The following is a 72,089-nucleotide window of genomic DNA, read 5'->3' as shown; positions in this document are numbered from 1 at the left end:
TTTTCTGAACCTCATCTAGTTTTCGAACCAGTTCATCAATTTCTTCTCTTCTTCCCATGAATTTCCTCTTTCTCCAATGCTTCAAGTTCCCATGGCAAGCATTGAGCTTTTTATGCCATTTAATTAACCAATTGCCCTCATAATCAACCTTCAAACAATTCTTTATAATTTCCTTGCATTCTTTCTCTTTAGACCAAAGAGCTTCAAATTTAAAAATTCTTTTTCCTCTCCCAACATGTGGTTCTTAGGTTACTAAAATTGGACAATAATCTGATCCCAAAACCGTGCAATGAGTAACCACCGCATTCGGCCAGCACTCTTGCCATTTTGCATTTGCCAAGCCTCTATCAATTCTTTTCTCCACTAATTCACCATTTCTTGTTCCTCACCAAGTAAATTGAGGGGCATTGAACCCCATATCAATTAAACTCATCTTTGACATGAAGTTGTGGAAAAACCTGGGCCTTCCATGTGATTCTTCTCTACCTCCCAATTTCTCATACTCCCACAGAAATTCATTAAAATCTCCTCCGCAAAACCATGGCATATCACAGGACCAGAAATTAGTTTCCATCCAATTCCAAAAAATTTCATTGATTCTATATAGAGTGCCATAAACCCAAGTGGCCTTGACCCAAGTTTGTGTTCCTAAGCATCTTATACAAGAATCTATAACATGCTTTGAGAAGAAATTTACTTAAACCTGCAATTTTGTGATTCTTCATCTTGGTTTCGGATAGAGAAATCACAAAGGGTCTATATTTTTTAATAAGCCCATGTAGGGCACAAACTACCATGTCTGACCCAAGACCATGGTAGTTCCAAAGTAAATAACTCATGGCAACCTTGCGGCTGTTAGAGGCCAACCACCAATAGGGGTGAAATGTTTTGTCTAATTACCATACCAACTTTACAATACCAAAGTTGTGCCAACAAATTTGTACATTGGTAATAATACGATATTCGTACCGTACCATACATGTTCGGTACGGTAATGGTATTCAAAACCATTACCAATGATATATCGTACCGTACCACTCTATTAGTATTATATCATTTATTTATTCATTTATATATATATTATTAGGTATTATTATCATTATATATGCACTTCATATTTTTTTCTAGTCATTTATCCAAAACCATCATCTCACCCCAATAAAAAAAAACCTAAGTCTTCTTGCTGTTGCGACTTCATCTTTTCACTTATCTTGCCATCGACTTCATCTTTGTTGCTCCTGTTCTGGCTACTCTCTCTCTGCAATCCATCTCATCTTCTCCTTCATTAAATTGGGTTGTCTTTATCCCTGTCTTGTCTATCAAGTTAATTTTTGTACAATTTTAAAGAATGTAGAGATGAAATTTAGAAATCTTTGTACTATTTTTTTTAGGGATGTTGGGTTCTTTCAGCAATTCTTCCATCTATTTACTTCTTTTTTTTTCTTAAATGAATCTCTATAAAATTCTCATAATTAAATAAAAAAGTTTTAGAAACCCAAAGAAAGTGGCCAAAACACATTTCGGCCTTGAATTGGGTTGGAAAAAACCAAATTTTGGCCCAAAAGAGTGGTCCAAAACAAAGTAGTAATTACTATTACCATGTCAACCAAACTATTTGGCATGCCAAAATTTCAGTATACCGAAAGTTTAGCACGGTTATGGTAATAGATTTTACCGTACTAAAAGTTTGGTATAGTAATTGATGCATGGGTTTTGGTACGATAATCGTACCAATACCGCCCCTAGCTACCATCGTCTTCTCTTCTATCTTGCAACTCCATTCTTTCAATATTGACTGTATCTTCGAGGTACTCCTGTAATCCTCCCTGCTCTATGGGCACCTCTTGTAAATTTTCCTCTGAGAACAACAATCTTTCAGCTTCCAAACATCTTTCTCGTTGACCTTGTCTGTTGAATCTTTCTCTCCCACACCTTCCTCGTGATTAACTTCATTTCCCTTTCCTAGCCTTCTTTTGTGGGGGTTGAAAAATACACTTATTCTTCCTCTCCGTTCCTCTTTTTAGACCCATTCTTGCAAATATACTCAGATTTTCAATGTGTGCTTGCTCTTCTATACTTTTTCCCCTATTTCCTCCGTTGGTTGCATAGGCCGGGTCATTTGACCTTTTGTAGCACCCATAATTATTCTCACTCATTTCTTCAATCCTTATTGCTTCTAGTTGGGCTTGATTCTGCTGAAGTCCAAAGACTTGTTTTGCATTTCCCATCATAGGCCCCCCATAACGTTTTGACGAGTCATTGGGCTATTAATTCCCCCCAATATCCAATTCATGACCGTCATCTTTGCCCTAAATTTCTGATTGCCACCGAGAGATCTCTGGAATCAGCATCCCTTGGTCTTCTTGCCTCCACTTGACTTTTTTGTTCCCTTGTGGGCCCCTCTTCTTGTATTCTCTGTAACGCATTTCCCTGCCCACGTGTGCCGTCCACTCGCCCCTACTTAAACCAGATATTCTCAACTCTCCTTGAGACTCACTGTGGGTCTGGAATTTTTCAGTACATCACGAACCGCCATAGTTTTCATTTTTTCTATGCTCCATGAACTCTTTGGGAACTCTTACGATTCTCCAAGTAATTGCAGAACCTTTCGTCTTCAGGGAGCTTGGCTATAAACAACGATATCAAGAGAAAGTTGAAAAAAGGAAGAGAGTTGAGGAAAAGGAGATCTGATGGTAGTACTTTTAAGTTTGCCTTTTGTACAAAGTTAATGGAATTTGAAAGATGGTTTGGTTGGTCTATACAAGGAATCATTGGCGGTTCGGAGTAATGGCTCACCATTTCTTCAGCCATCATTGAATGGGAACAAAAAGAAATTGGGCTACATGCTCTAATGAGACAAGACGTCAAATAGCTAAGGGTACAACCGTAAAATTCGATCCCAAGGAACTAGCTTACTTGATTTCAACGATACAGAGAAAGAACCAATCTGGATTAAAATATGAACCAGATGAAAGAAGAATCAATTATCTCTCACATCGGATGAAGCACTCTCACAATGGAGATAAGTTAGAGATTAATGGAAATTTCCTTTCGTATTGGCCATCAACAAATGATATTGTTTAGAAGGTTAATTTATGGGAGTACAGATCGTCTCCGGATCTAAAAAAAACTGAGCATGAGGATCAAATGATCTGAGCCGTTAAAATTTGATCAAACGGTTATAATTATTATAACTTTTAGAGGGTCCATGTTTGTAGCCGTTGGATCAAATTTCAACTACTCAGATCATTTAATCCTTAGGCTCAGTTTTTTTTAGATCTAGAGATGATCTGTACTCAATTTATGGGAGATGATAAAATCACGCTCTTTTTAGGAACTCACACATTCTTATTCAATTTTGACAACCAAAACAAAGAATCCTAGCGACTTCGCTAGATGACTATGCTTGTTCCACGAGACACGCGATCTGATCCAGAAATTGACATAATCAAATCCTTTAAGTCTTGGAGTTCCTACAATCAAGGATTTGGCGTTCGGCGCAAGCAATCATAACTCCTAAGATGATGCAATATCTACTTCTAGATATCCACCAGAATTCATCCGGCCTAGAACGAGGATTATATCCTAAAAAGGTCTCTCTCCCAACGGTATAAATAAACTCATCTAAGGTTCATCTATGGTAATGCAATCTAAACACTTCAATTCTCTTGCCCATTACAGAGAGTATAAAATCATTCACTAACTTGACCGTCGAAAAGCCTTTGGCCGGCACACACCCCCTTCCCAAGGTCTTAGACTTGCTTATAGTTGTTTACTATTTTGTAGGTTGCTCGAGTTTGTACTTAACCACTACTTACGGCGGTGCGCGAATTTAGTTCTCACACTCAAGACAATCCCGACATGAATTTCGAGGAAATAGAAGGAAAGTTGGTACAAGGAGATGTTTGGAGAAAGTGCAAGAGAGAAGGAATTATTGATACGGTAAGGTTGTTTTTTTTGTTTTTTTCTAGTGGAGCTATGGAATGGAAGTCGATACCAGCACATTGAGGTGTACGTGTGGGTATTTTAGCAGCACCAACTCAAGTTGACGGAAAGAGAGAGACTTGAGTAGCAATAGCTTGATTTGGGACTTGTAAGAGTCTCAAAATGAGAGTCAAGAGACTCGTGAGTCGGAGAGGTAGAGAGATAGAGATTGTGGGAGATAGGCCCAACACAAGATCCAACGATTGAGATTTAATCTCACAAGACCCAACAGTTGAAACGATCAGGTATGGGTATCCGTTTAACATGATTTTTGGACCCGTCTCATACTGCCTAGACCAGCCTCAACTCTCGGGCTTAAGGATCCATTTTCCCACCCCTAATCCTAACGTATAGCAATGATGATGATGAATCAAATATAATAAAAAATGGCTAGTAGCAGGTTTGGGCATTTTTTCTAGTCAAACTGACCAAACCACCCAATCCACCCATAATTGACGCTTGAAATATGATAAAGCTCCATTGTAGTTATTTTGCACCCGTCGAAACCCCCAACTCACAAGTCTAATGTAATTCAATAATAATTTGCTTGCTAATCTGGTGCTCTTGTGAGCCAATACAAAAATACTAGAAACATGATGTGATATCTTTCTCCTAATCCCAAATTTGAATCTGTTTCTTGTTCGAGGTTTTCATCACCATAGCCACCCACCATGCAAGTTCAAAGTTTCATCTCCACGCTTCAATCTCTTTGGCCTAAAGGCGAATTTCCATTTTCTACAAACTTGCGTACCCGCTCAACCCAACCCACAAATTAGTTAACTTGGGTGGGTAGGTGTTGCGGTTGTTTCGGACGGCTGCAGTTTCAATAATTATAAATCTGAGCTCTTCAGGTTGGCCTACTAGTAGGAGCCCAACTCCGTTCAATCTACCTGATGCCCACCCCTTTCTAATAGATGAATTTGTTTGAGAACATGTGATATCCCATCCTGAATTTTGTGATTTATTTTATTATTAAAGTATTTCAAAATTTTAATTAAAGTTAGTTCATTAAATTCTCCATTTTGAGAAAAGTGAAGCTAAGGGTATTTTAGTGATTTTATATTTTATTCGACCTTTTTGGTCAACTACTAAGTTGTTATCTAGGGCACGATCCCACAAACGTGTAAGCATAAACAGATCCCAATTCTGAGTTAGAATAAAGAAGTTAATGACATTTGAACTTGGGGGCATTTTAGTAGTTTGCCCAAGGTCTATAAATAGGGGATTTCTAGAACATTCAAAAGCTTTCCAAAAGGAGAAAGCCTTTACTGACCCGTTTTAGGGGCGATCGGGTCTCCGACCCAATTGTTTGACCAGGTCGTTTCTCTTTCGTGCGACCTCCGTTTTGGTGATCTTGGTGTCTATGAAAAGCTCCCAATGAGCCAACTTCCTGATAATATTATATTTTCTAATTTCTTACCCAGTATTACAAATAAAAGTCGCAAAGTCCTAAGTGTTTTCCGCAATTTTCTTCTTTTTCTGGTGATTACAGTAACTATTTTCGTGGAATGAGGTATAAACTTTCATCTACTCTTTATGATCTTCAATGGTATGATATATTTGTGCATTGGTTGTTGTTTTAGAGTCGGGTGTTTAGAACCCTAGAAATCCGATTTTTTCCGGTGGTTTTGGTCAGTTTCCTGCTAGAATTGGTTGTTAACCTAGTTATGAAAAGTGTTTCCCTTTTTGAGCTCTAGCTATGATGTGAATTTGAGCTCGTTTGGTCAAGCTCAATTAATTTGGGTTTCTCAGACCCACCACCAAGGCGGCCAACATGCATGGCATTGTGTGTAGCCTAGTAACGAGTTTCCCTTAGTACCAGAGACCTTCTAGTGACCTTTGTGAAATTGTGTCTAGCTCCTGAGATTCAATTGTTTAGTGTGGTGATCAAATTGGACCCCACTTGTTTGTATGATTGGTGGAGATCCAACTGTTAGATCGTTGTCAATTTGCTATATGTTGTTGTTGTAAAGTTGAGATAGCTTATTGGACTTGTCTTTATTGACGTGTTGTTTCGGGTGATTTATGTCTTGGTTCACGTGCAAGTGGCACTTGGTCTTGTTTTGTGTGTCGGTCTTACTAAGTGATATAAGTAGTGTATTGTGTATTGTATTAGGTTCCTTGGAGTAATGGTGGTGAATCAAGAATTGCGAAGGAGTTAGGTGAGTGATCTTAATATTATGTGATACGATTATTACCCATGAAAGCTCCCATGTTAATATACTTTGTGGATATGACATGAATTTATAAAAGTTTTCTAGTAAAATGTTGCTTTTAAATTCAATCATCGATCTATTTTATGAAATGTATTTTGCTTGTGCATATTTGAAACGTTTGTGAGATGTGAATGACTTTAATATTATGATGGTTATTACTCATGAAAATGTCCTTGTTACATACTATGTGGATATAACATGGAGTTACAAATGATTTATGGAAATATGTGCTACTATGAAACGGTTTATATGATAGTGTTATCGAAAATATTTCTATCTTATATTTCAAATGATTGTGAACTGAGAGGGCTAGTAGAGGACCGTCAACCCAGTGTAATGGCGTAATGTGGCATCGAGTATACACTATGTAACGGTGTGGTACATAGATTGTCCTGCTTGGTTAATCCGCATTAGAGCCATACTATTTAAGGGATATGCTTGGTTAATCTGCATTAGGCAACCCTAGGATTATTCATCAATGGGTGATCCTTATTACTTAGGTATGTACATACGTACTTTAGGTGGGGGTTTCATTCTTGGTCAATCCGCCTACCAGTGTTCTTAGGAGTGATTTTGCTTTAATCCGCATTGGGGGACTACTTCCACTTCCTATTTGGTTACCTATTGTAGGCTTCAGCTGAGTTATGTCTCTCTATAGCCTAATATTCTATCACACATATGAAAGAAGAAACTGAAGACATGTGGGCACAATCTAGAAATAAATGATTGAATCAAACGATTTACATGATAGTGTATCTAAAGTGAACCGATTCAAATGTGACTCATTCCTACTCGATGCAAAAGAGATAGAATGATGTAAGAGATATTGATCTCATTCCTACACGTGAATGTATTATTGATGATGTGTCATTCCTACACAACTTCGGTTTGTGTGATGACTAATAATTATCTGGAAAGACTATGGTGAGATGCGGAATTGAAGAACCATTCCTATACGTATTTAATGAGGCATATGATGGTTAAATTATGAAATAAGTGGTGATTAGATCATTTTGATCATTCGAAAAACGATGAAAGGCGAGTGGTGAGTCACAATCTGAAGAAGAATGATACAATGATAAGGACAATGATTAGAGTGACGAATTGATCTAGTATTCACAGGCTAGTCTTGTGTGGACGCAACTAATACTTTTACATTTTAACCATTTGATTTTACTTATAATCACATATGCTGTATTATTGTCATTCGCGTACGCTTCACAACTTATTCGAGTTTTGCTTTGCCCGGTGCACCATTCCTACGACCCATGGTTGTTTTGCAGAGTAACTGGTAGCGGTTAGAGAAGAGGATCTCAAGTTATGTAGCTGCTATGGTACAATCGAGAATAGGATTTGTTCCATTTATTGTAAGTTATTGCCGCTGAAGCTATGATGTATATTGTATGTATGAGTCTAAGTTATTCTATATATTATATATGTTGTACCGCTACTGTCCTATTGTCATATGTCAATTTTCAACATATCTTAGAATTGGAATGTGACAAAAAAAGATGTTCATTTTCCATTTTTTTTAGTTTCCTCATCTATTTCACTTGATTTCGAACATATCTCGGAATTAGAATGTGACAAAAGATGTTCATTTTCCATTTTTTTTTAGTTTCCTCCTCTATTTCACTCGCTAACGAATAAGTGGTATGAAATATGTGTTTAGAAAATTATGTGTGGTTTAAGTGGACGTATGGCATGAAATTGGAAATGATATTACTGGTTCAACTCACCTTTAAATATGTTCTATTGTCTAATTTTCATCCAAAAAGAGTTGAAATGACACAAGATATTCATTTTATAGTGTTCTAGAATAATTGTGATTGTTATGTATGTAATTTTATCATGACAACATGTTTGAGAAAAAAAAAATTGATTCCAAAATAATTATCTTGCACATTGATTGATATAAATAATAAAAGGGAATTTAATGAGTCCATTCAAATGGCACAAACTATTCATTTTTTTCAAAAGGGACTTGCAGGTGGTCAAGCCCTGGCAGTCCCTTCTTTCAAATGCCAGAAAAACTCACAGATACATTTCAACCTCTTCCTAGTCATCATTCATTTTCACTAATTGGAGAATGTTGAAGGCCTATTTGATTGAGCGATCTAGGGTTAGAGAGAGAGAGGTGCGGCAAGCTTTAGGGAGAAGAGAAATTGATTTAATTGTGAGGTGTGTTTGATTCACCCCATTGTGCCTTTATTTATAGTAGTAGGAAGGGTAAAACCTTCCCCTTTAGGATTACAACATTTAATAGGTAATCTAGTCCTAATAGTAATATAAGATACATTCCCAGATTCCCTAGGATTTACACAATCACATTCCTATTTTAAATATGACTGCAACACTCCCCCTTGAGTGTGTAAATACTCAACAAACCATCACATCAGATCTTCAGCAGATAAGGTAGAATAGAATAGTTTATGAAGTCATCGGCATAACGGGTGATCGCGAGTCTCAAATTTACTTTGAAGTATGCATTTGTAAAAACTCACAAAAACCTTGCTATGGTAAAACCCAAGGAATGGGAAAAACCCATAGTCTAAGGAGAAAAGTAAGAAAATATGCATAATGTCTAAAACATTCGTCAAACTGGATGAAGGTAGTGAACTCATCGGAGTATGATCATCCCAGGATGAGTCCCTCATTAAAACCTCGTTAGGTAGCAAAAACCCAGTGGGAAAAATGCTCCTAATCGTAGGAAAAAAGTACATTAAGATCATGTGAGTATGTTTCTAGATACTCCCCCTGAGTTAGACATAACTTCTAAATAAGAGAACTACAAGCGATTCAACTCAGATAATTCACGCATACCGATTCCTTGGATGAGCTTCTGAAATGTAGACTTGGGCAATAACTTGGTAAAACGATTGGTCAGGTTGTCCTAGGAACAAATTTGCTTGACTTCAATGTTCTGATGCTGCTGCTGCTGGTGTGAGTAAAAGAACTTTGGCGCTATATGCTTGGTGTTGTCTCCCTTGATGTATCCTTTCTTCAGCTGCTCGATACATGCTGCATTGTCTTCAAAGATCGTCGTAGGAAGGTCAACAACTAATGTAAGACCACTAGTGCTTCGAATATGTTCCATAACTTATCTCAACCAAAAGCACTCACGCGATGCTTCATGTAGGGCGAGAATCTCAGCATGGTTAGATGAAGTCACAACTAGCATTTGCTTGGTAGACCTCCAAGATATAGCGGTGCCTCCAACGATAAAGACATAACCCGTTTGAGAATGTGCTCTATGTGGGTCAGACAGATATCAAGCATATGCGTAACCAACAAGGCGAGAATCAATCGGCAACACTTGGAGATTCACGGGTACAGAACAAGCCCAAATCCGTAGTACTTTTGAGGTAGCGAAAAATGTCCTTAACACCATTCCAGTGTCTTCAATTTTGGAACCTGAAGTTCCTTACCTGAGTGTACTCGAATGCTTCGCTTTATCCTCATTAAAACGTCGTAACACCTTTTGGGTGTAGTTCGATTGATGTACTAGGATTCCATCCGAACAATGCTCGATCTCCAGGCCGAGACAATATCGAGTTTTCCCAAGATCCTTCATCTCAAATTCCGATTTCAAGTGTGTAGCAATTTCCTCAAGCTTTGCAAGAGTCCCAATGAGGTTCATGTCATCGACATAAACTGCAACGATTGCAAATCCGAAATGTGACTTCTTTATGAACACGCATGGGCATAGTTTGTTGTTCACATAACCTTGACTTGTCAAATATTCACTCAGACGGTTATACCACATCCGCCCGGATTGTTTTATTTCGTAGAGTGACCTCCTCAACCTAATTGAGAGAGGTTACCACGTCCATAAGCTACACATTCAGTTTTTTGGAAACTAACAAACTGATTAGGTAGCGGAACGTTATAACATCTATTACGGGGGAATACGTCTCCTCGTAATCAATCCATGGGCGCTAAGAGAATCCTTGTGCTATGAGGCATGTTTTGTATTGCACTATTTCATTCTTACCATTACGCTTCCTCACGAAAACCAATTTGTAGCCAACGGGCTTCACATGTGGTGGTGTATGAACGATAGGTCCAAATACCTTACGTTTTGCGAACGAATCGAGTTCGACCTAGATTGCTTATTTCCAGTTTGACCAATCGGTTCTACGTCGGCATTCATCAACGGAACATGGTTCAATGTCATCGCTAAGCATGATGTCAGTAGCTACTGAGTACGAGAATGCATCGTTGACGATCATCTCATTCATATTCCAAACATCATCCAATACTGTGTAGTGGACCAAAATCTCGCGATTCTCGGGAGGCCGGCATGTTTCATCCGAAGCATCACCGTAATTTAGAATAACCTCATGCGTTGGAACAGATGAGTGAGCGGTGGTCGGATTCAAACTAAGGTTACTAGTTGGTGCCATTTTCCTCTTCCGGGGTTGTGAATCCTTTGAACCAAGGGGTCTGCCACGCTTCAGGGTCAGAGCAGATGATTGGCTAGCCGCCAATGTACCTTACCGTAGGGAAGGTGCAGCCTCCCCTCATTCGGGGACGGTTCAGCCTTCCTAGGCGGGTTGTTGATGTACACGGGGTACATCTATCCTTGCAGGTGTGTTTGCAGCGGGTATATGTGATCTTGTCACCTTTGCTAGATCATTAAAATCATCCGGCATGCTTTGAGCAATGCTTTGAAGATCTATAATTCGACGTACCTCAGTTTCAAACTGGGCAGTGTGGGGATCTAAATGAGACATAGTGGGAGCATACCACGACAATTCGCGGCGTTCTACGGGAACATTAGTATGCTTATCTCCCCCTAACGACGGGAAGACTGTCTCATCAAAGTAACAATCCACAAAACGTGCGGTAAAGAGATCTCCTGTCAAGGGTTCTAAGTATAGAACAATTGATGGCGAATCATAACCGACATAGATTCCCATTTTTCTCTAAGGACCCATTTTGGTACGTAGCGACGGCGCTATTGGCACATAAATGAAGCACCCAAACACCCATAAATGCGAGACGTCAGGCTCGTATCCAATGACCAACTGTAACAATGAATGTGGTTAGGTAGTGGTGGGCCTCAGGCGGATCAATATAGTTGCGTACAATATTGCATAGCCCCAGACAGATACTAGCAATTTGGTTCACATAACCAAAGTCTGAGCTATCAATTGAAGGCACATTATGAAAGCTTCTGCCAGGCCGTTTTGGGTGTGAACATGGGGTACAGGATGTTCCACATGTATCCCTACTGACATGCAATAATCGTCAAAAATCTGTGACGTAAACTCTCCAGCATTATCCAGTCGAATCGACTTGATCGGATAATCAGGGTGGTGAGCCCTTAGCTTAATGATTTGAGCTAGGAGTTTAGTAAACACGGCGTTGCGTGTGGACAACAAGCAAACATGTGACCATCTTGTCGATGCATTAACTAACACCATAAAGTATCTAAATGGTCCGCATGTTGGTTGGATAGGTCCACAAATGTCCCCTTGAATCCTTTGAAGAAATTTAGGAAGGTCGGGAATAATCTTTGTCTATGAGGGTTAAGTATTCAACTTCCCTAAAGAACACGTTTTGCATGGTGGGAGTCCAACATAGGGATGTAACTTATGCCCGTGTGAAGATTTGAGGATACGACGCATCATGTCATGTCCAGGATATCCCAAACGATCATGCCAAAGCAACAAAGTGTCCGGGAACTCAAGCATAGGGCCGGCCACACTGTGGACTTCTATGCCGCGAATGGTTGCGATGTACAACCCACTCGGCAAGCATTCCAACTTCTCGTGAATATGCTTTTGGCTATATTCATACGAAGTGATACAAAGAAATTTAGAACCATGATCTTCAGTGGTTTCAAGATGATATTTATTATCTCGAATATCTCTAAAACTCAGCAACATTCTTCCGGAACGTGGAGAATAGAATGCCTCCTTAATGGTCAGAATTGTACCATTAGACAACACGATACGTGCCTTTCCGTATCCTTCAATCAGGTTGGATGAGCCTGATAGAGTTGTCAAATGAGCTTTCTTAGGTATGAAGTTAATAAAATAGTGGCGTTCACGCAAGATGGTGTTCGTGGTTGCACTATCTGCCAGACAACTAACTTCCCCACTAGACATACCTAGAAATAAATTGATTGAATTGGTCACATGTATAAATATGAGTCCATTCACTCAATTAAGCAATTTGAGAAAATAATATCCATTCAAATAACAATCCATAATTCAAAACAAACCAAAACCAAGCAAATTATTCCAAATACTTAGAAAAATTGTTTAAAATTAAACCATAAACCTAGCAAAATAGGGGGGTAAGGCCGGCCACTCCTAGTGGGTTCGGCCACTAGGGCTAAACACCCTAAATACATGTCTATTTTATTCATCCATAGGCGTTGATGCCTTCTGGAAATCCGATATCTCCATTGATGTAGTTGCATCTTCCGGATGATCCACATGTGCAAAGTTAGACTCACGACGAGAATGGTACTTGGCAATAGCCTCAGGGGAAGCTCGACATACGCGTGACCAATGATCATTTGATCCACAACGATAGCACATGTCCAGTTCAGTAGAAGCAGCCTGAACGGGAGTTTTGCCCTTGTTATTGAAGTTTGGGACCTTAGGGGCTAGTGGTAGACGATGCTGGGTCGCAATTCTTCCCTTAGGTGCGGCACTCTATTGATCTTGGGCCCGTGGTTGGGCTTGCCGCCCATTGCCACGGCCACAACGGTTCTTTCGTCGTTTATAGCTGCTAGAATAGGTCGCATGCGCTTCAGGCGCGATGTTCAAACCATTAGGTCGAGCTTGATGATTCTTCATCAAAAGCTGGTTCTGCTTTTCAGCGAGAAGTAAAACAGAGATCAAATCCGAAAACTTGGTGAATTTATGTGCCCTATATTGTTGTTGTAGGACAATATTTGTGGCATGGAATGTTGAATAGGTCTTATCCAGGAGATCTGATTCGGTTAGTTTCACTTTGCAGAATTTCAATAGAGAACGGATTCTACAAACTTCAGAGTTGTATTCATTCACGGACTTAAAGTCCTGGAAGCGAAGATGCTGCCAGTCGTGTCTTGCTTCAGGCAAGTATATGTCTTTCTGGTGATCGAAACGGTCGGCCAGAGCAAGCCAGATGGTACGTGGGTCCTCCTCAGCGAGATACTCAGTTTGCAGTGCATCATGAATGTGTCTTCGGATGAAGATCATTGCAGTAGCCTTCTGAGCTTCCTCAACAGGTTTGTCGGCGATAGGTGCCTCGATGGTGGCTCTAATACCCTTTGCAGTGAAATGGAGCTTTACATCTTGAACCCATTTCAAATAGTTTCTTCCAGAGACTTCTAGAGCGGAGAAATCAAGCTTGTTCAAGTTCGACATGTCCCTAAAACGGAGGGAGAAAACATGATTAGTCATATGGTAAGCCATAGACATATATCGTAGAACATACAGGTTCTTTAGACATGTATTGGTTTAATTTATGCATGAAAACTACGGGTTTCATGTGGTATGTTTTGAATGAAAACTTCGGGTTTTAAAGGCACTAAATTTGAAACTACAGGTTTAATTTAGCTTTATGAACAATTAGTTCATAATGAGAGGTTCCTGCAAGAAACACAGAATGCAATATACTAACTAAGTGTAGTGGATTTGAGTTGTCTTCGGAAACTCAAGTGTGAGAGCTTTGTTACTACGAAAGTATGTGACGGTTCAAAGTATAAAAATAAATTATTGAATCGTTAATGTCCAAAAGTGATCTTTAGGTCAATAATTTTGGATTCATTATCAGATTAATGGATTGCAGATCACTTTTAATTAATTCAATAAATCAGGCCATACGAGGTCGATTGTAGAAGTAAAATAATATTAACATACGGGTTAAATTATTTTAGAATGCTAAAATAATAGCATTTGGTCGAAAAATATGCCCCAAAAAATAATTTGGGCATGGGTGGGTGTCTTAAGCATAAGACACGGCCCGAAAAAAAACTTGGGTGGTGGCTGCAGGCCACGGGGTGCAAGAAATCCCCCAGTCGTAGCTGGGTTGTCGTTTGGGCCGAATGGGGGTGCTCGGGACAAGGCCCAGCAGCAGCTGGTCTTGTGAGTGATGCACGGGAAGACAAAACAAACCCAGCCCGTGGGCTGGCATGTGTGTGCGAAACAAGAACCCAGCAAGCAAAGCTTGCCGTGGGTTTGGTATGGGTCCAAGAAAGCTGCAGGCTTTCCACAGAGAAAGAACTAGGGTTGTGGGCCTATTCCAATCAATCAAGCCGAAGGCCTGGGGGTCCAAGTAGGTGCAGCAAAGCCCAGGGGGCTGCTGCCCAGTTTGTGCCGCAAGGATGGTGTCCAACTTTCCCAAAATTTTCGAAATTGTAAGGGTTCTACAAACCCTAATATGCTTCTAATTTAATTTTATGCTTTGACTCACAAATTCCACATAACAATTTAATTGTGCGATGCATGAAACAAATATATATATTGACAAATATATGAACATATACAATATATATATCGAAAGGGAAATATAAACATAGAGGGGTTCATGCATCATGAGGAATGTTTTCATGCTTCGTGGACATTTCAAATATCTTCTTTTATTTTAAGCGTACATGATTAGCAGAAAACGAATAAGCCTTTGAATGTGGTGGATGATAGCCTCCTCCAACGATGCGTCAATTTCTTAGCTTCTGGGAAGAGTGTGCTGATAACGTGTTGTAGGCCTATTTGATTGGGCGATCTAGGGTTAGAGAGAGAGGTGTGGCAAGCTTTAGGGAGAAGAGAGATTGATTTAATTGTGAGGTGTATTTGATTCACCCCATTGTGCCTTTATTTATAGTAGTAGGAAGGGTAAAACCTTTCCCTTTAGGATTACAACATTTAATATGTAATCTAGTCCTAATAGGAATATAAGATACATTCCTAGATTCCCTAGGATTTACACAATTACACTCATATTCTAAATATGACTACAACAGATAACTATTTCATTTTCAATTTTTATTTTTACTTTTTCAAAATCTGAAACCTAATCTTATTTGGTAACCACTTTTAGTTTTTTATAGAAAAATGAAAACTAAAAACTCAAGGCCAAATTTTGAAAATTAAAAAAAAAAAAATTCAATTTTAAGATTTTTGAAAACAAAAAATAATTACCAAACAAATTGGTTTCCAAAAAAGTGAAAGCTGAAAATCAAAAACAAAAACTGAAAAGCTATCAAACGAGCTTTAAATGTTATAAAATAATTGTGATTATTTGTAGGTGTTTGCTTACAACAAGTTTTTAAGGGAAAAAAAAAAATTAACAACACTAATAAAATAAAAATCTACGAAAATTCTATAATGCAGCGGTAAATAAGATGCAACTCATCGTTGTATTGGTTGACTGGATTTTGACAGTCTCAATCTTACTATTCAAACATTTGGGGCATCCTATGTACCAGTAAAAATACACGTAAGCTTTTATCCTCCCTTCTCTGCTTGATTTATCTTATTCAAGTTGAATTGAATTGAATTTGTGGTCTCAAATTGAATTGAATACATTGTTTGCTTATTCAGACTGAGGAAACTTGTTTTGAAAAAAAAAAATAAACAAAAAAAAAAAAAATTTGAGGAAACTTGTGTTCATCGTTTCATAAAGAATGCCAGGATCGATTGTGCGTGGAGCTGATATTGGCTGTTGATGCTTTGCAGGAATCCACAAGAAATTAAAGGTTAAGACCAACCTATAAGCGCGACTAATCCTAACACTACTTTCGCATATTGGTCACATGGCATCACCATTCCCATTATATCAGCCCATATTACAAGTGAACAGCAAAGACAAAATAATCAAGAAAATGGACAAGGAGAAAAACCTGAAGCCAAGTTTAACTAACTTATTCAGCAAAATCTGCAACTCGCTGATTCACCTGTGGAATCATTTAGGCTGCACCAGGTAGGATGCCCATATATCATCTGCAGGTGGCGGGGGTTGAACCCAATGTCCTGGTATGCGGCTGCACCAAGTTTAACCGAATCACAAACTTCATTCTCAAAATCAAGCTATTTATTGGGCATAAATAATGTTGGAGAGACCATACAATGTGTGATGCAACGGATAGCAGATTCAAAACTTGACAAGAAGAAAAAAACTTCCAAAGATTAATCATATGGCGCCTCATGTTAAAGTGAGAAATGGGTAGCAAGAAAGAATTGGTGCTCACCTTCCTCCTGGTCTTATATAGGCATCCCATGTTCTTCTCACCTGTATGCGATATAATCTCCATTATGATCCGAGCCAGTTAAGCAAACAAATTTGATGTCGAAAAAATTATAAGTGGCCCCTGAATAGGCAATCCTAGATACTGCATGAATTCATTTGGAGGCGGGAAATATACAAAACTCTTTGTACTGGTGCTTCAAGTTACCTCAATAAGCGTGCCCATATCGGTGTTGCTGCCATGATAGTAGTGATAAAATTCAATAGGTAAGTTTACCACAGCATCATAAGCTCCGCTATGTCCTTCTCCCTGCGAAACTTGTTTCCCGTAATCCTTGTTAGTGACTGAAGTAGAGGTCCCTGCATTAGTGCTTGGAGTTGTCTGGTCTTTACTCTCCTTTGTCTCGTCTCTATCGCTGCTTTCATCCTTGGAGTCAGGTCTGACATTCTCGGTTATTTTCCTGGACTGCTCAACAGTTGCTATGGCATCCTTGGCAGCGTCCATATCAGCTGCCAAGATAACTTGTTGCTCCTCTTCCTCAACTGCAGCCCGTACTTTTTCAAGAAATTTATCATCCTCCTCTGGGAGAAAATGACCTACATAGATAAATATGCAGAGATACGAGTTACAGAAATACAGTGAGACTATGATGATGATAATGCGTGTGTTAAAAATATTTGGTTGTAATTGGATGTATATATATACACTAACAAAGATGCACATAACAAGACACACAGCATCAATATAAACACATCGAAAAACATAGTGTCACAGGCACCTTTGATGATGATGCATAATAACAGAACTTCATTACTAACATATCTACCTACACAATACAAGACACAATGGCAGTCCGAAATAGAAAAACTAAAAATACAGCAAACCTTGTTTCTTCAATTTTTCGATCCTGATGGAACGCAACTGTTGCAATTTCTCTACAATCAATACCGTCTCAAGCTGAAATATGTAATCAATTGTATTTGTTTAAAACCCAAAGGGCAGAACATTACACAACACGAAAATTCAAGTCGAACATGATTATCACCTCGGATTCTAGTCTCTTTCTCTCTTCTTTTGCTTTAAGCTTTGCAATTTTCTTCATATCCTCCATCTGAAAAACCCACAAGCCATGCCTCCATTACTAATAAACAGAAGTTAAGATTGCCTGAAGTGAAAAGGAGCTCAAACCTTGCGTTTGGCAATATCTTTGGCAATTTCCCTAGCTCTCCACTCATCAGCTTCTCGATCAGCTTCCTCGAACCTCTCACGCTCCTAAACACCATCATACCAAATCCAATGTAAGTAATATAAATCAAAACAACTTTTGACATCCCAAATCGAAATTCAAACACAACAGTCTACCTCTGCAATCATTTCCGCAATGCGCTTCCTCTTCGCTTTCCTCCACCGTTTATTCCTCTTCGTCTTGCGCATCTTATTCGCTAACCGCACCACCGCAGACTTCTCCTCCCACGGACACATTTCATGCGTGATCATTCTAAACGGTTCCAGCTCAACTTGCAGTTTCGCCATCAAAGCATTCGCAGCTTCCAGTGAGAGCGTCACTTGAGACTCCACATTTACCCTCCTTTCTTTCAAATACTCCGAAAACCCACCAACGGAAGCTTCACCATCGTCGGACCCTTTACCGTCTTTGATCAATTGCAGCATCTGAAGCTCTTTCTGCCTACAACAATTCATTCAAATCGCAATTCAAAAATTAACAGAAGTTGCAGAAAGTTCAGAAGCAAAATTGAATTGGAATTTTCAATAGTTCGATTTCGTACATTGCTTTTGCGAGACTCAGAGTGTCCTGCAAGTTCTTGAGCCGATCACGGACGTTCGTGGTTTCCCAGAAGGAGCTCGACATTGGCGGGTTGGGCGGCACCACCGGAGGCCACGGAGGGTGGGGCGCCTGCGGTTGGTACGGAATTGGGTTCATGGCTATCGAAGTTGGCCGAGAAGGAAACCCTAGAGATTGAAACTGGGGACTGATTACGAAACACCCTACCGAACGGGAGGCGAAGATTTAACCAGTTCGCGCCGTAGAGTATAGACTACAAAACGGTGCCGAGCTGCTGGGTGATTAAAAATTGTAATAAACATTATGTTTCAAAGATATAAAATATCGAAAAATAATATTATTTACATAAAGAAAGATTACGAATTCAATTTGGAAGGAGATTAGTAGTGAAATTAATTTGAATTTTATAAAATTTTAATAGGCTATTTTTAAAATGATAAATTTTAAAGAATTTTAATAAAATTTATAGACTTACATAGATTTTGATAGACTTATATGAATTTTTTACTCGCCCTCCATTGATATTGAAATTAAACAAAACATTTCCTTGATTTGGAAACCTGAAAACGACCTCATATCTTAATTTTGAGTTTCGCTGACATTCCGACGGAAATAGCTTGCCGGAATGAAAACCGAAACCCTAACTGCTTAACACTTGAAATCGTAGAAATCGATTGAGGGTTTCAAGGTTTCTTGCCATTTTTACGTTTCAAAAGAGTAAATCGGTTGGTTGGTTTTTTTATGATCTAGTTTGCTCATATATTTTAATGAGCGATAACACTACAAGAAGTCAGGATGGCCGAGTGGTCTAAGGCGCCAGACTCAAGTTCTGGTCTTCGAAAGAGGGCGTGGGTTCAAATCCCACTTCTGACATTTCCTTTTGCCATTTTTTTTTTCAATTTTTCTAACTTTTACTCGATTTTTCTAATTTTGATCTCACTGTTTGAATTATACCACCCAAAATTTGATACTTCAAACTTAAAATTGGAATGACGAGACGAATTAATTCTAAGCTATATATGATGACCGCACCCCAAAAGAAGGTCAAGGTTGAAGAAATTGAGTAGAAGTGAGATGTTGTCAACGCATTGAAACAAGACGTTCTAACCAAACTTACATTACAACATGTACAAGATATGCTAAGGATTTTTCATTGAAGATAACTTGAACATCGGTGTGGCATAAGACGAATTGTAAATAAGGAAGAGCGGTTTGTACATTCAAAGGCGAATTGTAAAAGTTCATGTCTAAGGTCCGATTCATCGTGCACTCGTCTATGTCTAGGACTGAAATGGAAAACGTAACTCACTACATTCAAAGTATGATGAATAAATTGTGTCAAATTGGAAGGTAGAAGATGGATTACATGTTACGGTCCCCACAAAATGATACGATTAGTGGAGGTACATTTCCTTCGTGTCCAATCTCTTCTAATCGCTTCTAAATGAAAAATCATTCACCTCTGCCTTCAACGTACTTTGAACTTATGAAGTATCCAATCCAAAGGAACCCTAAACTCTTTGGCCACTATACCACAAATGGATATGGTTTCCAATAATCCATATCAAGAAGCCTGAAATACACTCAGAAATTCAACTTAGACTTCAAATTGTTTGTCCTTCATCAGAAGGAAGAAAGCGGATGATTATCGATTAGAGTAGGTTTAGTTTAAACATAGAAAACATATAAATCAAATATCAGAAAAAGACTGCCAAAAATAATATCAAATAGCAAATGAAAAACCTGCTGAAAAGGATGCCCCAACTTATAAACAGAGAAACCTAATGCAGGGGCGGTATTTAGATGAGCGTCGACACAAACATCAACCATGGGTATTAACAGCTTCCCAGGCCAAGTTCTTCGGGACGGGAAGGGTCATGTCCCAAGCCTGCTGAGCAGCATTCCTTAGCATCCTAATGGTAGTCACATTGGCATCCAAGAAGGACAAACTCTTGTAAGGTAAATTGTGCTTCTTGCATAGTTCCTTCACAGTGGGAGAAATCTTCCTCAGCTGGGAACGGGGCAATCGTGGGAACAAATGATGCTCAAGCTGAAACTGCAGGCCACCATAGAACCAGTCCATCCAACTCGAGCACAAAATATCCACGGTACCAGCTGTCTGCTTCTCAAACCAATCGTTGCCAGTTGGTGGTCCAAGATAAGTATCTCCTGTAAAATGGTTCAAAGTGAACTGAATGTGCTGAAGTGCTGTCACCGTAAAGCTCGCCAACACGAACATAAACCTCTCGCTCCAATTAGGCAGACATGAAACAAGGAGAGGAAACCAAGTCCAGAAAACAAGGATCCCCATTATGTTCAAAGCTCTATCTGGGATGCTCCTCTTCGAGAACAATAACAAGAACGTCTGTATAAACAAGTTTACCCTTCCAACAATCATGATTGGATAATACGTAAAATGCTGGTGGCTGACTAAAAATCTAGCCACGGCATCAAACGTCAGCTCTCTTCCGTAAAAGGTTGATGTTATTGACTGAAAGAATTTCGTGGACACAGCAAAAACCGGCATGTGTTGAAGATCAGGATCATAATCAAGGCTGTTGCAGGCAATGTGGTGGGCATTGTGGGTCCATTTCCACCAAGCAATGCTGATCCCAGTAAGGCAATTCCCAGCCAGAAATTGCGCGAGTTTGTTGTACCTGCGGCTAGACATGACCTGGTAATGCCCGGAGTCATGACCCATATAGGCACCCTGAACCCAGAGGACCCCCAACAAACAACCGCAACCGAAATGAACCAACACACTCTCAGACTTCAACACACCATACACAACAAGGTAAAGCATAGCCAGAATACTAATCACGGAGTAAAGGGCCCCATGCCCTTTGTTTTCAAACAAGCCGAGCTGGTTAAACTCAGAAGCAAGCTTCCTGTAATCCTTGGAGACCTCGGAGATCTCGAAATCTTTCAGATAGTACCCAGTGAAGAACTTTCCCAGGTACTTCCATGCTGATGGAGGATGGTAGGCAATGAATCCATCAGTGACGTCCTGGCCGGACATATTGAAGAGAATGGCATCCCCACCCGGATGATCTTTGGCCCAATCAGTGATATTGTAAACCTTGCCCTGGATAGAGATCCACAAATCCGAGGGCTTGTTGTGCAGCTTCAGCTGCTCGACAGTAATGTACTTCTTCTCACCCTCCATTGCTGTCCAATCCTAATGAATTCCAATCCAAAAACAATCAGATTTTCAAACAAAGGATCCGGATATGGATCGGATAACACAAACAAATCAACCCCAGATAACCCTTTTGGATCTGGGTTCTGGGTTTCGATACAAACACACAAACACAAACAGTTTGAGCAAAATCCTGCAATTTTAATGCAAAAAAAGCAGCAGAAATGCAGAGAAAAGAAGGAGAAAGTTTGAAACTTTCTTCCAGATTCAATCACAAACTAACAGTTATAGCAAAATACTGCCAGTTATAAAGCAAACATGCAGGACAAAGTATACACAATACAGACAAGAAGAGGAGAAAGATTGAACCTTTCTTCAAGGGTTTAGTCAAAACACACGCTCTTCCCAGCAAAATATACTCCCGACTTTCCAATCAACTAGACTAAATGCTGAACTCTTGGGTTTCCAGAAGAAATTTCAAAACCGCCTCCAAGGTATTTTCGAGCCTTCTGCTGCTGCGTTTTACAGAGCTAGTGTGTGTGAGAGTATATCCGAAGAGAGAGAGAGAGAGAGAGAGAGAGAGAGAGACCGCTCGTCTCGTATACAACGCGCTAATGTGTGTGGCAAGTTGTATTTTCGCCACGGCCGGTATCGTTGACCAGTCAACGGCGGTGAAAAAACGAGGGGGCAAGTTAGAGCGCGTTTTAAACCGCCGGGGGTGCGGCTGCGGGTGTGACTATTAGAGTAAAGATAACATGTTAAATCGGGCCAGTGGCAGCGAATATAAACACCTATCAATGCTTACACCTCTCATCGATAATGTAAGCATCAAAAGAATTGTGGACAAAACACTATGTTGAAAATTACATGGACGAATGCGATGGAAAACGATTTTTTTTTTGTACCTAATATTTCGGATGTTTAACAGTTGGAATTTGGCTACTTAATACTACAATTTAGCGGTATTTCTCTTCACTTGCAAATGAGAAGTCTTAGGTTCGATTCTTGCCAAAAACGAGTTTGAACCACATTATTACTAATATATTGTAAGGCTAAACTCATCCCCTTCCTTAGTATACATAATATCATTTATTTAAAAATATAAAAAAAAATTAGATTTAACGATTAAAACATACGGAGTACCAAATTTTATGAAGAATTTTTGGTGAGGGAAGATGTGTTAGCTTTTTTTTTTGGTCTAGCAAAAGAAAAACCTAACGACGAAGATTTGTTCGACTAAAAAAATGACAAGTTAGGCTAAAATGTAAATTATAAGTCCACACATAAAATTAAGCGATTAATAAAAAATATAAAAGAAAAAATTTATGCAAACATATCAACCTATTATACTTGAACATGACATGAAGCTTTGATGTGAGAAGAATAAACATATTCCAAATTATTACCTCCTCTGTACCACCCATCCATCTCCTCTCTCTTTCTTATTGATTAAGTTACCTATCGTGTGACGAACGAAGGGTGAAAATTTCCTAGCATCTCATTCAAGTGCAAGTCTCATTCACGCTAAAAAAAGAAATTAGTGCAAGTCTCATTCATGCTAAAATAAGAAGTAACTTAAATGGAATATTTTAGCCTTGATTATCATCCTTTTCATGTCATGTTTATCTAAAACAAGATATTTATAAGCACAATTTAGTTGACCAAACCATATTTGGTTTAGATGATTATTTTTTAAAGAACAAATTCGCCCACTTGAATGTTCTTTTGATTCAAGATGAACGTCATTTGATTAATATTCTTTCTTATATTTATTAATCTTCTTCCCATGATAGGATTAATACTAATTCTAACATTGAAGAACAAACATCTTAACCTAGGACGGTAGGATCTCCTCTTTGAAAACCTATTTGCAACGTTATTAGGATATTCAGGTACCTAATATTCTTTTATTATCTGTCTTTGAAGAAAATTTTCAATGTGCTGGAAATCAGTTTCATATACTTAGTGTCACAATATAAATGGTTGATCTTTTAGAAAACAAACTCCCTGGCTTGAATATTCTTTTATTAGTATTCTTTTGATTCGAAATGAACGTCATTTTATTAATATTCTTTCTTATATTTATTAATCTTCTTCCCATGATAAGATTAATACTAATTCTAACATTGAAGAACAAACATCTTAACTTAGGACGGTAGGATCTCCCCTTTGAAAACCTATTTCCAACGTTATTAGGATATTCAGGTACCGATTTTTCTCTTATTATCTATCTTTTGAGAAATATTTTAGTGTGTCGAAAATTTGGTCCAATACACCAAACAACATAATACAAATGGTTAAAATTTTCTTTCTTAAATGTCCAACCATTGGTTCATAACACTAAATATATGAAGACATGTTTTTGACATGCTAAAAAATATATTTAGCTCTTTGACGCAATCACATCACATGGGCCTCTTTTGGGATTTGGATCTTCTCTTGAGTACAAGCTTAGGATCCTCCTGACCAGCTCACATGAGTCGTTGGATTTTGATCTAACGATTACAATTATTATAATTTTTAGAGAAAATTTCTATTTGTAACCGTTTGGATCAAAATCTAACGGCTCACGTGGACTAGTTACGAGGATCCTGAGCACAGAGGATCCAGTTCCCCTCTTTTGTGTGCTGTGGTTTTGTGGGCCACTAGCAACTACCAGCAAATAAAAAACTTAGCGCTCCAGCAGTGGAACGCATCAATTTGTATAATTAATTAATATAATATTAATAAACTAATCTTATTTGGTTAATTATTAATATAAAAAGAATTAGTGGCTAGCAATGGACAGCAGGCAAGCACATGGAAAATGTCTAGAGTAACTTGTGGTTATGATCGTTTAATTTTAACTCAATTGGAGTAATGGTCTTTCAACTAAAAATTCATTACCATTGGTCCCTCAACTAAAAATTCATTATCATTGGTCTCTTAACTTTAATTCAACTAGAAAAATAGTCTCTTAACTTTAACCCAATTGTAGCAATGGTCCTTCCAACATAACTCGTTTTGAGAAAAAATTTGACGTAGTTGACGAAAATGACCATAATTACACACTTTGATGAGTTGAGGGACCCTAATTATATAAATGGTTATTTCAACATAACTTATTGAGTTGAGGGACCCTAATTATATAAATGGTTATTTCAACATAACTTATTTTGACAAAATTTTGACGAAATTGATGAAAATGACTATAGCTACATATTTTGATAAGTTGAGGGATCAATGGTAATTGATGAATTTTTAGTTGATGGACCATTGTTTCAATTTGATTAAAGTTGATGGATCATTGCTATAATTTACTCAAATGTCTAATATGAGAGGAAGGGATCTTGTCAACCCTAATGCCCTTTTGTGTCAATCCAGTACCAATATAATATATATATATATATATATATATATATATATAATTTTTATTTTTTTCGATTAAAATACAAAAAATTCAAGTTATTGAAAATGACAGCATAAGATGAATCAACGGCTAAGGCAGACCACAATCTCATTGCATGTCGCATGCTATTTGTCATATCCAAATAAATATACAGAAAAGGCCTGTACAAAATTAGAAAATAAATTGACATATATTTATCTAATTTTGGACATATTTTTAGTGGGAATTCTAGATTTTTTTACTCCAGGAATTCTGGAATTTGAAATTTGAATGCATGCTCCAATTATGCAAACTCAGTTTACTATTATGCTTTGTTGTAGAATTTTGTAAAATTTTATTAATTGGCATCTGCAACTTTGCAAGTCATGAGTTTGGTAATATGTGGTATATACTATATATTGTTGTAGCCGTTTAGAGATTCACTCTTGTTTGTATGATTGTGGAAGTTCACTCCAGATTAATTTATTAGTTACTAATGTACCTAATGGCATCCTTGTATTTGTCTGTGATTGTTTGTACCATACTTGACCAATCCCGAAACTACTGAGCACCGATCAATGTTATACCGTCAATGACCCATAAGAGTTTCCCTCCAACCAGGAGACCAATAACAGCGCGACACGTGTCGACATCAGAAGCCAATCATAGCGCGACACGTGTCAATATAAGAAGCCAATCACAACATGACACGTGTCAATGTCAGAATGAAACTAGAAAACTCTCTTATATAAATAGAGATCATTCTCTCACAATATTTCCTAATGTCATTTGTACTAAATCATTCACTTGTACTCACTAAAGAAGAGCTTGAACCTATGTACTTGTGTAAACCCTTCACAATTAATGAGAACTCCTCTACTCCGTGGACGTAGTCAATCTGGGTGAACCACGTACATCTTGTGTTTGCTTCCCTATCTCTATCCATTTACATATTTATCCATACTAGTGACCGGAACAATTTAGCGAAGGTCACAAACTTAACACTTTCTGTTGTACCAAAGTCCTCGCTGATTTTGTACAACAACAAGTTCAGATGTCCCAAAGAATTGGGCCGATTTTAGATTGGATTTTTGGGTTGGATAACATATTGGACTTGGGCCAGGATTATAGGTTATGGCATTTGGGTTGAAGGCTTAACAGATTTGGGCCAGGTTTAGTGTAAGATCCCACATTGCTCAGGGGTGAGGATCTTGTAAGCCTTATATGTATATTCCCATCTCTACCTAGCACGAGGCCTTTGGGAGCTTACTGGTTTCGGGTTCCATCGGAACTTAGCAATCCCATGATGGGTGACCCACTGGGAAGTTCTTGTGTAAGTTCCTAGAAACAAAACTGTGAGGGCGTGGTCGAGGCCCAAAGCGGATAATATTGTGCTATAGCGGAGTCGAACCCAGGATGTGGTGGGGGCCCGAGCTGGGATATGAAATTTAGAATTGGGCTTGGATTAGTGGGTCGTAAGGCCCAAAGATTTCATAATGGGTTTTGGGCTGGATAATAAGCTGGATTTATTACCACTGTACTGTTTCTTGTTAAAAAAAAAGACTGCTAGTTGAGAACAAAATAGTACTTTTTTTCAATTCTATCATGACTGTTTATTTTTTATTTACAAAACAGATGGAAACTGTAGCTAACAAGTGTGCCCCGAGTAGAATCGTACTTACTGTGTTGTTCGAACTATTAAAGAAAAAAATGAGGTGAAATGTGGAAACAATAAAGAGTAGAGGAATATTCACTTTGGATGCTTTTCTTTATTGTACTTGATTGGATGAATCTTCTATTGTAGTACATGATTATTTAATGAGTAAATTGTAGTTATAATCTTTTAACTTTAACTCAATTGGAACAATTGTTTCTCAATTAAAAATTCATTACTATTGGTCTCTCAACTCATCAAAACGTGCAGCTATGGTCTCTCAACTAAAAATACATTATCATTGGTCCCTCAACTTTAATTCAACTGGAGAAATGGTCCCTTAACTTTAAACAAATTGTAGCAATGGTCATTCCAACATAACTCGTTTTGACAAAAATTTTGACGTAATTGACAAAAATGACCAAAATTACACACTTTGATGAGTTGAGGGACCCTAATTATATACATGGTTATTCCAACATAACTTATTTTGACAAAATTTTGATGAAAATGACTATAGCTACACATTTTGATAAGTTGAGGGATCAATGGTAATGAATTTTTAGTTGAAGGATCATTGCTACAATTTACTCTTATTTAATTGAGAAGGATATCTCCTTATAATGTACTGAGAAGCCTATTGTTGGCTTATATATTGAATTTTATGCCACTTCTTATAAAAAAATATTCATGGGTACAGTACATGGGACCTAAATACACGACTATATTTGTGCATGTGGAAATTCATTTCGATTTCTAATTAAGTAGCCGTTTGGGTAAATCAACCGCTATTAACATAATAATTTGTGCTAGAATGAATCGTTTATGCGTGTTTGTTCACATACAGGCAAACTTGTTACACAGTTTTTCTGTTTATTTTTCTTAGTAAACAATATTTTCTACATTAAGGGTGAGAATGGTGAGCTTAGCCTCATAATTGGCTAGTAATGATGGGGTCAAATTTCTCCCATAAATTGAAGGAATGACATGTTTATCCGAACACTACACCAAGAAAGTAGAAGTTAACAAGAAATATTAAGCAAATTCTAGTGCAGATTATGGCACCAAAGTTAGGAATTTCACTAGCATTCCTCCTTTCAGTAACCCTAGCTCTACAATTCGGAGCTAAAGCTGATGGCATTGCCATTTACTGGGGACAAAATGAGAATGAGGGTACCTTGGAGGAGACTTGTGCCACAGGCAACAATGAATATGTCATCTTGGCTTTCCTTCCAACTTTTGGCAATGGCCAGACCCCCATGATCAACCTGGCTGGACACTGCGATCCATACATGAATGGCTGCACCGGTTTGAGCTCCGACATTAAATCATGCCAAGTGAAAGGTCTCAAGGTCATTCTTTCAATCGGAGGAGGAGCAGGGAGCTACTACCTTACATCTAAAGAGGATGCTAGGCAGGTAGCAACGTATTTGTGGAATAACTTTTTGGGGGGGAACCTCTTCATTGCGCCCGCTGGGTGACGTTTTGGATGGAATTGATTTTGATATCGAGGGAGGAACACCCATACATTGGGATGACCTAGCAAGGTTCCTCTCTGCTTATAGTAATAAAGAGAAGAAAATTTACTTCACTGTGGCTCCTCAGTGTCCTTTCCCTGATGCTTGGGTTGGAAGTGCCCTAAAGACGGGCCTTTTCGACAACGTTTGGGTGCAATTCTACAACAACCCACCATGCCAATACTCGTCCGGGGATCTTTTCCGGCGACAAAGATCTTCCTAGGACTGCCAGCTGCTGGAAGTGGATTCATTCCCGTGGGTGATCTCACTTCTAAAGTGCTTCCAGCAATCAAGGGTTCTTCCAAGTATGGAGGAGTTATGCTGTGGTCTAAGTACCAAGACAACTATAGCTCTTCCATCAAGAGCCATGTCTAAGATTAATTGTTGTACCTCTTTTTACTTCTCACACATCCTTTGTTAAATTATGTTTTTTTTTTATCTTCTTCAATTCATCTGATTCAACGGTCGAAAATTGGAAAGGTGTGAGAAATAAAAAGGGATTTGTGAATATCACACCCCTAAAATTATTGACAACTCTAGTTGTCTATGATGTCAATTTGTGTACTCTCTACGTACATATATCATAAGAATATTTTGTGTTTTTGATACTAATGCTCCTTCCCATTCCCATGCTTTGACTACAATATTATTGATTTAGTCATTCTAATTAACTTGACAACCTCCTAATTAACCAAACCTTCATCCAAAATACCACCATATCCTATGCCAAAGCAAGATGTTTTGTATTTCTTGCTATTAAGCATAACTCATGGTGGAAACAAAATTGACTTGATTTCAACCATTACAAGTTTTTATTATAGAATAGCTCAAAATTACCTTTTTCCCCATGCATCATGAGAAAAAAAAAATTGTATAGAATTTGAATATAAATTTTGATTTTTAGTCTAACACGTGAATAACACAAATTAAGTGGCGTAGAGCACGTGTGACGCTGATGCCTATACTGGAATACATGTGTAGCTCTTTTATAAACCTGTACATGGGCCTAGTTTGGTTCCGTTGAACAATGCACGTTCGATTGCCTATAATAGAACCTGGGAAAAAAAAGGTAGTCCTACAAACTAAAGCAGACCAACATGAGAAGAATGTACTTTATAAAACAAAACGCAACACAATGTAGACAAACATAGAATTAAAATTGTATTGTATCTCTACTGGATTGTGTAAAAGTTCAAGACAGTTTATAGATAGATGAGCAATCAGTTTCCTACTTTGCTCAAGAAATATATGTAAGAAGTGTTGGGATCTTCTTTTTTTTTTTTTTTTGTTTTTTGCAACGTGTGACGTTCATATAAAGTGTATAGGCAAATACTAATAATATCCTAATCTTATGATGGGGACTATTTTTGAGAGATTATATTCACACACCCCAAATTACTTCTTCCACATCTTTTAAATTTTTTAATATTTTCTACACACCACTAATATTTGATAGAAAAATATTAAAAAATTAAAAAAATGTGGAAGAAGTAATTTAGTATGTGTGAATATAATCTCTCTTATTTTTTTCCCAAAATCTGAGATGTCCACACTTTGAAAAATATGATTAATTTTTAGTGGGGCCTGAGTAATTCCACACTTCAAAGAAAACTTAAAAATAATAATAATAATTTTTTTTCTTTTCAAATTATTACTATTAGAGTGGGTGTTAAGTCTCTTTGACCGCGAGACCCACATTTCTTCAAAAAGTCTTAAGTACATTTGAAAACCAAAATACTAGTCTATTATCTTTTGTATTATTTTTTTTAATAAAAAAAGGGTAGTTTGATATGGATTTAAAGTAATTAAAAATTGAACCTATTTTAAAAGTTAAAAATCATTAAAAATTGAATCTATTTAAAAAATAGACCTATAAAATTAGATCTATTTCAAATTTTCTTTAAAAATAAAACTCATATATGTTGGTAAAATCTACTTTTTATTAAATAGTTAGTACAAATATATGTAATAAATATAACATTATTGAAAATTACGTTCTCTGAGAAAATGTAAGGTACTCAACAGCCATTTGAAAACTACAGTTAAGGTTGTCGGCTTGTCTTTCGTTCAAGAAAATTTCTCCACCACAGAACGTGAAAGTTAGATTTGCCTGCATAAATTGTGGCCTACAGATTGAAAAAAATCACGTCACGACCAACTTTTCTTTAATTCTTTAAAACGTTAATTTTGGATACGGACTTGATACCACGATGACAGTGTACTGTTATATTGAAAGTCTCTCAGAAGAGGAGAGAGAGGTGTGTTACTACTAAATACTGATTAGACTCTTCCCACTACAGATTGTTATAATGGCACTCATATGCCTTTGCATGCACACCCTACACAGATGAACGGTGTCGATATTACATCGATAAGATCATCCTTAAAGGAGATGTTAAATTCTAGGTAGAATGTTATGTATGTTGGAGAACAATTAAGAAATAAACAATATAACATAAATAAACAGAACTTGAAATTCACAATTTTATTTCACAAAAAGTACTTGCTATACAGAATGAAAAGTATACAATAAATACAGAAATTAATATAAGAATATCAACAATACTAACTTGATTACAGAAGGTAGACGCTAGCGTAAAAGCTATGTCCTTCGAACAGTAATTCCGTCTCACTCTTGTGCTTGTGGTTCTATAACGTCTGCTCGACCAGGATACAACTACCTAATCCTACAACCCGCAGTGGATTATAGAATTCTAGCGAATTGCTTTGTGTGTTTACTCTATTTGGAAAGTTTGTACGGAAGAAAAGGAAGAAGAAAAGATGATGAGATGATGAACTGAGGACTCCAGTTATATAGGCTCTTTCATACATCTTCAAATACCTTTTGGATGTATCTGAAGCTTTACAACTCTCTACAAAAGGTTGTATCTTTAATCAAAACGTTTTTAATTAATTTAATTAAAAACTTAATTCGAAATTAAAACTAATTGATCAGATTAATTTTAATTCTTAGGCCCCAAGTGCCCCAAGGCCCTTGTCTTGATTAATTAATATTAATTTATATTAATATTATGGTATAATCATCAAGCCCAATCCACAGAAATGGTGGCCTAAGCCTCAACTCCCATTCCAAGTGGTCCAACACATAACTAATATTGTAGAAGACAAAACATATATAAAGGTATTTTGGAATCTTGTTTTCACCAATGTGGGACAAGAGTCTCAAAACTTCCAACAATACCCCACATTTTGAGACGACTATTTAGTCATAAAGAAACTAAGATACGAGAGTAAACAATAGATGTGACAGACATCAGGAGAGGTGTCTTTTGGACTTGAACCTACCTTAGTATATATTTATCGGATTTACTAGATGACGCAGTGAATATAAAATCTTGAACTGTTCATCTCCGCAGTAAACCAAGACAATAAGCAAAACATATGCCACACCAACACATCGCAAATTCATACGTTTGTGTTCATTTTGGTCCTGAACAAATCCTGGATTCATGAGAGCTTTAGAGAATGTAGCCATATAATTCTCATAAATGCGACCCCACATTTTCTCTCATATAGGTGATATTGATTAAGAATAGGCTGCTACTATTCCACTTGACTTACAAGTATCAATATCATTAAACTAATGTATCCTATACTCATCAGCAGTCACCACACTTCTTCCATCATAGGAATGGGTATGTAAGTGTGTTTCTTCTTGAATCTAGCCAAACCAGTTTGCCTATTGAACCTAGACCATGGGATCTCCAATCAACTAGGTTAGATTTCCATTTGGCAGTTTCATTTTACTCTATTGGCTTTAAACCCATTCCCCTCGATGTATGCTTAACTTGCTCTCTAGATAAGCCTTTAGTAAGCGGATCTGCAATATTATCTTTTGACTTGACATAGTCAATAGAAATTACACCACTAGAGAGCCATTGCTTTATTGTATTATGCCTTCGTCTAATTTGTCTAGACTTCCCATTGTATACACTATTTTTAGCTCGATATTGTGCAGCTAAACTATCACAGTGTATACATATTGCTGTTACAGGTTTAGGTCAGATGGGAACATCTTCCAAAAAATCTCTTAGCCACTCAGCTTCTCCTCCAGCCATATCAAGAGCTATAAATTCCGATTCCATAGTTGATCGGGCTATGCATGTTTGTTTGGAAGATTTCCAAGATATTGCTGCTCCTCCCAAAGTAAATACATATCCACTTGTGGATTTCGTATCAGTACTATCCGATATCCAATTCGCATCTGTAAATCCTTCAAGCACGGGAGGATACCTCGTATAATGCAATCCATAATTCATTGTATGCTTTAAGTATCTCAAAACTCGAATTAAAGCTTCCCAATGATCATGCCCAGGATTGCATGTATATCTACTCAGTTTACTCACGGAGTATGCTATATCAGGCCTTGTACAGTTCATAATGTACATAAGGCTTCCAATAACTTGTGAGTATTCACGTTGAGATATAGCATCACCTTTATTTTTCTTAAGTTTGCTATTGGCATCAAAAGGAGTAATTGTATCTTTACTTTCCAAATGACCATATTTCCTAAGTGTAGCTTCTATATAATGGGACTGAGTAAGAATATATCCTTCTTGGTTTCTTTTTATTTTTACACCAAGAATCACATCAGCTAGTCCAAGATCTTTCATATCGAAATTTGATTTCAATATCTTCTTGGTCCAATTTATTATCTCTTTGTTAGTTCCCATTATAAGCATATCATCTACATATAAACACAACATAACGCAAGCATTATTTTGAGTTTTTGTGTAGACACACTTATTACACTCTCATTTATCTTAAAACCGTGTGTGATCATAACATGGTCAAATTTTTCATGCCATTGCTTAGGAGCTTGTTTAAGCTCATATAGCGATTTCATAAGTTTACACACTTTGTGTTCTTTACCTTTAACTACAAACCCCTCGGGTTGTTCCATATATATTTCCTCATCTAAGTCTCCATTTAAGAACGCAGTCTTTACATCCATTTGATGTATTTCCATGTTATGGAGTGCAGCTATAGCAATCAATAGTCTTATTGAGGTAATTCTCGTTACAGGTGAGTATGTATCAAAGAAATCCAAACCATGTTTTTGACGGTATCCTTTAGCTACCAAACGAGCCTTATATTTGTCAATTGTACCATCTGGTTTTAATTTCTTCTTAAAGATCCATTTGTACCCAATTGGCTTATTGCCAGGGGGCAAATCGACTAATTCCCATGTATGATTTTGCATAATGGAATCTATCTCACTGTTAACCGCATCCTTCCAAAATGGAGCTTCAGGAGTGGACATGGCCTCCTTGAATGATTGAGGTTCTGTCTCGGTTAATAAGGTCACAAAATCAGGCCCAAAGTCCTTTCAAATTTTTGACCTTTTACTTCTTCTAGGTTCAAGTTCTTCTTCTTCTTGAACTCTAGACGAGGTTGAACCATCATCATGTTCTCTAGGTTCGTTTGTAACCTCAGATACATCATCATGTAATCTCTTTTTCAATAAATTAGACTTGCCTATTTTGTATGGAAAAATATCCTCAAAAAATATTGCATTTATAGATTCTATAATAGTATTGACATGTATATCACTTACTTCGGAATGAAAAACTAAGAATCTATAAGCTGAACTATTAGATGCAAAACCAATAAAAACACAATCTATAGTTTTAGGCCCTAATTTTGTTCTCTTTGGCAATGGAACTTGTACTTTTGCAAGGCAACCCCACACTTTAAGCAATTTAAACGTTGGAGTTCTTCCTTTCCATAATTCATATGGTGACTCATTTCTCGTTTTAGGTGGAATTCGATTCAAAATTTTATTTACAGTAAGTAAAGCTTCGCCCCACATATTGTGTGGAAGCCCAGAGCTATTCAACATGGAATTGATCATGTCTTTAAAAGTCCTATTTTTCCGTTCGGCAATACCGTTTTGTTGTGGTGTATAGGGGGCTGTTGTTTGATGAATTATGCCATGTGTGGCACAAAATTCAGCAAAGGCATGAGACTCATATTCTCCTCCCCTATCGGACCTTAAGACTTTAATCTTCTTGTTAAGTTGATTTTCAACTTCTGCCTTATATGTCTTAAACATATTCAAGGTCTCATCTTTACTATGAAGTAAATAAACATAACAATACTTACTGAAATCATCTATAAATGTTACATAATAGTTCTTTCCACCACGAGTTGGATATGATCTAAAATCACACAAGTCACTATGAATTAAATCTAACAAATCATTGGATTTTTCATGCACTGATTTAAAGCTTTGACTTGCAAATTTCGATTTTGTACAAGTTTCACATTTAACATTATCTAGATAATCAATTTTAGGTAGCAAACCTAAATTATGCATTCTAAAAAGAGAACGGAAATTTACATGTCCTAATCTAGAATGCCATAAATTAGAAGAATCAACAATATAAGCAGAAGCATTATTTATTTCATTAATAGCATTAGCAAGTACATTGAGTTTGAATAATCCATCAGCAAGGTAGCCCTTTCCCACAAACATTCCCCCTTTAGTTAATACAAACTTATTGGACTCAAATACTAGTTTGAATCCCTTATTACTAAGGATAGGACCAGAAACAAGATTCTTCCTTATATCGGGGACATGCAGCACATCAAGAAGGGTTAATTCCTTTCCAGAAGTGAATTTCAGAACACACTTCCCTATTCCAGCCACAACAGATGCGGATGCATTTCCCATAAACAGCTGCTCGTTTCCCTCGATTTTCTGGTACGAAGAGAACATATTTCTGTCACCACATACATGGCGAGTTGCACCAGTATCTATCCACCAATCAGCGTGGTCAGATACAAGGTTAATTTCAGAAATCATTGCAGCCAGTGCATCCACATTGTTTTCAATCAGGTTTGCGCGGTTGTTGTTGCCTTGATTTCCAGGACCTTGATCCTTTCGATGGCGACATTCTTGAGCCCTATGGCCTTGCTTTCCACAAACCCAACAACTTCCCTTGATTTTCTTGAAGTCTTTGCCTTTCGCACCAGGGATAAAGTGGCTTTCCTTCTTCTTAGTTTTTTGGAATTTTGGCCTTTGCTTTGATGAACTTCCTTAAACAACATTCGCCTTGGCTTCCATACTCGAAACCAGGCCCTTCTCATTCTTTCTGTTATCTTCCTCAATTCTCAGCCTTACAATGATATCCTCAAGGGTCATCTCCTTTCGTTTGTGCTTGAGATAACTCTTGAACTCTTTCCAAGAAGGTGGCAGTTTTTCTATAATGGACGCCACTTGGAAAGACTCATTGATTACCATTCCTTCAACATGAATGTCATGGATGATTTTATGGAGATCTTCAATTTGAGAGACAACAGACTTGGAATCCACCATTTTGTAGTCCAAAAATTTGCCCACGACAAATTTCTTTGAACCAGCATCCTCGGTTTTATATTTTTTCTCAAGTGATTCCTAAAGTTCCTTGGCCGTTTTGCACACCATGTAGACATCATACAATGAATCATCTAATGCATTAAAAATATAGTTTATGCAAAGGAAATCATTATGTTTCCAGGCATCTATAGCCATCAAAGTTTCTGCAGAAAAAATATTTTCTCCATCTGCAGTAGGTTCAGTCTCACGCAGAACATTAGCCAAATTCAAGGTTGTCAGATAAAACAGCATTTTCTGCTGCCATCGTTTGAAGTCTCCGCCCTTAAATTTCTCAGGCTTCTCAGAAAGAGGTTTAGTTCCTGATTGTTCCATACTGTTCGAAGATTGTTGGAGAACAATTCAAAAATAAACAATATTGTGAACACGAAATTTTCCTGAAAATGAAAGAGACAAGAACAACGTGCACAAACAAATATTTGTATTTGATGATTTTGGGTTACAATCTCTCTCTATTTTGATCATCTGATTCGATCTCCGTAAGGTATTGATTTGTGGATGTTTCGTTGATCCAAGGGCTGTCGAGGCGTGATCTTGGATGAACTGTTGGAAGTTTCTTCAAAGGGCCGTGGGCTTGATCTTTGAAGGTGGATTTGAGCGGATCTTCAAGGAACCGTTGGGGCTTGATCTTGAGGATGAGTGTTTCTTCAAGGGCCGTTAAGGCTTGATCTTGAATAACGGTGATGAACGGATCTTCAAGGGCTTTTGGGCTTGATCTTGAAGAACAGTGATGAACGGATCTTCAAGGGCTTTTGGGCTTAATCTTGAAGAACGGTTGGATGTGTGGATTTGTCGACGTTATTGATCCAAAGGGCCGTTGGGGCTTGATCTTGGATGAACAGATGATGAACGATGGTGCTTTCTTCAAGGGCCGTTGGGGCTTGATCTTAGAAGAACGATGAACGAAGAACGAAGAATACTTTCTTCAAGGGCCGTCGGGGCTTGATCTTGAATTTGGTGGAAGTTCTTCACGGGGCCGTCGGGGCTTGATCTTGAAGGTGGATGATTGTTGATCCAAAGGGCCGTTGGGGCTTGATCTTAGGATGAACGATGAATGAAGATTGAAGATCGAAGAGAGCTTTCTTGATTCTTCGGGAGCCTGGATACTTGAGAGCTTCAGAGTTTCAGAGTTTCAGAGCTTCAAGAATTTTGCCTAATGATTTTGGTTCCTCCTTAAAATGAATGAAATGGCTTCTATTTATAGAATTTTCCAAGGCCTAATTTTGAATATAATATTCCAGATGAAATAAGTCGTTTCTGCCAGATGTTGACATGTGTCCTGTTTGATGACTTTTCCAACTTCGATTTTTTTGTTTAGACATACGCTACGTGTAAAATTTATGTAATACATGAGCGTTGAAACTTTGATTTATCGGTCAACATTTATTTACCGAAATTTCGATGTCTACAAATGCCCCCACTTCAAGGCGCGTCGTATACATGTGCTTGTCACGTGTAGGAGATGCGTTTTGAAGTCCCTTAATGTAGATGTCGATCCAAGGGCCGTTGGGGCTTGATCTTGAATTGGGCTGTAGATTTCTTCAAGGGCCGTTGAGGCTTGATCTTGAATTGGGTTGGAGATTTCTTCAAGGGCCGTCGAGGCTTGATCTTGAAGGTTGAAATTGGACCACAAGGAGCTTCATGTGGTAGATGATCTTTGGCTTTGGTAATGGATGAATCGGCACGTATTTTGTTGCGCTTGTTGACTTTCCACATCTTTGATCTTGAACTGGGTTGGAGGATTTTCTGGATTCCTCCAATTGTTGATTTTCCACAGCTTATTCTTGAACTGGGTTTTGATTCAAGAGTGGTAGACAATTGATCTTGAATCGGACTTGTGATTTCTTCAAGGGCCGTCGAGGCTTGATCTTGAATTTGGCCGGAAACTTCTTTAAGGGCTGTTGAGGCTTGATTCTTGAAGGTTGACTCGAACACATGGCAAGCAGGCACGAGGTAAAGGTGACGACTTGTTGCTTTGTTCAATCTTTCTAATTCACACCTGAGCAGTTTGGTCAACGGTATGATCTTCAAGATTGATGGGCTCTTCTTCCAGTTGGTGACTTGATCTTTAAGGATTTGATTCAAGGGTGGTGAAACGGCACATGCAGCCCACAACGCCTAGCAAGTCGACCCAAGAATTTGAGGGTCAAAACGAGTCCTCCACCCAGAGTGATTGCAAACCTGATGATATGAGATACTTTTGATTTTGAAGAAGTAGCGGATGAATCGACACGTGCTTTATTGTGCTTGTCTCCACATGCTTCAATGTATCATTTTCCCTTGTCTTATCTATTCTTCTGGCAGAATGTAGCATCTTCTCGAGTTCTTCAGCTCAGACTCCTTCTGCTGAGCTGACTGTGCAGGCTGCATTCTTCTCTGCTTGTTTCTTCTGCACGTTGTCTCCACATGCTGCAAGGTATCATTTTCACTTGCCTTATCTGTTCTTCAGGCTGATGTGGCAGCTTCTTTGGAAGTACAGCAGCAGTGGGGACGAGTACTCGAGAGCAGTGCTAGGTAGGCAATCGGGGAAGGGTTCTAAGCAGTCAGTTCCTTACCCGAGTTTGAGTGAAGGTTCCGGCATATTGTTTTCTTTATCCTTGTCTTTGTAGGTAAGAACAAGGATAAAGGAAAGGACAGGGAGAACGCATGATATGAGATACTCTTGCTTTCTACCCCGGTGATATGAGATACTTTTGCTTTGGTGTCATTTGTTTGCAGAGGTACCCCAAGGAATAAGAAACACTGAGTGACTCGAGAGGCTTCGTTGGGAAGGCATTCTCAGAGATGAAGAAAGGTTCTCGGAGATGAAGAAATGTTCTGTATGTCTGCCTTGCTATGAAGGGTGAAGGTGGACAGTTATAGGAAATTCTTTAGTACCTGTAGAGGTACTATTCTTTTACTCGTGTCGGCAACCAATGCGTGATTGATCAGTATGGCTTCACGTGCTTTCTTCTTTATCAGAAATCTTCGACAAATTGTCCGTAATTTTCGTCAAGCTGAGTGTGCATGTGACAGGTGTTGACGAGGCTGAAAAAGACTGGCGCCTCTTCGATATCTGGGATTGGCGCTTCGAAAAATTGCCCGTGATTTCCGCAAAGCTAAGTTTGCGCGTAACGGGTGCTGACGAGGCTGAAAAAGACTGGCGCCTCTTCGATATCTGGGATTGGCGCTTTAACAAATTGCCCGTGATTTCCGCAAAGCTGAGTTTACGCGTGACGGGTGCTAACGCGTCTGGAAAAGCAAGATGCTTCTCCGATTTCTGAGCTTGCCTTTTTGATTTTTTGAATTGGCCTTTTCGAATTCTGAGCTCGCCTCTTCGATCTCTGAAATCCCGTCGAATGCTGATTTTTATAGAGGCACGCAGTTCGTTTCAAAGCACACTTGAATTTTCGCTTGTAGAAACTCCCTTATTGTACTTCTAAGATCTTGATTTATCCGACCTCTTCTTCCTTCAACACCTTTGAAAATGTCTGGACCTTCCGACCGTCGTTTTGATTTGAATCTTGGTGAAGAGGCAGTCCCGCCTTCTCCAGACAACATATGGCGCCCATCCTTCATATCCCCTACTTGTCCTCTTACCGTTGGGGATTCAGTGGTGAAGAATGATATGACCGCTGCGGTGGTGGCCCGAAACCTTGTCACTCCCAGAGATAACAGACTACTTTCCAAACGGTTTGATGAGTTGGCTGTTAAGGATTCTCTGGCTCTCAGTGTGCAGTGTGCAGGTTCTGTGTCTAATATGGCCCAACGCCTATTTGCTCGAACCCGTCAAGTTGAATCATTGGAGGCTGAAGTGACGAGTCTCAAAAGGGAGATTAGAGGGCTCAAGCAGGAGAATAAACAATTGCATAAGCTCGCACATAGCTATGCGACAAACATGAAGAGGAAGATTGACCAGATGCAGGAATCTGATGGTCAGATTTTACTTGATCATCAGAGGTTTGTGGGTTTGTTCCAACAACATTTGCCTTCGTCATCTAGGGCTGTACCGCGTAATGATGCTCCAAATGATCAACCTCCGGCTCCTCTTCTTCCTGGAGTTCCGCCGAGTGATGAGGCTTCACACAAGCAACCTTGAAGATCCCCTCCTGTAAATTTGATTTGTTTTTTTTTTTTTTTTAATTTTTATGACATGCGAAACGCGAATTTATGTAAATTTTTTTAGAGAAATAAATAAAAGATGGACTTTACTAAATGCATTATATATATATATTTGTATATGTTTCTCATGGTGCTAGATGCTCCACCATTTTTTTTTTATTTTTTTTCGGTGCTGGATGCACCCACCACTTCCCTTTTTTTTTTTTTTTTTTTTTTTTTTTTTTTTTATCACGTGGTGCCAGACGCACCACCACCTTCATTTCCTTTTTTTTTGTTTTTTTAATCATGCACCTATTATTATATATATATATTTTAGGGTGATGGCTGACACCATCATTTTTTTATTTTTTATTATTATTATTATATATATATATATTTTTTTATTTTTTTATTTTTTTTTATTTTCGCTTTCGGTGCTGGATGCACCATGTCTCCTCTTTTCCCTTTTTTTATAAATTTTTTTTTGTCCTTTTCATGCATACATACATACGTACATACATATACATATAGATATATATATATATAGGGTGCGGGATTGGAGCTTGGAGGAGGAAGAAGGAGGAGCACGGAGGAAGATGACTTACTTGCTGCCGACGGTGCTACCACGGGAGGTGTGAGAGCAGCTGGTCCTGGAGTGAGCGACACCATTGTTGTTCGTCTAAGAGAGACGGAGAGAGAATTACGGTAGGCTTACGGTCTCCGAATGTCACCACTTTGCTGCTGCTTTTCCGTTGCTATCGACCGAGACGAGGGTGCACGTTGTGGTATCTGGGCTCACGGATGGGACTCTCGCTGGGCAGAGAGGAACAAGGAGCAGCCGTCTGAACCTTGGGGGAGTCGACAGCAGCAGGGAGCGGATAACATCTCTCTTTCTTCGGCTGCTCTCATGATCTCCGGCTTTGAGTTTCTGTTTGGATGACATTGGATAACCGATCTCCATGTCCAACAAACATCTGCTCCGCATGGACTTTCAAAACGAGCTGCCTGCGTAAGTAATGATCTTTCCCTGATCAGCCAACTGACCATGTTTCACCGTCGAGATCACCACGTCGACTTGCTTGATCACATTCACCGAGCTCTCGTGATCGTACAAATCACCCAGGATGAAATTGACGCCCAGAACCTTGAAATTCTCGATGACTTTGGACTTTGCTATATTGGAGGAGGGTAGCTTATCGAACCAAAATGTGGGTGGGGTACTGCTGCTGACGGTGCTGCTACAGGAGGAGCGAGAGCAGCTGGTCCTTGGTCGGACCTTTTGACCCGGCCGCGATCAAGCTCAGCACCACGTGGATGGACAACGGCTTTGAGGGAAATGTAATAGTTGACGGTGGAGCTATAGAGACGAGTGGGCTTGATGGGTGTACGGACCGAGAGAGAAATGAGAGTTAGCTGAGAGACGGACCTGGATTCTAACTTGAGGTCCGTGAGCTCGCCGGACCTGGATTTGGGTGACATCCTCCTTCTATGCCGTTCTTCTCTCTTTCTGCCTCAACAAAACATCCCAACTTTTCCTGCAATTTCCCATCCTGCTAAACTTTCATCCCAAAATTGTGGGTTCAAATTCCATTCCACCTAGACCTTCCCGGTGTCTTGTTCTTGCTTCTTCTTCCACTTCTTCTTAGGCTGCCAGAGGGAGAATGCAAATTCTCGTTTCCTTGGGCAAGAATCAAGCTTTTCGTACACAATCCCCGCCACCTAAACTGATTTCAGCTTCCTTTTCCAATTTTTCATCTGTAAATTTGGGGGGGGGGTTGCAATGTTGCGCCAAGGGATAACTGTTCTACTCACCGGCGGGTTGTTTCTTCTGTTCTGCCGGTTTTACCTGAACCGTACTAGGAACAGCAGCATGTACATAAGGGAAGCCTGCAGGTACAAGCTGGTGTGGCCCGGAGGATTGTGCTGCAGCAAACTGATCATACATAAGAGCCTGCGAGGATAAGTTACCGCCTTTCATGTTGCTGGCAGCTGCAGTAGCTGCCGCATTTGCAGGATCATTGGTGCTCATATTAGAATGTGTAACGGGAGGGCAGAGTGACAACATCCCACTCGAGGAAGTCCCAGATGAACCTTGTGACTGGTGCTGTTGCTCAGGTCTGCGTCTTGGACCATGGTAATACCCACTTGAAGGAGATTGAGTAGAGGTGTTACTATTGGAATGTGGAGCTTGGGCCTGCATGTAGGTATTAGAGAAGAACAACTGCGCTTGCTGAAGCAATTGCTTAGATAAATGTTGTTGCTGGTGCTGGTGCTGATGTTGATTATCCGAATAGCTTCTCAAATATTTATAGCTCTTGGAGGCTGCCGTTTGTGCATGGCTATAAGGAGGAGGTGTTCGAAACCCTGAACTTGATGAGGAATACACGGACTTGGCATCCATGGTGCTCGAGCTTTGAAAATGACTAATGCTGCTCCTTCTCCTCCGCCTCCCACCTGGAGAGCTCGGCTGCTTGTATTTCTTGTGTTTGATGTTGTTTTGCTTTTCCACCGCCATGTGGTTATGGTGATTAGGGTTTTGCTGGCATGGATCCTGGCATCGCAGGCCAAGCAGAGAAAGGCCCAGTAGGCCGAGTGCGGAGAAAAGCTTCCATCTTCTGATTAATTTTGTTTTTTCCTTTTTTTTAATACATAATAACATATGTATTCATTTTTTTTTCTCGAAGAAACTGTAATTTAATTTTGTACAAAGAAAATTGCAAATTTTCTTAACAAAATAAATTCGTAATAAAATTGACCTTCTTTAATAAAACATTTATTCTTTTTATTTTGATGTGACTGAACTCGAAAAATTTGAACATTCGAGCTGCCTACGTACCCCTCCAAAGAAGAGATCAAGTCGTAACGTAGTTCAAATACATACATATTTTTTTTGGTATTTTCTTTTTTGTGCCGTTTGCAGTTTTAACTCATGCAGACAAGGAGTGTTTGGTGTTACCTTTTATGCTCGTGCAGACCAGGAGCGTTGGTGTCGCCTTTTATGCTCGTGCGGATCAGGAGCGTTGTGCCATGCAGTTTAGGCTCGTGCAGGCGAGGAGCCTTGTGAATTTTGTCAAGCAATTTTGGAGAGGCGTTCTTTACAATCTTCATAGCAAGGAGCCTTGACCGAGTGATTGAAGAAGTATTCAGGAAAGAAATCGCGCATCGTGATGGGGATGGACGATCTATGTGTTGAAATTTCATCATTTTCAACACGTTCACGTTGCTTTGAAGGTTGACAAGAGCTGCTTTGCCCCATTTCCGATTGGCGGACTTGTGGAGGAGACGTATGCTTCTTGTGCAATTTCTTAGGAGTGACTTGAGTCCATCCTTCAACTTTGCTTGTCTTGGAGGATGCCCCCAGCGGTTGAGGTAAAAACCTTGAGTTGGAAAAGCCAGAAGTGATGGTGGTATAGTTTGACTTCACAACATCGTCAAAATCTAGCTCGATGATTCCTTTCTGAGCCAGCTTCATGATGAGATCTTTCAGCACGAAGCATTTTTCTGTCGGATGACCGATGAAGCGGTGGAATTTACAGTATCTTGGACTGTCGGTACGATTCATCTCTTCCGGCCGTCTGCACTCAGGCAAACCGATCACCTTCTTGTCCAACAGGTCATCCAGCATGGCAACCACATCAGAGTCGGGGAATGGATAAGTCTTCTCCTCAAGCTCCTTCAAAGTGCGTCTACGCATCTCTTGATCATGAAAAGCTTCGGTTTGAATCGCCTTACCTCGTGTAGGGATTTTGACGGGAGTTGTGTTGACCGTCATTGTTTCCTTGGTGGATTTCCACGCAGCCTTCTCCACCTTTGTCTCAAGAACTTTGTCAATCTTGTAGTCAGAGATCGGTTCTTTCTTCCCATGATGGGCGATGCTTAATTCCATGTCATGGGCGCGGGTGGCTAGCTCTTCGAAGGTCCGTGGTTTAATGCCTTGAAGGATGTATTGCAAACCCCATTGCATACCTTGGACGCACATCTCGATTGAAGAGGTCTCCGAGAGCCTGTCTTTGCAGTCGAGGCTTAGAGTGCGCCATCTGTTGATGTAGTCAATGACCGGCTCATCTTTCCATTGTTTTGTGCTCGTTAGCTCTAGCATGCTCACAGTGCGGCGAGTGCTGTAGAAGCGGTTGAGGAATTCCCTTTCCAACTGTTCCCAGCTGTTGATGGACTCAGGCTCTAGGTCCGTGTACCACTCAAAGGCGTTTCCTTTCAGCGAGCGCACAAACTGCTTGGCGAGGTAGTCTCCCTCCGTCCCCGCGTTGTTGCAAGTTTCGACAAAATGTGCAACGTGCTGCTTTGGGTTTCCTTTTCCATCAAACTGCATGAACTTTGGTGGTTGATATCCCCTCGGCATCTTTAGGGCATCAATCTTCTTTGAATAAGGCTTTGAGTACAACCCGGAGGTATTTGAGCTCCATTCGTACTGTGCCTTGATGGTGTTGGTGATCATCTCTTGGAGCTGCTGGATAGAAAGAGATCCCATGAGTGCCGCTGCTTGGTCTGGCTCCGGCTTCGCATCGATTCTCTCCACCTTAGGCTCATCTTCTGGGTTAGGGTTCTCACCGTTCTGTGGCTCCAGTCGGCTGACGAGTGCAGCGATTTGCAAGTCTTTTTCTTCCACAGTTCGGGTTAGCCTTGCGATTGCTTCATTCATTTGAGCCAGCTGCTCATCGATTGAAGTTGCTACAATGGTCATGACTTGCATGGCTGAACTGCCGCTCAAATCGGCATCGGAGAGCATGGATTCGGAGTATTTCCTTGGACTTTCGCCCCTTGGTGCCCTTGGTGAGGCTAAGGTGATCAAAGGCTCGTGCCTTGGGTGCCCTTGTTCCCTTGGCAGAGTTGATGCAGAGGTGAAAGAGGCGGCAGAAGTAGCTCTTGCCTTGCTTCGAGTCGTGATGCCTAAAGTGACACCACTTGCGATGAGGACGCTCTTGTTCTTTGCGCCAGTTGCGGGAACAGTTTGAGCCTTCTTTGATGCCATTAATTTTGGAAGTGTGCTCGAATTTCTTGAACGGAGAAAGAGATGAGAGGTAGAGATTGTCCCACCGGGCGTGCCAATTTGTGAACACGAAATTTTCCGGAAAACGAAAGAGACAAGAACAACGTGCACAAACAAATATTTGTATTTGATGATTTTGGGTTACAATCTCTCTCTATTTTGATCCTCTGATTCGATCTCCGTAAGGTATTGATTTGTGGATGTTTCGTTGATCCAAGGGCCGTCGAGGCTTGATCTTGGATGAACTGTTTGAAGTTTCTTCAAAGGGCAGTGGGCTTGATCTTTGAAGGTGGATTTGAGCGGATCTTCAAGGAACCGTTGAGGCTTGATCTTGAGGATGAGTGTTTCTTCAAGGGCCGTTAAGGCTTGATCTTGAATAACGGTGATAAACGGATCTTCAAGGGCTTTTGGGCTTGATCTTGAAGAACAGTGATGAACGGATCTTCAAGGGCTTTTGGGCTTAATCTTGAAGAACAGTTGGATGTGTGGATTTGTCGACGTTGTTGATCCAAATGGCCGTTGGGGCTTGATCTTGGATGAACAGATGATGAACGATGGTGCTTTCTTCAAGGGCCGTTGGGGCTTGATCTTAGAAGAACGATGAACGAAGAACGAAGAATACTTTCTTCAAGGGCCGTCGGGGCTTGATCTTGAAGGTGGATGATTGTTGATCCAAAGGGCCGTTGGGGCTTGATCTTAGGATGAACGATGAACGAAGATTGAAGATCGAAGAGAGCTTTCTTGATTCTTTGGGAACCTGGATACTTGAGAGCTTCGGAGTTTCAGAGTTTCAGAGCTTTAAGAATTTTGCCTAATGATTTTGGTTCCTCCTTAAAATGAATGAAATGGCTTCTATTTATAGAATTTTCCAAGGCCTAATTTTGAATATAATATTCCAGATGAAATAAGTCGTTTCTGCCAGATGTTGACATGTGTCCTGTTTGATGACTTTTCCAACTTATTTCGATTTTTTTGTTTAGACATACGCTACGTGTAAAATTTATGTAATACATGAGCGTTGAAACTTTGATTTATCGGTCAACATTTATTTGCCGAAATTTCGATGTCTACAAATATAACAGAAATAAACAGAACTTGAAATTCACAATTTTATTTCACAAAAAGTATTTGCTATACAGAATGAAAAGTATACAATAAATACAGAAATTAATATAAGAATATCAACAGTACTAACTTGATTACAGAAGATAGACGCTAGAGTAAATTGTCACAGCCCGTTCCAAATTATTATATTCGTGGCTGTGAATGGACGAAATTGCCCTTAAGAAATACTAAATTTGTGAAGCTCAGGTTGCTAATTATCTAGGTTCCTAAGTTTGAAAATAAAATGGAATTTAATAAGGATGGAACTTAGATTTTTAGGTTAAAATGTTAAAGTTTGGTGTTTGGAGATTGGAATAAGGACCACGTGGGATCCCCACATCCCTCAAAACCCTCCTCATTTCCCGTTCACTGTCTTTCTCTCTCCTCCTTCACGATTTCTCACTCTCTCTGTCTCTCTCCTTCGAACTCACACGGACCACCACCAAAACCACCCTAAATCTATACCAACGTCAAGTTTGAGACCACCATTGGAATCCTGAGGACTTCACGATCACGTTGGTATCCATTTCAGGTAAGTTTTACTTCGGAAAACCTAGATTCTAAACTCCCCATGAAAGTGTACTGTTCATGAGATTTGAATTGGTTGATTTTTAGGACAATCCAAGCTCATAGTGAGCTTAGTGAGGTCCCAAGGAAGCTCGGAGTGCTTCGTTGGAAGTTTTTGGACGTAAGAACACGGAGATCGACAAGTTCAAAGTTTGGCCGGAGCTTTCGAAGCTTTTTCCGGCGAATCCCCGGCGAGTTAGGAGTCGAGGTAGGTATCAATCTCTTCGTCTCGTCAAGTACTACAACTTTCCTTTTTGTTTCACTCAATTTCGTTGAGTATTGAAGAAGTTATACTCATTTGAAAAATACCCAGTTTCCGGCGACCTCCGAGGCTTTCGAGGCAGTTTCCGGCCAAACCACGGCGAACTAGGTGTTTTGCAAGGTACCATTCTCTTTTTCTCTTCAAGGGCTACAACTTTCGTTTTTGAATCACTTGATTTCGTTGAGAAATGACAAAGTTATGGCAATTTGAAAAACTGTTCAGAAAACGGCCGCCGGAAAAACCAGTCCGGCGACCCAAGGAAGAAGAAGGTGCTACAGTAAAAATAAAAAATAAAAATAAAATTATTTTAAAAATATGTCGACGTCCGTGACGTCGAGTAGATCACTGTGGTATATTCATATACCTAAATTGAACACCGTATGAGAAAGTTATTGAAGATTGTTGGTTAGGTGTTCAAATAACGTTTTATAGTTTTCACATTTAGGTGAAAATGTGAATTGATGATCCGACCGTTGGATCATCACCAAACTTTGATACGTTATAGTACGTAATATTTGAGGATTATTGGAACTTACGGATTGGGAATCCGAGTTACGGATCTTCCGGAATTGGAATTGTAAGTCCATAATATAAAATGTTATCCTAGAGATATATTGTGGACCTCTGGAAGTTATGGATTTAAAATCTGAGTGGCAGATCTTCCGGATCGAACTACGTAGTGACGTATTTTATATAAGTTAAATATTCTATCGATATGAATTCTGAGGTTGGATTTGATTACTATTCTAGGCGGCGATCGTCGTGACGCCTTGATGTGTGGTGCTAGGGAGTTGTTGGATGAACTCCAGGTGAGTGGGCAGTTTTGTTTTCCGTATATATATATATACTTAACGTTTTCCCAGAAATTGAAAATGCATGAAAATATGTTTAAAATGAAATGCATATGAGTTATGTGGAAAAACGGGAAGTGAAATACCATGCATAGAATTGATATGAAAAGTATATAGAAATGTGAGTTGAAATGCCATGCATGAATTAATATATGATGCATATGTATGAATTGGTGCGGTGGACGCACAGGTAAGAATTGATTTATGATGCATATGTATGAATTGGTGCGGTGGACGCACAGGTAAGAATTGATTTATGATGCATATGTATGAAATGGTGCGGTGGACGCACAGATGAGTATTTAATTACTGTTATGATGATGATGATATATATTGAGCTCAAATCCTGCACCATGGTTTAGTGCTTATAGTATTCACCGCATCGCACGCTCGCCTTGGATCCAAGTAGATGCTAGTCGTACAGTCCACGCGGAGTGGGTACGACAGACCAGTCGCGAGAGTGTTAGTGAGATTCCGACTGGTGGGTGACCTTAGATTATGTGCACAGATGATTTATGAGAAGCACTAGAGCGTAACTTGTGTGCAGAAGGCCGGACGGGTCACAGAGGTGACTCCGGTAGAGTGATAATGATAGATTTTGAGCTCTAGGTTCAACCGTATAGGGCTATTAGAGGGCCTACGGTTGATTACTTTCTTGCACCTGATATGATTATGTTGATGCATTCATACCTTATTACTGTTGAGATGATGTGGCATGGCATAATTAATATGAGAAATGTTGAGATGACATGTCATGGCATGATTGATAAAGAGATAATGTTGAGATAGTAAAAATGAAGTTTTGAGAATATATATGTATATTTATATTTTACATTTCTGGGAAAGTATACAGGTTTTACGGAGAGGGGTTACAACGTTTTGAGAAATGTTTGGATTTGGAAAAGAATTGTTTTACTGACCCACTCAATTTTGGTTTTGCGCCCCTCCAGGTTCAGGAATCACAAAGGTGTGGTGACTACGAGGAATTCGACGGTGTTCTGACAGATTGGACAAAATTAGGACTCACCTTCGGGTGTATCAATTTAAATTGTATCTTAAAGCTTCCGTACTGTGCAAATGGTTACGTCACTCTCACGTGACGGCCAGCATGCCCTCCTTCGGGACGGGGTGTGTCAGTTGGTATCAGAGCATGGTTGCAATCTTGGACATCTTGAGAAGTTTATAGTGAATTCTGTCAAAACTACACCGCGTCGTAGCAAACCACGTAGTTAGAGGAATTTAGTCTCCCTGATTTAGCGGTTTGGGGGAAACTATGATTATGGTGATTCAGTATATTATCAAAATGGACATTTTAAGACGGGTTATGAGTTGAATTTGAATCACCTTATGAAATGATGAACCTGAGGGAGCGGAGTGACGGTTTAACCAATTGGAAAAGATGTTTCATATTATGCAAGTCAAAGGAAATTTCCTTCTGACAGGTGGGTCGAGACGACTACCTGGTTTTGGGTATGAATTTGCATCCTGGTGGAAACAGGAATGTTAATTGTTGTCACCAGAGGAATCAGCCGATTTAAAATTTTTTAAGGAAAAGTTTATCCCTCCGGCATTTATTGATGGTAGTAAACAAGAGTTTACAAATATGAGACAAGGAAGGTGATGATCGAGGGATATTATAGAAAGTTTTCAGACTTGCCTCGTTCCATCCAGATATTGTTGTTAATTTGGTGGAGGTGTTATGTTGTTTTAAGCTGGGTGGCAAAAAGGGAAGTGGTATTTTGGGTGACCACTATCCATTGTAGTTCTTATCAGGAGTATGCTAGATGTTGTTGAGCCTTGAGGACTCTGAGAACATGAGCAACGAGAATAAAGAAGAATAAGAAAAGAATGGGAATTAAAAGAAGACAATAAAGTTAATGATTCGTCATATCAAGAATATCGAAGGATTCAGAGCTTCGAAAGAAGTGAAGCTAGAGTTAATTCTTCCAGCTGAGGTTTTAATGTCGCTGGTCAGAGTAAAAGTGATGGATATACTGGTAATCCCAGATATTTGAGACAAGGTGTCTCGAGTAAAGGAAATGTACTTTGTGCAGCAGGTACAAAATTAACACTTTGGGAAATGTGAAATTAATGAATGTGTTTATGTGAACAGAAGGGACACAGAGTTGTGAATCGTCCCTAGAATCAGTTGTACTCAACAATTTTCCATGAAATCATAGTGTCGATTCAGCAGAGTTATGGATTTAGTAGTTTGGTCGGATTGACCGTGAGTACAGAGATATTTGATGAGTTATATGTTCAGCCGTACGGACCATGAGAAATGGATTTGACTGACACATGAGAAATTGGTGAGTTATAGGCTCGGCCGTGCCGACCACGCGGAGTGGATCCGGCCGACGTATTATTGAGATAAGAGTTGAATCAACCGTATTGGTCATTCTAGTTGACTTCGGCTGATATATTTCTTATTATGTATGATATTACCTAGAGAGTGGTAAATAAATGTAGTTGAGACGAGTGTATGTATTTTGCATTGAGTGACAAAATAGTAATGTTATATCTTTGTGAGTGGTTGCCTACTTATCGAGACAACGATGATTTATCAGTATTGCGGGCTGCAGACCGTAATATTAATAACTCATTCGTGGATTCGTTAAGCAAGCAACCCGGTAGATTATTTTATGTTAGTATTGTACTTATTTGGAATGCTTAATAATAATAGAATATATATTGTATCAGTTAATTCTGTTCCATTAGATTGGTTGGTTATAATTGTGACAAGACGAAATGTTATGGGAAACCAGTACTTTCCATCGATCTGGATGAACAGAGATTACTTTTGTAAGTATGCAAAGTGGATTGAGTTCAGCCATTATTTATGCTGTGAGAGCAAAGAGATTGTTTTCGAAAGGCTGTCAAAAATACTTAGCTCATGTGGTGCTAAATGATGTTGTTTGGAGTAGTGTGAATAATGTCGAAAGAGTTAGACTTTTCTTGATGTCTTCTCTGAAAGTATACCTGGATTGTCTTCAGGCAGAGATATGAGGTTCATTATTGATTTGTTGCCAGGTATAAATTTATGTTAAAGATTGGTTCATGATGAGTTAAGGGAATTGGAAATTCAGTTGAGAGAATTGGTTGATAAAAGTTTTATTCAACCTAGTACAACACTGTTGAGGAGCACCAGTTTGTGGGTGAGAAAGAAAATGGACTTTAAAGACTATTCCTTGATTATAGATAATGGAGTCGGGTAACGATTGAGAACCGTTATCCATGGTGATGTACTGATGTTTATTTAACCAACTCAAAAGTAATTGCGAAGATTCAAAGATTGAATTGAGATCTGGTTACTACCAATTGAATATTATAAGTGACGTTGATCATAAGATGGTTTTCTGGACTTGTTATAGTTTTTATGAAGTTTGGTGATGCTATATGGATACTCATGCTGTTTTATGAGTTATTGGATGAAGTATTCCAATAATGCCTTGATAAATTGATATCATTTCCATTGAAGATATTCTGGCATATTCTGAGCCAGAGCAGAGTATGTAAACGTATTAAGTCAATGAAGCAAAGATTGAGAGAACGTTAGTTGTATGCTAAGTTTAGCAAAAGCTAAAGTTAAATGGATCAAGTGGCATTCTAAAATTTGTTATGTCTGCTTAAGGTATTCAAGTGAATCCTTAAAGGATAGCAGAAATTGAGAATTTGGAACAACCACGAGTCGTAATTGAGATTTGGAATTTCTTAGCTTACCAGGCTATTTTGGATGGTTGTGAAAGAATTTTTAGTCATTGCTTTGTCATTAACGAGACTGATGAGAAAAGAGGTTATGTATGAGTGGGAAGGAATTGTAAGCAAAGGATTCAACAACTGAAGTATTTCCTCACTCATGCACGTATTTTAATATTCCCAGAAGATAGCGATAATTATCGGTATATGGTGATGTTACATTAAATGTTCTTGGATATGTACTAATGCAAATGTTAGGGTGATTGCATACGTTTCACGACAAATGGAATCTCATGAGATGAATTACCCTACTAGTGATTTGGAAGTCACGATTACCATCCTTGCTGTGAAGTTATGGAGACATTATATTTTAGTGAGAATGCAAGATTTTACAAATCAAAAGAGTCTTCAATATCCATTACTTGGAAGGATTTTGATATGAGGCAGCGAAAGTGAATTGTATTGCTTAATGAACATGATTGTACGATCAGGGTGATCGTAAAGTTTGTTCTAGCTGAAGCACTTGATAAGAAGACTGCAGTAAGAACTAATATCTAGTACGCTTGCCAAGATTATCTTCTTGTGGATTGGAAATCAACTAAAGTAAAGTTAAGAATGAAAGATCGAGAAGAAGTTATACTTGCTAAGTTTCAAGTTAGGCCTTTTGGTAAGGTCGTACTCGAGACTCAAATGGTATGTGGATACAAGAAAACAAAAAGTATGTGCCTAATGCTGAGGATTTGAAGCAAGCAAATATTGGACGAAGTTCACTGTTCAACTTCTGCAATATTCCGAAAGTAATAAGGTTTATCATACCATTTGACATTTTTATTGGTCAGCAGATTGAGGCAGAAAGAAATAAACCTTTGGATTGAGACAGCTATTTTCTATTTCGAAACGGAAATGGAAAGAGAATTGGATTACGGAACTGCTAAGTTTCTTAAGTATGTTGGTTGCGCAGTTTCCGAAGTGAAGCCATAAGGTTCATGAAGTGTGTCATGTGTGTGTTTTGTTGACTTGTGAATGGAATATTTCTGGGTAGAGAAAGATTCGATCGAGAAAGAGTTTTAGTAGACCCTGAGACTATGGATGAGTCTCCTCAAAGTATTCAGGTGATTAAGTTAACCTAAAAGTAACCAGGAATGACAAAAGACATCAACAGATGGATATGCCACTAATCGAGTATATAAGGTAAATGGTTTTATATTTTAGAAGTGTTCACCTTAGAAAAGTAGAATTTGGATTGGAAAAAGAAGGTTCTGAGAGTTAAGATAGAGTAAATGGTAAAAGTTTTGTGAAGGAATCATTCAGTGGAAGAAAATTACGTGGGAGAAAAAGAATCGGATGAAAGAAACTTACCGAGGTTGGTATAAGTGTTGATGAATTGGTTGGTTGCTGGAATTTCGGGGACGAAATTCTATAAGGAGGGAAGATTGTCACAGCCCGTTCCAAATTATTATATTCGTGGCTGTGAATGGACGAAATTGCCCTTAAGAAATACTAAATTTGTGAAGCTCAGGTTGCTAATTATCTAGGTTCCTAAGTTTGAAAATAAAATGGAATTTAATAAGGATGGAACTTAGATTTTTAGGTTAAAATGTTAAAGTTTGGTGTTTGGAGATTGGAATAAGGACCACGTGGGATCCCCACATCCCTCAAAACCCTCCTCATTTCCCGTTCACTGTCTTTCTCTCTCCTCCTTCACGATTTCTCACTCTCTCTGTCTCTCTCCTTCGAACTCACACGGACCACCCCCAAAACCACCCTAAATCTATACCAACGTCAAGTTTGAGACCACCATTGGAATCCTGAGGACTTCACGATCACGTTGGTATCCATTTCAGGTAAGTTTTACTTCGGAAAACCTAGATTCTAAACTCCCCATGAAAGTGTACTGTTCATGAGATTTGAATTGGTTGATTTTTAGGACAATCCAAGCTCATAGTGAGCTTAGTGAGGTCCCAAGGAAGCTCGGAGTGCTTCGTTGGAAGTTTTTGGACGTAAGAACACGGAGATCGACAAGTTCAAAGTTTGGCCGGAGCTTTCGAAGCTTTTTCCGGCGAATCCCCGGCGAGTTAGGAGTCGAGGTAGGTATCAATCTCTTCGTCTCGTCAAGTACTACAACTTTCCTTTTTGTTTCACTCAATTTCGTTGAGTATTGAAGAAGTTATACTCATTTGAAAAATACCCAGTTTCCGGCGACCTCCGAGGCTTTCGAGGCAGTTTCCGGCCAAACCACGGCGAACTAGGTGTTTTGCAAGGTACCATTCTCTTTGTCTCTTCAAGGGCTACAACTTTAGTTTTTGAATCACTTGATTTCGTTGAGAAATGACAAAGTTATGGCAATTTGAAAAACTGTTCAGAAAACGGCCGCCGGAAAAACCAGTCCGGCGACCCAAGGAAGAAGAAGGTGCTACAGTAAAAATAAAAAATAAAAATAAAATTATTTTAAAAATATGTCGACGTCCGTGACGTCGAGTAGATCACTGTGGTATATTCATATACCTAAATTGAACACCGTATGAGAAAGTTATTGAAGATTGTTGGTTAGGTGTTCAAATAACGTTTTATAGTTTTCACATTTAGGTGAAAATGTGAATTGATGATCCGACCGTTGGATCATCACCAAACTTTGATACGTTATAGTACGTAATATTTGAGGATTATTGGAACTTACGGATTGGGAATCCGAGTTACGGATCTTCCGGAATTGGAATTGTAAGTCCATAATATAAAATGTTATCCTAGAGATATATTGTGGACCTCTGGAAGTTATGGATTTAAAATCTGAGTGGCAGATCTTCCGGATCGAACTACGTAGTGACGTATTTTATATAAGTTAAATATTCTATCGATATGAATTCTGAGGTTGGATTTGATTACTATTCTAGGCGGCGATCGTCGTGACGCCTTGATGTGTGGTGCTAGGGAGTTGTTGGATGAACTCCAGGTGAGTGGGCAGTTTTGTTTTCCGTATATATATATATACTTAACGTTTTCCCAGAAATTGAAAATGCATGAAAATATGTTTAAAATGAAATGCATATGAGTTATGTGGAAAAACGGGAAGTGAAATACCATGCATAGAATTGATATGAAAAGTATATAGAAATGTGAGTTGAAATGCCATGCATGAATTAATATATGATGCATATGTATGAATTGGTGCGGTGGACGCACAGGTAAGAATTGATTTATGATGCATATGTATGAATTGGTGCGGTGGACGCACAGGTAAGAATTGATTTATGATGCATATGTATGAAATGGTGCGGTGGACGCACAGATGAGTATTTAATTACTGTTATGATGATGATGATATATATTGAGCTCAAATCCTGCACCATGGTTTAGTGCTTATAGTATTCACCGCATCGCACGCTCGCCTTGGATCCAAGTAGATGCTAGTCGTACAGTCCACGCGGAGTGGGTACGACAGACCAGTCGCGAGAGTGTTAGTGAGATTCCGACTGGTGGGTGACCTTAGATTATGTGCACAGATGATTTATGAGAAGCACTAGAGCGTAACTTGTGTGCAGAAGGCCGGACGGGTCACAGAGGTGACTCCGGTAGAGTGATAATGATAGATTTTGAGCTCTAGGTTCAACCGTATAGGGCTATTAGAGGGCCTACGGTTGATTACTTTCTTGCACCTGATATGATTATGTTGATGCATTCATACCTTATTACTGTTGAGATGATGTGGCATGGCATAATTAATATGAGAAATGTTGAGATGACATGGCATGGCATGATTGATAAAGAGATAATGTTGAGATAGTAAAAATGAAGTTTTGAGAATATATATGTATATTTATATTTTACATTTCTGGGAAAGTATACAGGTTTTACGGAGAGGGGTTACAACGTTTTGAGAAATGTTTGGATTTGGAAAAGAATTGTTTTACTGACCCACTCAATTTTGGTTTTGCGCCCCTCCAGGTTCAGGAATCACAAAGGTGTGGTGACTACGAGGAATTCGACGGTGTTCTGACAGATTGGACAAAATTAGGACTCACCTTCGGGTGTATCAATTTAAATTGTATCTTAAAGCTTCCGTACTGTGCAAATGGTTACGTCACTCTCACGTGACGGCCAGCATGCCCTCCTTCGGGACGGGGTGTGTCAAAAAGCTATGTCATTCGAACAGTAATTTCGTCCCACTATTGTGCTTGTGGTTCTATAACGTCTGCTCGACCAAGATACAACTACCTAATCCTACAACCCGCAGTGGATTATAGAATTCTAGCGAATTGCTTTGTGTGTTTACTCTCTCTGGAAAGTTTGTATGGAAGAAAAGGAAGAAGAAAAGATGATGAGATGATGAACTGAGGACTCCAGTTATATAGGCTCTTTCATACCTCTTCAAATACCTTTTGGATGTGTCTGAAGCTTGACAACTCTCTATAAAAGGTTGTATCTTTAATCAAAACGTTTTTAATTAATTTAATTAAAAACTTAATTCGAAATTAAAACTAATTGATCAGATTAATTTTAATCCTTAGGCCCCAAGTGCCCCAAGGCCCTTGTCTTGATTAATTAATATTAATTTATATTAATATTATGGTATAATCATCAAGCCCAATCCACAAAAATGGTGGCCCAAGCCTCAACTCCCATTCCAAGTGGTCCAACACATAACTAATATTGTAGAAGACAAAACATATATAAAGGTACTTTGGAATCTTGTTTTCACCAATGTGGGACAAGAGTCTCAAAACTTCCAACAATGTAATCAAATTTGAAAGTAAGAGCAAGTTCCAAGCGATTGACATATGAGAAAATGTGATGTCAAATAATTATTAATTATTTTATTGTATGAATCTCATTAATACATCGATTATAGATCTTGAAAATTTATTTTAATTGATTTCTTTTTAAAATGAATCATACAAATATCATTTATAACAAAAAACATATCGGTTAGAAAAAAAAAAAATCTGATATTGTCTTGTTAGTCATCAAATTAATATTTAACATTTATCTTTTGAAAGAAGATGCTCTAAGATATCTATACTAAGGTATAAAATATCGATGATATCGGAAATATCGGTAGTCCAAAAACAAGGAAATTTCAATGGAAATATCAGGATATTATCGATATCGATAAAAATTGAATAAAAACCACGGAAATTGTAAGAAAAACTTGGAAATTTTTATTGAAACTTTGCAGGATGTTTATTTAGTCAATTATCTATTAGTTTATCACAAAAAATTAGAAGGAAATGCATTGCATGATAGATATAACTGATTTAAGATGATTATATAGCGAGCTGGCAAACATTGTGAGTGTAGAAAATATGTAGTAATTAATGAAAGAAGTTTAAACACACTATAATCATTTATATATAATGAATTAATACAATATTTTACACTTTATACATTGCATGGTAAGATACATGAGTGACTTAGCAAGGTCTAAAATATCGATAATATCGGAAATATCGGTAGTCCAAAAAAATATCGGTAGTCTAAAAATACGAAAAATTTCGATGTAAATATGGAGATATTATAGATATCTTAGACCATGACCTATATCATGGGCATTGTATAGCGCCTTGAGTCTTTTGACGTGTTATCGAACATTTATTGACATTATCGATAATTGGTAAAGAAATTGCCTTTCATCACCTTGCTTCAACTGTAGCGAGGTTGCCCTTTGTTTCAAATTGCTACCACTCAGAACTTGGAATTATCACAAAGTTTGGTTTACGAATGCTTGGAATAGAGATGGTTTCAGGGAAGAAAAGATATGATGGAGTAATACTTTGCACAGGCAAGGAAGAGGAGAAGCAAGTCTTGGTTTGCATGTATGTGGATATTGGTTTCTCCTTTTTAGCTAACATTTTTATTATGTTATGCTTAATTTACTGTCGATACGATTTTTCTTTAGTTTTGAGGAATGTGAGAAATAATTTAAAATATATAATTAATTTTATTAAAAAAAAAAAAAAAAAAAAAAAAAAAAACTAACATCCGCAAGTATTACAAAAGGCCTAACCAACGCAAACAGAGTCTCAGAGAGATACACCTCCATAACTTTGTATCAATATAGCAGAAGAGAAATGCCAAACGAAATGATACCAAATTCGCAATCGACAAAACGCAGCTGATAGATAATCATCTTCTTCGTGCTAGATAGATGCCCCAAACTTGTAAAACAATCGCAATGTAAACGAATCAATGTGTGTGTTTGTGGGACAGTAAATACATATTGACACGGTCTCGAGCAAGTCTCAGCCATGAGTGTTCAAAGCTTCCCAGACCAAGTTCTTCGGGACTTGATTGGACACGTCCCTAGCCTGAAGGGCAGCATTCCTTAGAGTCCTAATTGTGGACATATTGGCCTCCCAGAAGGACAAGCTCCTGTATGGCAAATTGTGCTTCTTGCACAACTCCTTCACGGTTGGAGCAATCTTCCTAAGTTGTCCGCGAGGCATTCGCGGAAACAAATGATGTTCGAGCTGGAACTGCAGGCCGCCAAAGAACCAATCCATCCAAGTTGAGCAGGAGATGTCTATAGTCCCCGCGGCTTGCTTCTCGAACCAGTCATTGGCATTGGGGGCACCGAGATAGGTGTCGCCGGAGAAATGATTCAATGTGAATTGGATGTGCTGGAGCGACGTCACTGCAAATGCTGCCAGCACAAACATAACCCTCTCACTCCAATTGGGCAAACACGAAACGAGGAGGGGAAACCATGTCCAGAAAACAAGGATTCCGATGATGTTCAATCCCCTGTTCGGGACATTCCGCCTCGAAAACAAGAGCAAGAATGTCTGGATAAACAAATTAACCCTCCCCACCATCATAACCGGGTAGTATGTAAAATGCTGGTAGCTGACCAAGAGCCTTGCCAGAGGATCAAACGTCAAAACTCTCCCGTAAAAAATCGAGGTGATCGAATTGAAAAACTTTGAGGAGACAGCAAAAACCGGAATGTGCTGTAGATCCGGGTCGTAATCGAGGCTGTTGCAGGCAATGTGGTGGGCATTGTGCGTCCACTTCCACCAGGCAATGCTGATTCCGGTGAAGCAATTACCGGCAACAATCTGGGCGATGTTGTTGTAAAATCGGCTAGACATTACCTGGTAATGCCCCGAATCGTGTCCGATGTAAGCTCCCTCAATCCACAACATCCCCAGAAGCATCCCGCAGATCAAATGTACCAAGACGCTGTCGGATTTCAAAACTCCGTACACGACGAGGTTGAGCATGATGGCAATGATCACGATTGAGCACAGAGCGCCGTGTCCCTTCTTCTCGAACAAACCCGCCTTCGAAAACTCCGTGGCCATTCTTCTGTATTCTTTCGACACCTCGGAGACCTCGAAATCTTTGAGATAAATTCCGGTGGAGAATTTCTTGAGGTACTGCCATGCAGTGCCGGGATGGTAGGCGATGAAGGCGTCTGTAACATCCTGGCCGCCCAGATTGTACAGAATCGTATCGCCGCCGGGGTGATCTTTGGCCCAATCGGATACATTGTAAACCTTGCCCTGGATAGAGATCCATAAATCTCCAGGCTTCTTGTGCTTCTTCAGCTCCTCTGCAGAAATATACTTCTTCTCCACCTCCATTTCCATTTTTGAACAACAATAAAAACCCAACAAAAATTAAAAAAAAAAAATCACAAAAAATGACTAACAATACACAATTTTTTTCTTCTCACACGCAAATCAAACCGAGAAAATGCCTGTGTTCAGAAAAATAAAAACGAACCCAGTAGTGCATTGGGATAATCTCAGATTTGATTTGGGTTTTTTTGGATTCGTTTTCAAACTCTCCTTCTTCTCCCTTATTTCTCAATCTCGGGATTTTTATTTATTTATTTATTTTTGACATGAATCGTGTTTGGAAATGAGATTTTATATGGGTGGGGGAAGCAGGGGAAGTTGAGAGGTCGAGTTTCGTCGGTTACAGCGAGGCACGCGGCTCCAGCGTCCATACCGTATCAGATGTTTTAATCGGATCTGGACACGTCGACAACACCCCACATTTATAACCACATCCCTAAGTTTAGTTAAGTGAATTGTCACACCGAATTTGAACAAAAATAAAATAAAAATATGTAACACGGAATGATGGTCACGTGGTTCCGGCACGTCTTGGGTTTGATTTTTTGTGCTGATAAATCATATGATGGTGATTATAAGATAGTTGAGATGCATCTCTCAATCTTTTTCATCCCCAAAATGGTAGTCTATCGTGACGAAGCTACCAACTAATTCCTCATTTGAAAATAATAATAATAATAATAATAATAATCATAATAATAGCCACATGGTTCCAGGCTCTAGCGGTGCAAAATAGAGTTATTCTTCATGAGAATGTGTTAGGAAGATCACAATTTATACACTATATTTTTGTTTTATCTGATATAATAAGTAAATAACACTGTTTTATATCAGATAATAATTGAATATTAGTTGTATGTATGTATTATCTGTAAGTTAATAAATTTATTTCGTTGAATTTTGATTGGATAAGTTCTCTTTACCCTTTTTTGAAATCAATTTTATGTGATAATGGCAGCGCAACCACGGCTCTGTTTGTGCATGGGCAAATATATCTACAAATTTTTATTGTTATTTTGTTTATTTCATTCTATATGGTTATGGTGATGCGAATATCAGTTATTCTAGCTAAAGAATATACTAAAACATGCAGTGGTTACGCATCGATTTCCATTTGGGTGTTTCATACTCCCACCTTAGATATCAAATATATCAATTTGTTCGTATTTTTTTTCCTTCATATTTTAGAATTTTGTTACATTCACATGGATTACTTACAGCTATTGATTGGTATGAACTTTTTTTTTGTCAAACGATGGATTTGTTAGATCATATGTGTGAGAATCCGTATTTTAAAATTATTATTTGTAGATTATTTTATATCTAGGGACCTACCCCGAGAATTTGCTGCATTGTTAATTAACTTCACACCACCTGCTACGTGTAGTAGCCACCTTCCACAAGAAACCTAGTAGCTCGTTTGTTCATGGTTATATATTGATAAGCTCCCCCATGCTGCTAATTTATAAGAATTATCAAGAAGTCTTGTTGTCAACTTTGCATGGCATGCTGGTGACTAAGCTATAGATCATTTCAATACGTGTTGCATGCATGAAATAAGTTTCTCCCAAACCTACACGCAGCAGTATGCCAGTATGAGTTACTAGTTGAAAATAAGAGAGATTGTATTTTATTACTATTTTTCTTTAGTGGATGAGTTCCATAGCCGACTTCGATCCTTTACTATAAATAGGGTAGTTACCCTTTTTGGGAACATATAGAATTTGCATGGAGCATGCAAATGGTTTAGTTTTTATAAATAGGGTAGTTATTCTAAACTCGTGTGTATGCATATTGTATTTAACAAAAAAAAATCCCAAAATTAAGAGGCACTTAATTTGTTCAGCCATTATCTCTCATGGATGCCAAATTCCTTTTTAGGATAAAATGAGAAAGAGTGCAACTTTCCTCACCCGTTAAAATAGGGGTGACGCTCACTCACTCATTGATTGCCACTAAATTAATTTGGTCTAGTTGATTTAAGACACGAATGTTGAAATCTAAAGTAGTTTAACGACAATCAATGAGGAGTAAGGAAAAATGCACTCGATGAAAAAAGCTGGTGTCAAACGCTAACCATTAATGAACTAAATTAATTTTTTCCGTATTGGTTGCCTAGAGAGAATTTCTTCAGGGTTGATTAAGTGCATTTTTTCTGAGGAGGCAAATTTGATATTGAGTACCCCCCTAAGCTATTTTAAACCACCAGATAAGTTAATTTGGGTTGCAGAGTGTTGAAAGTTGACGGTGTGTGGAGAGTTTGTCTCACATTAATGAGGGACAAGTCTAGCTAAGGGCATATATGATCTTCGGTTACTCTCCATATTGTCAATTGGTTTTATGGTGGAACCTAAATTTCATCTTGGTATCAAAGCAGATTGTCCCTCGTGTGAAAGCCTAAAGGGCCACACGTGCTCACGCATCACCCACTTGTTGTCCACGTGTAGGCCTGAAAATCGGCCACACGTGCGGTGACGTGTTGAGAGTTGATGGTGTGTGGAGAGTTTGTTCCACATCGGTGAGGGACAAGTCTAGCTAAAGGCTTATATGATCTTGGACTACTTCTCATATTGCCAATTGGTTTTATGGTACAACCTCAATTTCATCATGCTAAAGAAGAACGGAGTGTTTTCGACAAAAAGTGCCTACCTTGTAGCTCGGTCTTGTGGAGTTATTGGTGGGGACGAATCTACTGGTTTCTGAGATGACTGGGGAGATAACATTTATGTAGAAGGCCTTATGGAGAACTTGTGTGCCGGAGAAGGTTAAAATCTGTGTATGGCGGTGTTGTCTGAATGCTCTACCAACTAGAGCCAATTTGAGAAAAATGAAGGTGATCACGACTAACACTTGTATATTATGTGATGGAGGTTTGAAAATTGTTGAACATGCATTGTTGGAGTGTCCAAGATCGGTGTATATCTGGTTCTTTAGCCCGTTATGCTTGAGGAAGGGAAGGCATATCCATGGTGGTTTTTGTGCTTGGCTGGCAGAGGTGGCAGGTTTACTTGGCCGTGAGAGTTTTGATTTAGCTTTGATCTTGATATTGAGTATATGGAAGGAACGAAATTCTTTCTTATGGAATCGAACAATGTTGAATCAGGTGGATATCAACTGCAACTCAAGCATGGTTACAGGAATATAGCAAATGGCATGGTTCCAAAAAATGCAGTAGGTCGTCAAGTTCTCAAAAGTGGCAAAAACCTGATGTGGGTTGGCTTAAATGCAATTTCGGTGGCGCGTAGGATGAGGTGGGAGAGCTACGGGGCATTGGCGTGGTGATTCGAAATGAGAAAGGTGACTTTGTGGCAACAACGACAATGAAAACTCGAGGAGTCTGCTCGGCGTTGCTGGCACAGACCATGGTTGCTAGAGTAGCAGTGGTTTTTGCATATAACCTGGTGGCAACTCACTTGGAGATGCAGGAGGGATGCAATGGTGGTTATGAATGCCCCTTCAAAGGGATATGGCAACTCCATGTAATGGTGCCCTTGGGAACATTTTGAATGATACCCGACATATTCAAAAGTCTTTTCCACATTGAAAGGTCACGTTTGGTCGACGGGAGACGAACAAGATTGCACATCATCTTGCGAGATTGGGATTACATTGGATAATCAAGTTTCTTGGTTTAAAGAATCTCCAGATATTTCTGGTTTTCTTTTTCAGGATAATACTATTACTTAATTTAGAGGTGCGGGATGCTTTTTTTTCCTTGATCTAGGTTGAAATCCTCAATAAGGCTTTTATCGAGACCCATTGTTAGCACCCTATCCTATTTGATTGTACGTTTTCTTTCTTCTTCAAGGAATATCGTACTTAATCTAAAAAAATAAAGCATATTATTAGAAAAGAGAGTAATTATTTGTTACAAAATAGTACGTACGTTTTTTGTGGTCAGATATATAATTACATGAAGCCAACAATAGTAACAATAGTATTTACCATTGGAAAAAAAAGTATTTACCACAGGGTGATTCAATGATTGTGGACATTATTCTAAAAATCTCCGCCTAACATTGCCTAGGTCTTGCTTAGGCGCTAGGCGGTTGGCTACCACCTCAATTAATGTCTAAACGTTTTAAATTTAAGAAATGACGCCTAGACATACTGAGGCGCCCACCTAGACCGCCTAGGCACCCGCCTAGCCCACCCAGACCTGTCTAGACACTCGCCTAGGTTGCGACTCATTTAGACAGAAAATAGATAACTTTCATTTTACATTTTATTTTTTCAATAAATTGTAAGAGACTTGTTGAAAAGGAACACACAGTATATACTTGTTCTCCATGTTTTCATTGTATTCCAATAGCTCATAATATATATGTCATTCAATTTTGTAGTTTTATGATGAAATCATATATATTTTAAATATAAACAGACACTTATTTACACGAAATATAATAGATTTAATTAAATTTGCCCAGTCCGCCTAGGCGCCTGCCTAGACCCCGCCTAGTCGATTGGTCCCAGCCCGCTGCCCGACTAGCGCCTATCGTCTTTTAGAACCTTGGTTGTGGACGAATTTTAGGCCCGTATTTCACATGGCACGTCCTAGAGAGTGTTAGTTATGTGAATCACATTGTTGATCACCTCTATAATATAGGTGAGTCTCAATTATATAGATGAGGTGGTCAACAAAATAATTAGAATAGGTGGTATAAATTATTGTAAGCATAATTTACTGAACAATTATGGAGGTCAGAGAGAGAAGGGGTGCGGCACATAGAGAGAGAAGAGAGAGAAATGTGTAATTGTGAGGTGTGTTCTATTTCACCCCATTGTACCTTTATTTATAGTAGTATGGAAGGTTAAATCCTTACCCTAATATGATTACAACTCTAATAGGATAATATCTAACCCTAGAGAATATTTCAAGATATCCCTAGATACACTAGTATTTACATAATCACATTCCTAATCTAATAGAACTGCAACACTCCCCCTTGAGTGTGTAAATACTCAACTAAAATGGCGCATCAGGTCTTTAGTGATGAAGTAAGTACAATTGATGAAGTCGTCGGCACGATGAGCGAATGTGAGTCTCATATCAACGGAATAATGCATAAAAGGTAAAACTCACAAAACCTCGCTATGGTAAAACCCTAGGTGGGAGAAAAACCCATAGGCTAAGGAGAAAAGTGAGAAGTTGCATTAAGTCAAAACTAAACATCTTCTGGACGCAGGTAGAAAAAGCTCACAAGGGTATGACCAGCCTATGATGGGTGCCTCGTCAAAACCTAGTTAGGTAGCAAAAACCCAGTGGGAAAAATGCTCATAATTGTAGGGAAAAAAAGTACATTAAGATCAAGTGAGTATACTTCTGGATACTCCCCCTGAGTTTGACAGAACTTCCAAATAAGAACTACAAGAATTGCATATGAATAGTTAGGCATACCAATTCCTTGGACAAGTTGACTTCGACAGTGACATCGTGTAGAGGTCGGCAAGGTTGCTTGGGATTAGCTTGCATGACTTTAATCTCCTGATGCTTTGCTGATGTAGACGCAATATGTCTTGGCATTGACTTCGTTGATGTATCATGTCTTAGTCGGGTGAATACATGCGACATAGTCTTTATGGATTGTCGTTGGGACTCAACGATCGATGAAAACAACAAGTACTTCGTATATACTCAACAAGAACTCCTAACCATGTCTCACGTGTGGCATAATGAAGTGAGGTGAGTCTTGGAACGATTTGAAGGTTTCGCAACTAAGGTCATATTGTGGACCTCCAAGATATTGCGATATCCTTTAACGGTAAAGACATAACCTTTCGGGGATGTGCCTTGTGTAGGTCTGATAAGTAACCAGCGTCAGCATAACAAACAAGGCAAACATCATTTTGAGGATCAAGGGGGTCAGATTCGCTCGAGATACATTGGGATTAGCCCAAATCCGTAATACCTTTCAAGGTAACAGAAAAACGTCTTTAATATCAATTCAGTGGTTGCGTGTATGCGCAGTGCTACATCTTTACTAATAAATCAACACCGAAAGAGATGTCCTATCTAACGCAATGAGCTAAGTGCAACAAAGCGCAAAGTTGAACTTAGATATGGAATTTCGGATTCCATAATCTCTTCAAGGGTCTCATTTGCATATAACGTATGGAATACCATAGGTATACTCAAAGGCAACACCTTCAGGGTATAGTTTGACTGGTAGACCAAAGTATCGTCAAAACAACGCTTGAACTTCATGTCAAGGCATAAACGATTTTCCTAAGATCTTTCATCTCAAATTCCGTCTTTAGGTGCGAGACAGTTTTCTCAAACTCTTCTAGAGTCTTATTGAGATTCATGTCATTTGACATAAACTGTAACTCTAGCAATTTAGAATAAGACTTCATAGTTTAACATGCAAGGGCATAATTTATATCCTTGACTGATCAAATAATCACTTCAACGGGTATACCATATTCGCCGGATTGCTTCAATCCTTAAGTGAATACCTTAAACGAGTTACGATGGTGTTCCGTGGTTTGGAACTATTTGAACTAGTCCATGTAATACTTCGGGAACTTACATGTAAATCTCTGTATCAATATCCCCATGGAGAAAAACTAACCATATTCGTAATGTTGCAGTCAATCACAGGGCGTTTGAGAGAAACCTTGCGCCATAAGGCGTGCATCATATCGCACTATTTCATTCATCTCATTACGCTTCCTTTCCCACTTGTTACACAATAGGGTTACCTTGGGCAGTGTAGGAACGATAGGTCTAAAACACACTTTGGTAAGGAATTTAACCTAGATTGTAATTTCGGTTGTCCAATCAGTTCTACGTTGTCACTAATCAACAGAACACAGTTTGATATCGTCGCTTTTCATTTATGTCGGTAGTTACCATATAAGTGAAAACATCATCGATGATAATCTCATTTCAATTCCATTAATTCATCCAACCTAGTGTACTGGACCAAGAACTTCAAGTTTCGAGAGTAATCCGGATTAATCTCATGAGATGGAAATGATTTGAGACAATGATCAAGCATAGATTCATTTTGTGCCGTGACCTTCCTTTTTTAGGGAAGTGAATCCTATGAACTGAGTGATCTATCATGCCCCAAGCCGAGATAGATTGATTGGCTATCTGCCGGTGTTAACTTGACGTCCTTTAAGTAGTCTATCTTTGCAGGCATGTTTGCAGCTGGTATATTGATCCGTCATTTTAGCTAGATCAGAGGAATGTGTCTGGAGCAACATTCTAAAAGCTAGAATTCACACTTATCACACTTGTGCGGTATAGAGATCGAGATGAGACATAGTGGGCAATGTCCATGCAAATTCACCTCGTTCTATAGAAAAATTGATGTTCTTATCTCCCATTATCGACGTGAAGACTGTTTCATTGAAGTGATAATATGCAAATGAGCGGTAAAAAGATTGCTTGCAAGGGCTCTAAGAGAGTTAGTGTGAAGGAAAACCATGATAGGCAAAGATTCACAACCTTCTGTGAGGACCTATATTGGTACGTTGTGGCGACACAACTTGGCACATGGAATGCACATCCAAATGCGTAACTATGAAGCATCAGGTTCTTACCCAGTAACCAACTGTAACGTCAAATCGGTTAGGTGGCAATGGGCCTCAAGGCAGACCAGCATAGCTGCGTACAAGATTGCAATGCCCTAGGTAGAAATCGAAAGCTTAGTGCATTTCACCAAGGTCCGGGCGATCAATTAAATTGCAATTTATGATCGCTCTACGAGGATGTTTTGGGTGAACATGGGAATTCGATGTTCAATTATAAACCTAAAAAAACGTGCAATACTTTATTGAAAACTCTTGATATGAACTCTTTGGCATTATCTAGTCTTCCCGACTTTATGGGATAAGTAGGGTGGTGAACCCTTAAAATTGGCCAAGAGGTTTAGCAACAATGTGTGTGGATAAACATGTGACAAGTTTGTCAATTCATCAACCAAAACTATAACTATTTATATGGTCAGCATTTTGGTTGGATTAGTCCACATATATTCCCTTGAATCCACTGTGAAAAGAAAGGTCGTTTCGTATATTTGCTAGGGATGATTTAGAAAATCAATTTCCCCAATGAGCAAGCTTGGCAAAGTGTGCTTGTAAGCACAATATCCTTACTTCAGGTAAAGAAATGCATCGTAGCATCATTGTTTAACCAAAGTGTCCCAAAAGGTCGTGCAAAAACAAGTAAATTGTTCGAATCACCCAGCTCCAAGCCCACATGTAGTGTTTCCAGTTAGGAGGCAGCCCATTGCCCCCAAAGCAAAGCTTCAGGCTCATTTTTGGAGGTGGTGCAAAGATATTATACTCTATTTTCTGCAGTGGTTTCATTCATGATCATTGTTCTCTCGAATATTCTTAAGCTTAACGACGTTCTTCCGGAATGTGAAGAATATAAAGTCTCTTAAATGGTAATGTGATACCATTCATAAAATGAGGAGCATGCTAATGCTCTTAATCAGGTTGGAAAGACCTGAAGTTGTTGCTAGAGATGTGATTTAGGTATAATGTTAGTGTACGTAGTATCGCATTTGTCCAGACAACTAACTTTCCCACATTCCTACCTAATCATGTGCTTAATTGAATTTGGTCACATGTATTAAGAAACATGATTCAATTAACTCATATTCGTGAACAATATCAATAAGATTATCCATAACTTAAACAAACACCAAATGTGGATCCAAGAGCATACAAAAATGTTCACAAAGTAAATGGTTTACTAAGGCGATTCGACCAACAAGGCCATCCATGTCAAAATTCTGCTCTTCCAACGATGTTCAGTGGAGTAAAATCAATCTCACATATTGATTATGAGAATGGTACTTCTCAATGACATTGGTAGGCGCACGAACATGAGCATAACCAATGATCTATTCCATCAAAACGGAAGTAGATTCTACAGGGTTAAGGTTTTGGAAATATTATCCTTTATTCTTGAAGTTTAAGGTCTTAGGTGCCAAGGATCACTCTTCGGGCATGATGCCACACCTTGGCAGGCCCTGATTCTACCATATGTTATAAAAATAAACTCGAAATTGGATTGTGAGAAAGACAGGCCCAGACTTGGGTTCAGTAGGCTCTAGCTGAAGCTAGATGGGTCTGTTTGGTAGGCCTTTACTGAAGCAGAGCAATACCATTCGGTGGGCCCTAACTGAAACTGGGAATCACCATTCGATAGGCGTTGGGTCGAGCCATTCGCTAGACTCCAGCCGAGCTATCTATACCATTTTCTCACATTTATGGTAGTAATCAGATCTAAGAATTTGATAAACTTCTGTTCTCTACATTGCTAATTTGAGAGTGAGTTAGAAACAAAGAAGAACGAGAAAAGTATTCTCCAGTCAAAATTTGATCGGATTTTTAAACTTCAATTATACATATTCATGGATGTAATCATGGTGTGCTCCAAACAATGTCTTTCATGATTAGACGGTCCATAAGAGCGAGCAAAAAAGCCATGGAATCCTCGTTCGGGAGGTATTTACGTGGGTAATGCTTCAGGCATAAGTCTTCGAATGAAGATCATGGCGAAGGCTTATTCAGCTCTTCCATGCCATTGTTGGCTTCAACGATTTCTTAGCTACTCGATAGTCAAGTGGAGATTCACGTTTTGTACCCCACATAAAGTGGTTTATATTAGAAACGTCCAAATTAGGAAAATCGAACTTATGACGATTCCATAATCCACTGAATTGGAGGGAACAAGATTGTGATTGATACTATAGAAAATAAAATATCTATAACCATCAAAGTTAAAATATTCGGGTTCTAAGATATGGTTTACATCAAAGGCACTAAATTTGAAATTACAGGTTCAATTTAGTTTATGAATGGTTAGTTTACAAAAGCGTTTCTTGCAAGAACACATAATACAATATGCTGATTTAAGTGTAGTGGATTTGAGTTGCTTTTGGAACTCAAGTGTAAGCACTTTGAGACTACGAAAGGATGTCAACGGTTCAAAGAAGAAAAATAAATTACTGTTAATGTCCAAAAGTAATCTTCAGGTCAATAATTTTGGATTTCTTGTCAGATTAATGGACTATTAGTCACTTTTAATTAATTCAATAGATTGAGACCAAACGGGATCGATCGTGGAAGCAAAGTAATGAAATGCGGTCTTATTAGCTTCGATTGGCGACGGGCCAAGTGACAAGTGAATTATAGCTTAATTAGTGTTAACCAAAACATCCCAAAAATTAAATGGGTATGGTTATGAAGCGGGAATGCCAAAAATTGGCATTGGGTTGAAAAAAAAACAAGTTAAAAATGACTTTAGGCTGAGAACAACAAGTAGCCTAGCATTAGATTGCTGGTTACTATTTATAGTGGGCCCTGCAACAAAGGCTGCATGCTATGGGCTCGGATAGGCTGCATTAGGCAGCCCATATATGCATACAAGTTGCAGGTTTATAGCAGAGGGAAGCAAGCCTAATCAGTAGCGAGCCCAGGTGGGTTGTGAGGGAAGGTAGCCCAGCTTTAGGATGGTTCGTTAGTGAAACAAGCCCAAAAAAGTTGAAGCCCAAGTGGGCTTAGCCTGGACAAGGCCCAAAAAGGGTCTGGGTTTGTTTCGGGGCACCCCAGCTTCGCTGGGTGCGTGTAATCGCCGAAATAGCTAAATGGCACCGCCACGTTTATGGTGTTCTTAGGTGAGGCCGAGTCAGGGTGTAACAAAAAGCCCTTTAGTTCACGACGGAGAACCTTCTCGACATCAGAGAGGTCCACAACTCGGAGATTCGTATGGAATCTCAAGAATTTTGATGAGATTCGTGACTGGAATCTCCTGGATTGCCATCGATGATGATGGTTTTCACCAAAGGATGCGATGGTGGCCCAAATCAATGAAGGAGACGACACGAGAACACCGTCATTTTTGGTGATCTTGGGTTAGGTTGGGTAGAGATTAATGGTTTAGCTACTTGGCTCGGCTCGGTTTGGCAACTCAACGCGAGCGCTCAGAAGATCCTTCTCGGAAAATTGGAATTGCTTCTTCAATGCTTTGTATCACGTTCAACACAGAAAAATTAAATTGAATCAATAACATGTAAATCAATTCAATGAAATAATAAATTAATCATAAAAAGAATGATTAAAACGTAATACTCGCCTGATTGAAGATCAAACGCTCTTTAACGCAGCGTCAAAAGCTTGATGATAATGTGCTGTATGCATAATTTACTGAACAATTATGGAGGCCAAAGAAAGAAAGGGTGCAGCACATTGTGAGAAGATAGAGATGTGTAATTGTGAGGTGTGTTTTATTTCACCCTATTTGTACCATACTTGACCAATCCCGAAACTACTGAGCATCGGTCAACGTTATATCGTCAAGGACCCAGAAGAGTTTCCCTCCAACCAGGAGGCCAATTACAGCGCGACACGTGTCGACATCAGAAGCCAATCATAGTGCGACACGTGTCAACATCAAAAGTCAATCACAACACGACACATGTCAATGTCAGAATGAAACTAGAAACTCTTTTCTATAAATAGAGATCATTCTCTCACAATATTTCTGAATGTCATTTGTACTAAATCATTCACTAGTACTCACTAAAGGAGAGCTTGAACCTATGTACTTGTGTAAACCCTTCACAATTAATGAGAACTCCTCTACTCCGTGGACGTAGCCAATCTGGGTGAATCACGTACATCTTGTGTTTGCTTCCCTATCCCTATCCATTTACTTACTTATCCACACTAGTGACCGGAGCAATCTAGCAAAGGTTACAAACTTAACACTTTCTGTTTTACCAAAGTCCTCACCGATTTTGTGCATCAACATTTGGCACCGTCTGTGGGAACGACACTTATTCCCACTCTCTTCAACTTTGCCAAGTTGGTTTCCACCATTCGTACACTCTCTTTTGACCAGGCATCCCTCTCCAACATGAGGAGCGAAGGAAGCCACAACACACAGAATGACACCCTTCTTGCACCTAGTGTGAAGTAACAAAAGAAGGAAGGAACAAGGGTTGCTCTTCAAGCTAAAGTCGATGAGCTAGAAGCTCAGGACAACAAGATAGCAATGAAGAATGAGGTCCTCCAGGAGCAGTATGAGAAGCTCTTTGAGATGCTTTACGAAACTAGGTGTACTCAAACACGCGAGCTTGTTGCCCTTGTGGACAGCAACCATCATTTGGGTACCCTCAAACACGGAGGGTTACCTCCCTTTGACATGGGTATCCCTGATGAAGAGCGAGCTAATCATCAAAACATTGATCAACATGAGACTTCTCTCAACCCAGATGCTTCGACCTAAAATAGGAGAAGTGGAGGAAGACACCTCCTTGCAGAAGGGTTGGAAGGATCGAAAGTCGTTTATCGTGACTACCGAGACTTTCTAAAGCAACGTCGAGAGAATCCCCTCCACATATGCTCGAAGATCAATGACCCAAGGGTTTCTGAAAGACTCGGTCCCCTTCCACGACCCAGGCCCGCTGCCAATCTAGGGAAGGAACAACAGGTTCCAGAGGAACATGAAGGTACATGGAACTTTGAGGTATTCCGACAGACTCGCCCTAGAAGTCAGTATGGCGAGTCCAAGAAAAAACCACACGCCCTTGCTCAAACTTTCCTACTTCCAAGAGGCGATGAAGACTTACGAAAGAAAATTTCAGTAGTACATGGCTCCACTCAGGACCCCCTTGTCCCACAGCTCATTGAAGAAGTAAACAAGTTGAAGGTTGAACGTCAGGTTGAGATACCTGACTGGAACTAACCCAGGCCTGACCCTCTCATAAGGAGGATCCTCGACACCCCCCTTTAAGCGAAGACAAAACAAAAACTTGGTTTACAACTATATACTGGAAGGGAGGACCCAATTGAACACCTTAACCTCTTTGAGTCCACCATGGCATATCAGATGCACACCGACGAAGAGCGATGTCTTCTCTTCCCCTCTACCCTATCTGACGGAGCTCTAAACTGATATTGCCGTCTTCCACCTGAGACAGTAGACTCATTTAAGGAACTGAGGAAACTGTTTATTTCTCAACACATCTTCCAAACCGATCGCTTGCATTCTACAGATGACTTGTACACTATTCGCCAGAAGCCAGACGAGTCACTACGAGAGTATGCCGGTTACTTCAGCCATGAGTATTCTTGCTGCGCTGAGGCAGATGACAAGACCACCTTCAAGGCCTTCACGGCAGGCCTACATGATTGTTTCTTCAAGTACATGATCAATGCTAACATTTGGAAGACTGACTCTGAGGTGATGGCATAGGCTTACAACCACGTCTCCGCCAAAGCAAGAACATACCATGGGAACCCCCATATGGTTAACCCCTATCAACAAGTGGGAAGTGGAAGTCAAGTTCTACCAAGTGAGGAGATCTTGGCCATTCAGACACCTATTGCATCATCTCCTGCCTCATTTAGCTACTCGCTAAGTCACCAAACGTATCTGTCTCTTGGTAAGATGAAGGATTTTTACTCTTAGCAAGCCTATTACAACAAGAGGGATAAAAGTTCATATCAAGACAACCAGGGGTGAACGTATCGTCGACTATTATAACTATAGGGCCAAGCCTCACTTTTTCAAAGTGAAGGACTAGGTATTGAAGGAAATGCTATTATAAGAAGGCATACACATTACAAATGTTTTGACTCTCAACCGGTTGAAATCTTTTGTCACACAAGCCATTCAGCAAATATTTAAAGAAGAGGGAATTCAGACAAC

General features: G+C 39.0%; 3 protein-coding genes, 3 long non-coding RNA genes, 1 other non-coding gene and 1 pseudogene across 7 annotated transcripts; 5 read left to right on the top strand and 3 right to left on the bottom strand.

Moving 5' to 3' along the window:
• Positions 1-15,785: 15,785 nt before the first annotated feature.
• Positions 15,786-18,501, bottom strand: LOC126630694 (U11/U12 small nuclear ribonucleoprotein 59 kDa protein). Its single transcript, XM_050300845.1, has 8 exons — positions 18,177-18,501; positions 17,752-18,076; positions 17,578-17,661; positions 17,435-17,500; positions 17,274-17,346; positions 16,597-16,985; positions 16,393-16,433; positions 15,786-16,185 (listed from the first exon to the last, which is right to left on the bottom strand). The coding sequence occupies exons 1-8, from the start codon at positions 18,329-18,331 to the stop codon at positions 16,107-16,109; spliced, it is 1,212 nt and encodes a 403-aa protein (XP_050156802.1). The 5' UTR covers positions 18,332-18,501; the 3' UTR covers positions 15,786-16,106.
• A 481-nt stretch (positions 18,502-18,982) lies between these two features.
• TRNAL-CAA (transfer RNA leucine (anticodon CAA)) lies at positions 18,983-19,066 on the top strand. The gene has a single exon. It is a non-coding gene; the product is annotated as a tRNA-Leu (tRNA).
• Positions 19,067-19,513: 447 nt separating this feature from the next.
• Positions 19,514-22,066, bottom strand: LOC126629693 (delta(8)-fatty-acid desaturase 1-like). The gene is made up of 2 exons (XM_050299793.1): positions 21,702-22,066; positions 19,514-21,371 (listed from the first exon to the last, which is right to left on the bottom strand). The coding sequence occupies exon 2, from the start codon at positions 21,357-21,359 to the stop codon at positions 20,016-20,018; it is 1,344 nt and encodes a 447-aa protein (XP_050155750.1). The 5' UTR covers positions 21,360-21,371; positions 21,702-22,066; the 3' UTR covers positions 19,514-20,015.
• Positions 22,067-27,411: 5,345 nt separating this feature from the next.
• LOC126630543 (acidic endochitinase-like) lies at positions 27,412-28,245 on the top strand (annotated as a pseudogene).
• A 17,339-nt stretch (positions 28,246-45,584) lies between these two features.
• On the top strand, positions 45,585-54,968 carry LOC126629880 (uncharacterized). Its single transcript, XR_007625883.1, has 9 exons — positions 45,585-45,990; positions 46,074-46,233; positions 46,339-46,407; positions 47,038-47,096; positions 48,089-52,678; positions 52,762-52,921; positions 53,027-53,095; positions 53,726-53,784; positions 54,777-54,968. It is a non-coding gene; the product is annotated as an uncharacterized LOC126629880 (long non-coding RNA).
• On the top strand, positions 47,103-47,531 carry LOC126629883 (uncharacterized). The gene is made up of 2 exons (XR_007625885.1): positions 47,103-47,328; positions 47,381-47,531. It is a non-coding gene; the product is annotated as an uncharacterized LOC126629883 (long non-coding RNA).
• Positions 53,791-54,219, top strand: LOC126629882 (uncharacterized). The gene is made up of 2 exons (XR_007625884.1): positions 53,791-54,016; positions 54,069-54,219. It is a non-coding gene; the product is annotated as an uncharacterized LOC126629882 (long non-coding RNA).
• A 1,954-nt stretch (positions 54,969-56,922) lies between the features above and the next one.
• Positions 56,923-58,704, bottom strand: LOC126630714 (delta(8)-fatty-acid desaturase 1-like). Its single transcript, XM_050300865.1, has one exon. The coding sequence runs from the start codon at positions 58,418-58,420 to the stop codon at positions 57,071-57,073; it is 1,350 nt and encodes a 449-aa protein (XP_050156822.1). The 5' UTR covers positions 58,421-58,704; the 3' UTR covers positions 56,923-57,070.
• Between the last annotated feature and the right edge of the window lie 13,385 nt (positions 58,705-72,089).

The sequence above is a fragment of the Malus sylvestris genome, chromosome 7 (assembly GCF_916048215.2).
Source record: "Malus sylvestris chromosome 7, drMalSylv7.2, whole genome shotgun sequence".
NCBI classification, from domain to species: Eukaryota; Viridiplantae; Streptophyta; class Magnoliopsida; order Rosales; family Rosaceae; genus Malus; species Malus sylvestris.
The sequence above is the reverse complement of the archived record's forward strand: the minus strand, read 5'-3'. Positions and strand labels throughout refer to the sequence as shown.

What these genes read in the sequence shown, in the direction of transcription:
- LOC126630714 (XM_050300865.1), bottom strand. Translation starts at nt 58,420, where the DNA reads ATGGAAATGGAGGTGGAGAAGAAGTATATTTCTGCAGAGGAGCTGAAG.
- LOC126629693 (XM_050299793.1), bottom strand. Translation starts at nt 21,359, where the DNA reads ATGGAGGGTGAGAAGAAGTACATTACTGTCGAGCAGCTGAAGCTGCAC.
- LOC126630694 (XM_050300845.1), bottom strand. Translation starts at nt 18,331, where the DNA reads ATGAACCCAATTCCGTACCAACCGCAGGCGCCCCACCCTCCGTGGCCT. An exon ending in TTGCGGAAATGATTGCAGAG is followed by an intron (nt 17,662 to 17,751) that starts GTAGACTGTTGT and finishes GATGGTGTTTAG; the next exon opens with GAGCGTGAGAGGTTCGAGGA. An exon ending in AAGATATTGCCAAACGCAAG is followed by an intron (nt 17,501 to 17,577) that starts GTTTGAGCTCCT and finishes TGGGTTTTTCAG; the next exon opens with ATGGAGGATATGAAGAAAAT.